Source organism: Passer domesticus, chromosome 5 (assembly GCF_036417665.1).
Source record: "Passer domesticus isolate bPasDom1 chromosome 5, bPasDom1.hap1, whole genome shotgun sequence".
In the NCBI taxonomy this organism is placed as follows: domain Eukaryota; kingdom Metazoa; phylum Chordata; class Aves; order Passeriformes; family Passeridae; genus Passer; species Passer domesticus.
This window is the reverse complement of record NC_087478.1, coordinates 81,638,559-81,690,016: the sequence shown is the minus strand read 5'-3', so window position 1 is coordinate 81,690,016 and position 51,458 is coordinate 81,638,559. Positions and strand designations below refer to the sequence as shown.

The window sequence follows — 51,458 nt, the reverse complement described above, 5'->3', positions numbered from 1 at the left end:
ACCCTTGGACAACAGGCTAAAATTTAACTGGCTGTTATTCACCCTTTAAATCTTTGTCACTTGAGGATAACACATCCCTTGCAAACCCAGTGGGGATCCCTACCTGGTAAACACACTCAGATGGGATTTTCATATTTCATAGTGTAGCCTCTTTCACTTACACCATATTCAGTACATATTACATCTATGAAATATATAAAATACTATGATATATAAAATGCTAACAATATATAAAATGCTATGTATTCACTTCTACTATAGACCATCAAAAGGCCTTTCCTGCAATAGTCTCTTCAGGATTTTTTTGCCATCTCTGTCATGCTGAACACACACATGCACACTCCTAAAGCAACCAGCCTCTTTGATTTTGGGAACAGATTTCTCTCTCCACGGGGTTAGAGTCCCAGATAAAAAGGTCTGGAGAGATATGTAGGGATATAATGGAAGCAAAATCCAGTCCATCAACTTGCTCAAGAGAAGATCAATACAGAAAGATTAGGAAGCTGGATTTTTCCAATACTGTCACTACAAAGCAAAGTTGTACCTGTTTGGTTGCTCCAATATGGGAAAAGGAGCACATGCTGGTAAAAGCATATTTATATGTTGCTAATGTTGAGCAAGAGGGAAGCTGGACAGTGCAACAGTCACCTTTCATTTGGGAAAAGCATAAAAAGCACATGAGACATGGAGTGAAGTGGCAGAAAGAGTAGGGACCACTACTACTAGCAACTCCTTAGCACACAGAAATGCAGGAACAGCAGGGGAACCACATGGCTTCAGGGCTCCCTGAGGAGAGAGACAGCAAATGCTGGAACTGGGGCAGTGGCAGGTGCCCCGGGGACATAAAGAATGTGAACATGTTCTTCAGGTAAATAGAAGCTGTGAAAGAACACAGAGAGCTATCCTTCCCATTTTTCATGTCTTCCCTTACTCATCCAGGCTGTAATCTTAGATGCACACAGTGTGTTTCCCATCAGTGATTTCCCTGCTTTAAAAAGTTGTGCAGTTGCCTTTTGAAATGTGCTGGGCACACCTACATGAGCCCAGTGACTGTGGTGCACACATTCCCAAGGACACACAGAGCCAGGGTGGAGGCTGGTGTGGCACCAACCTCCCCTCCCGTGTGTCACACATAGCCTGGGTTCAAAGAGACCTTAAAAACCATCTCCTTCCAGCCCCCTGCCAGGGGCAGGATCCCTTCCATTACACCAGGGTGCTCAGAGCCCCCTCCAGCCTGGCCTTGGGCACTGCCAGGGATCCAGGGGCAGCCACAGCTGCTCTGGGCACCCTGTGCCAGGGCATCACCACCCTCACAGCAAAGAATTTCTCTCTAATATCTGTTTAAACTCGCTCTCTAAGTCTGAGGCCATTTCCCTTGTCATTCCAGATCCCTGTAAAGGGTCTCTCTCCATCTTTCTTGTAGACCCCTTTCAGGTACTTCAAAGCCACAATGAGCTCACCCCAAAGCTTTTCTTCTCCAGGCTGAACAATCCTAATTCTCCAGCCTTTCCTCCCAGCAGAACTGCTCCATCCCTGTGTGTTCCTCCTCTGGACTGGCCCCAGCAGCTCCAGCTGCTCCTGTGCTGGGGCAGCTCTGCAGGGGGGGCTCAGCAGAGTGGGGCAGAGGGGCAGAGCCCCCTCCCCGTGGGGCATGGGTGAGCCCTGCTCCACTGCACACCACCACGGTTTACAGCAGCCTGCCCTGTGTTAGAGGACAAGTTTTCTGGTTTCATACAGCCCATCTCAGAGGCAGGGCTGGGGTCCCTCCCTTGCTGTTCTCTAGTGCCAGGTCGTGCAGGTGCCTCCAGGCACAGCTGCTCACAAATTCAGAGTGGTGTGCTGAGCAAAGTGCCACTTTCCAACTGCATGGGCACAAATCCTGAGGAGTAAGTATTTATCCCTGGCAAAGCATCCAAGAAACATCACACTACTGAGTAAGCTACTCCAGGAAGGCTGTCCTTAAAAATAAACACATTGTAATGCAATGCACTTGCACTTTGGATTCTTCAACGTTAACAGGTGCGACTGAGCATTGCAAAATTTTTCCTACTTTGCTCCATTAAAAAGTCCTCACATTTAACTCAATGCTGCTACATATTCTCAGTGTCTGCTTTCTTTGCTGTCTTCCAAGGGACACAATCCTAAAAATATGAACATTTTCTTAACCAGCCCTACTGGTTTCTATATTCATAAACCGAAGCACGAAGTATGTCTAGTAATCTCTTACTCAACTCTTTTACTTATGTCATTAATTCCACAGCATAAATACTGCAAAGCAGAGACAGATACTTCTAAAGAGGAAAAATAAAAAGAATACAGTGATATTCAATTTTATAGTGTGATGTCACTGTGAATAAGCTTGCCTTTTTGTATAACCTTTCTATATATCTCTACTTATGGAATCTTCTCAGAGAACATAAAGCTTTTTGGAGGAACTAAACACCATCATTTAGAAACACACACATATATATAAATCTATATATAAAAATATAAACTCATATATATATATATATATATACACACACATAGGAATTTTCTCCTAGCTGGAGGATTAACTTTAATCTATCTTGCTACTAAAAGCTGCAATCCCTTTTCTCCTGATTTAAGGAGGAGACTGCAGCTTTGGGCAGAGGTGTAGCAGTTTTCCAGGCTCTGAGCTGCTGGGCAATAGCTACCCCAGACAATCAATGTCCATGGGCAGTGGTTAAAACATGATTGACCTACTTGATGCATATTTGGTGAAAATGACATGTTTATACTCATTGGTCAGGAATTTAAATCCCTCATTATGGACAAGTCACATGTAGGTGCAAGGCAGGAAATAATCAAATACATTTTTAAAAACCCAAAACAAATCCAAGCAGAATCCACAGGTATTTTTGCAAACCCAATGTACACAGCTCTTAAACATGTCCAGAAGCATTCAGATCCCTGCCTGGAGATATTTGGGGAAAAAAACCTCTAAGCCCTAAGAGCTCTTGCTGGTCCTCACTCCTTTCCTTCTGTGTATGCCACTTCCATTTTTATCCTCCAAGCCTTGCACAATGGCCAGTTTCCTGGATGAGACGTGCTGCTCCTAATTCCCCACAAGAACAATTCTTTTCACCTGCTTGCCCCCACAAACCTGGTATTTATCCATATTGCCCTCCCAGCCCAGCAGGAATGGATCTGCTGCCAGCACAGGGCAGCCACATCCTGAGCAGCAGGACTGCAGAGAGCAGGTCAGAGGAGGGGGTCATTCCCCCTGCCTGGCATTTGTGAGAGCAGTTTTGGACACCAGCAAGCAGGAAAAGTATCAGCAGAGAGGCATTGGGACAACCAGGTGCTGCAGCAGCTGCCCTGCGAGGAAACACTGAGGTTCTGCCCCAGAGGAGATGGGTTTGGGGGTCCTGCAGGGAGCTTGGGAAGAAAAGGGAGCCAGAGGTGCACAGAAAAAGGCCTAGAAGCAACGAAAAACAAACTGCTTGCAAGGAAATTCTAACTGGACCAAATGAGAAAAAAAAAATCATCTCCTTCTGGGGCCAGTACAGAACTGGAAAAAGTGCAGAGGAGCTGCAGGAGACTTTCAAAACTTAAATACAGCCCTGAAACAGTGATCACAAGATGGCCTTGAATTGAGCAGGAGGTCAGATTAAACAACATTTACAAGATCTGAATTGTTCAGATTTTCTGATTAATCTGGTCCAATTTTCCCTCCCCTCAGCATGTAACAGCTTCTACATCATAGGCACTGATACTTTCTGTGTTACATGGCATAGGAATGGTGTCAAATGAACTGTGACTTCTCTAGAAATTACAAGGCACGTGTCACAGCATTATTAGTTCTATTTCAGTGCCATTGCACCTGCATGCATTGAAACATAATTCCCAGGTTCCTCTAAGTTGATTTTAATCTCCATTCAGAATAAAATTGCTGGGTATGATGGAGGACAGGAATAGGAAACTGGAGATGCTCCTTGCAGGTGGCTGAAGATGTCTCTGCCTTAAATAACTCTGTGATAGATAGCTGAAGTGTCTATATACCAGGGGTTCTCAAATATAGATTCAACAACTGATCACTCTAACCTGAACCAAACTAAAAGGGGGTCACAAATGGCCATTGGATTTCTGGAAACTGAGGAAATGTCATTCATCTGCACATGTACGTTAGCTTCCTTACTGCATAGAGGGGAGAAAAGCCAGTCTTGATTGAGTCAAGACAGTTTTGCTTTTGTGAATACAAAGAGTCAATTGAAGAGAAAGGATGACCTTTATTTGGTCAAGAAATCTTTGATACATGTTATTCAGTAACAGCAGGTGGCTTGATGCTAGCTTTTAAAACAGAAATCTTATTGCCATTTCTGCTTGCTTTAATGATGATGTTTCACTTAGTTCTGGGCACGGGAAGTTCAGTACCTCCCCAGAATTTCACACTTTGCCTTTTCTCCTAGGCCCTCATTGCAGGAAGGCAATATTTTACTGCAAATGGAGGGAAAAAGCCAAAGGCCTAATTTGCTAAATGCACAAATTAGAACAAATACAACATCCTTAAATGTAACAAACAGCCCTGGGTTTGAGCTTGTGCGTAGTTTTAATTCTGAGAGCCTGACTGATTATAAATTATGTCCACTCTTATTCAAGTACGTTCTCTGCTGCTGCTGTTGCATTGGACACCCCATATTGAGCTCAGCAGCCCTTTCCACTGGAGGAGGGATGTCTGCTTTGGGGGTTACAGCTCTCTGATACAAATCAGGCCACAGCAGGTGGAGTGCTTTTTGACCTCGACTGAGCTGCAGCACTTGTGCACCCCAGTATCCATGCATGGTGTGACACAGAACGATCCTGCAGGCTTGCTGATCACCAAATATGTACAAAAATACCTTCTCTTTTACCCCAGGATGCTTGGCAGCCCTGACAGCTGCTCCTGCTTTGGCTGGAGCGTGGCAGGGACGTGGCACACTCTGTTTCTGCTGGTACTACAAATAGCAGATCCCTGACAGGAAAATTAAGTTATATTATCTGTAATTACAGTCTCTGGAATTCCATGCCAGGCAAAAACTGATCTCTCAAGGAAGACCTGCTGCTTTGCACGTGAGGGATCTGCTTCCCAGTCCCCCAAACAGGAGTCAGACACCACGAGCTTCCTTCAGGGCTTGTAAACAAGCAAACACCTAACTCGACCCAAGGACAGCAAGGCAGTCAATGCATCATGGCTCCTCTTTGTTGCCTGGCTTGGAAATTATTGCAGAAATTCCCTAGGCTTGTGAGCCCCAATGCTCCATTGCTTCTGTGTGTCTGCACAGAGAGTTTTGCACAAACACCCATCACCAGTGGGATTTCTGCATTTGCCTTGCAATGCATCAGGATTATGTCTTCAAGTACTTTGGTGCTTCCTACAAAGCACAATTGTGCTGTCCACTCTTCACTGCCAGATTTTCATGTGCCTATTCTAGCCCTTTGTGCATTCACAGACACTGTTTAAAGTCCAGGGATTCCCCACACTGCTATAAATATTCCATAAAGAAAATCTGTTTAATCATTTGTTAATCTACTAAGGATCCTGGAAGAGCACATCTTAGCATCTACTGACAATTCCCAGAAAGGGCTGGCAAATCCACTGTCTTACACTCTGCAGGGCCTAAAAACAATGACAGCTTCTTACCTTTGGGCATTTCAGAAATTGCAACAGAAGAACACTGACACTACACAGAGTTTGAAATCTTGACAAGCTGCATTTGCTACCATCCAAGCAGTCAAAATCAATGCCTGGAAGTTATATAGGTTTGCTATTCCAGAACAATTTTAGTCTCTTGCAGAAAACATCACTAAATTAACTGCTGTAAATGTATTGCCCTCTTGTAATCCTTCTGCTGTTAGCATCATGACAAAATTTACCACTCTTCTATGGACATTGCAAAAGAGTTTCATCCTGAGGACTTTGGACACCAACCACCACTTAGATTTGCTAGGCTGTGAAGGCAATTAGAGACCTGGAAGAAAGAGACTGCACTGCAGCCCTGAAGTGATCACATAAAAACTCTGCAAATTCAGCTCATGGCAGAGATCATGGACTGGAAAACTTGTTAGGTCCAAGATGAATGAAGAGTAAATACAGGTTTAAACCTGGCAAATCCAGAACTGTTTGAACACTCTCAAGAACTGGACAAGACATCTGTAAGGCTTTTAAAATATTGAAAACACCAGCAAATAAAAGGGTACAAGGTAGGGTTTGGTGTAAGGATTATTTTAAAGCCACTTAAACAATTTCAAATCACTTCTATTGACTGCACTTCCGGGCATGTCTCTTGCTATGAGTTCTCCTCCTTGCTTGCTTTCATTTTGTGGTATATTTATCCCAGAGATAAAATATCTTTAGTACAAGTATGTTAGCTGCCACGAGCTTGGGAGATCAGGGAACAAGCTGAGGACCTTCTGCATTAAAAACAAGACCTGTTAGACCTGTAACCACCCCATAAGAAGAGCCCTGTCCCTCAGCTAGGGCTGCAGCACCTTGGTGTGGTACCCTGGAGTCTGATTACACCAGGCTGTTGTGTAATCTGCCATTTCCACCACTGCCATTTTCAGCAAACTTTCTGCACTGAGACATTTTTCAGCAAAGTTCATGCACAACTCCTTCAGCATTTCACATCAGAGAAGTTTTGCTCCTGAAGAATGTAACAGTGTAAATAGAAATGTCTGAGTACAGATGGGAATTTAGATGATCATGGGGGAAAAAAAAAAAGTGTTTCCTTTAAATGAGTTTTACCTGCCAGGAATCTTTAGTGAATAAATTAAAGGAAGCCTTTATTCTGTAAATCTTGCTCCCACACACTCTTCCCTGCACCATTTTGAAGGAACTGATTTTGTTTTTGACCAAAAAAAAAAAAAAATGAGAGAAAAGGCCAGTTCATGAAACAGCCTACTGATAATTTAAAAATTTAAACATTTATATTTAAAGCTAGTTCATCTCACTTATTTAAAGCACAGCCTATCTCTAATCAAGTCTAAGGAGTGGGATTTCTTCCATAAATAGCCCCTTTACACAATCATTTTCCAGCTCCATCTTTGAAACAAAATTTCATTTTGTCTGATGACTGCATCAGTTTCACTTCAGATTTGGCTTCCAATCTGTGTATTCTAGACAAATGCCCAAACCCTGCAGAAAATAACCATCACGATCTTGTTATTTGTTCCTTCCTAGGGGTGGCAGGTTGAGACTGGTGCTGCTGGTGTGGCTTACACTGCTCACCACAATTTGCTCACATTGCAAACATTTTGAGTCATATTTTGATGAATATTGAGGAAATGGTTATTCAATTTTACATTAAAACTGAACCTTACTGCTTTGCTGTTCTTTCAGTCCATAGAGCTTGACAATGGACAACAAAACCTTTAGAGCTTTGGGAGAGTATGATTCTTATCTTTTTTTCAACATTCTTTCCACACACATATTCAAGAGCACAGTATCCTAAATTATTTTGGAGAGGTATTTTGGGAAATACCCAAACATGTTCTCAAGGTGACTGACTTTAGTCTCCAATTATGATGCACTGAAGTAATTGCATATTAGCTTACCCATGGTCTAACACTTCACATTTATTTCTCTCTGGAACACAGCCTATATTTTCCCTCTGAAGCAGCTAGTTAAATCCTATCTCTATTTTTTTTTTTTAATAAAATAAAGTAGAAAGAGCATGTCCTGCCAGCATAGTTCAAGACTTTGCTAGTATCTCCTTCCCATTTTTTGGGAACTCAATAATTTGTTTAAATAGGCTGCATTTTGTGCTGGATGAAGACTCAGGTTCCATAATGACAGGCAGTGGGAATTCATCATTCAAGGGCTCTGACCAACTGCTAAATAACAAGATGAAAAACTCTCCTTTGTTGAAACTGTCCAGGAAAATAAAGGACAATAAGGTCTTCGTCAGAGTTTCTTCCTGTACAATATGTATTTCAATCACCAAACAAATATATTAAAAAACAAAATGAACAAAAAACCCCCACAAAATAAAAACAAACCAACCCTTTCAAGATTACCTTAAATCTGGCAATTTGTACTTATGAAAACCTGTGCATTGGGGAATTTGAATATTGCATTTTACTCCTACCTACAAATGTAGTGACAGGACAAGGGGGCATAACTTCAAACTGGGAGTAGGTTTAGATTATGTAACAGGAAATGCTTTTGTGTGAGGGCAGTGAGACATTGGCACAGGCTGCCCCATCCCTGGCAGTGCCCAAGGCCAGGATGGATGAGCTCTGAGCAGCCTGGGACAGTGGAAGGTGTCCCTGCCTGTGTCAGGGGGCTGGAGCAAGCGGAACTTAAGGTTCTTTCCAACCCAAACCATTCTGTGTATTAGAACAAGGTACAAAACAGGAGAAGCAACACATGAGTCTATAAATAATCCAAGGTTTATAGCAGACCTGGCCACCACCAACATATTCTCCAGGTAAGTCATGTGATCTATTCAGTATTCTTTATGGAAAATCCAAAGTACTGAAGGAAGAGACCTGGACAGAAAGACATTTCAGAGCTCTTTACCTGGTGATGCCTAAAGAGGTTACCTGGAACAGAGGCTGGACAGAGTTAAAGGAATAAAGTAGGGATTTATCAAAAGGCTTTCAAAGGACCTTTGGCAGTACAAGAGCCCAGCCAGGGCTACACCCAAGATGGACCCAAGATGGATGGCTAGTCATAAATTTTCACACTTTTATAAGTTTTGATCCATTTCCATACTGGGGATCATTGTCCAATTCCAGCTCCAGGTGATGCAGTCCCACCCTCCCACTTTCCTCCATTCCCTGTTGTTTGCACTTTTTGGGCTGAAGCTGCAGCAGTGTCCTTGGTTCTGGGGCTGGAAATGGATTGTTCTGTGTGACTGAGCTGTGAGGAGAACTGCTGACACGTTATATAAAGTTCAGAGGTATGTACTGATGCAGCACAGAGTGTGAAAATTATGAAAGCTAAAACTGAAGGCATCAGTGGGATTTAAAAGAAAAAGGGAAGCAAGGTGATGATTGGGAGAGGACAAAACCACATGCAGGTGAACATTTCAGAGTTACTGCCACAAGTGAACACCCTGCCTGGCATTTGCCACTGCAAGGGATTGTTTTTTGCTGTCCTGAATGAATGATGCACCCCCACCTCTGCCAAAGGCAGCACCCTGTGCAGGACACAAAGGTGACACACAGGGCCAGTCACTCTGACAAACTCTTCCTACGAGCAATAGTTAAACACCAACCTTCTCTGCTAAAATTTCAGCTTACAAGCAAACGGGCTGCTCAGTAATTTCACGCTGAAGCATAAGCCAAGTGCACATCATGAGATGGAGAAGCCAGCTGTCAGAAAGGTAGAAAGTGGCACACCTCAGAGCTTGCAGGTACAATCCTGTCCTCATCATTTTTATGGGAGAGGAAGGTAGAAGAGGAATAACTTGCAATTCTGCTAAGGGAGGAGGTGTGAAATCCAAACATATTAAGCATTCAACAAGGTGCACTTCTTAGAGGGACCTAAAAATAATAAATAGATGTTGGAGTCAGACTTCTAATTCCTGGAAGAAAGAGTAAAAGCAATGAACCATCCTGCAACTCAGGCTGCTGGGAAAGACTGAGACTGAAAAGAAGAGCTGGATGTGTTCACAGTGTGGAATGATAGAGGAAAGAGGAAGAACCGGGGAGGTAAATTCCCTGAAGTTCACAGTGGGGGAGAAAATGAAGCCTTTCACATGTGTGTAGGCCCAAAAATTATATAAATATGTTTTTAAAAGGGGAACATTTTTTACCTACAACATTTTTGGACAGCTGTCCAGTGCCAAATATTTTCCTCTGCTGAAAATGTCAGCAAGGTTCTGGCAGGTGCCTTGGAGAACAGAGCCCACTTTTATGCACAGTCAGCATCCCCTCTGGGACACTCCATTTCCACAGGCTGCACTCAGGTTGTGTTTGGCACCTGAGGTATTTCACAGGAAACAACAACAACTTTTTGATGGTATAGAGGGTACTGCAGTCTGAAGAAATGTTTTAGCATTATAGGGGTAGAGGGGAGTAGTGTGGAAAGAGCCACAGATCTGCTAGTTCAACCCTAAAGCTAAAAAAAAAAAAAAAACAAAAAAACAAAAAACCACAAAAAAAAAAAAAAAAAAAAAAAACACAACAAAAAAACACCCCATGTAAATAACTGGCAGATGAGAAATAAAAATTAGAAATACAGAAAAGGTAGTAAAACAATATCATCAGTGATGAGGAGCCACCACTGACAATTTTTTGTCTTCTGCAGTTTCACAAATCCTTCTGAGGTCCAGCCCTGTGTGATATCAAGTGCAAAAGAAAAAGAAGGTAAAATAGGCTACTGCTTAAGCACAGAGAAAGGAAAGAGAAGCCTTGGCTTCTTATTGCTGCCTAGACAGGAACTCCTCTGTAATCAGTTATGACTCATTTACCCCATCCTAACGCTAAAATATTTCCCTAGCATGTAAATACAGCCTGTATAAAACCATAAATTCTGCTACTATCAACTCAATTAATTTACTCTTGGGGAAGAAATGGACTGGCAAATTACAACCTACCACACTGGCATTTTTCAAATGAGGAAGTAGAGGTGCTTGCTGGAAAATTTCCAAAGAGGGGCAATGCTGCTACAATGCAGAAAAAGTGGACAAATTAGACATGTAAAAAGAAGTCTGTGCAGTGACAACCATAGGGAAAACTTGTTAAAGTATGTGATTCTAAGCAGGAGAGATGGGTGTTGGGCCCTGGAGAAAGCAGGACTGTCTGTCTGGAGCCAGGAGGGGACAACAGAGATTAAGGCAGGACACAGGCCTGGACCTGGATGGAACCAAAAGTTTCATGGTGGTTCTGCTCTTCAAAATTATCTTCAAAATAGGCCTTTTGGGCAAGGGGGTTTTCAGGACTACAGGAACACGCCTAAAAAATCTTGACTCAAATATTTCTAAGTATTATTACAGATTAGCAGTCCTAAATGTAAAAGTTAGAGTTACAATAAAACATGGCCAAGAATATTGAACAGAGTTGAAGAAAAGAGAGATTTCATGTGACAAACTAACCAACAGCACGTAAGCCTGTGTGATTTTCCTTTCAGTGTTTCAGTCAGACTGGAAAGAACTGTTTTTATACTATGTCTATGTAGGTAGTTGAATGCAGCTGGGATCAATGCAGATATCACATCAGATATGATATCATCCCAGATCAATGGGGTTAATGTTAGTTAAAGCAATTCTCTTCTATAGGTATTCAGCATCTTCCTCAAGTCAAGAGACTTCCTTCCTCCTCCTCTGGAGAAAGCTCACCTACATACATATCTACCTGCCAATGCTTTAATGTGTGCACCTCTGTGGATTCCCTTACTAATCACTCCTTCTGTCAGAAGTATTTGAGAAAATTTACTTGTGATATTGAGGATAGAGGTTCTGAAAGATCTTAATTTTTGCAGTTTGGTAACTTTGACCCTTTGCTATCTCTATTTTTCACTGTGTATGCAAAACTGATGACTCTGTGTGATTTTCTTCCCCCTATACCTAGCTCTCAGTCTGCTCCGGAAGAAAGTAAAAGAGTTTTCCCTTGGCAGCAATGGATGCACGTGGCCACCACAACCGGGGCCTTTGCCTCTCTAGAAAGCCAAACCCTGCACTGTTTGAACTTGTAGCTGTTATCATTGCACTGTGGGATTATTTGTGTGCTGAGCAGGTATGCACAGAAGAGTTTGGAGGAGGGATGTGGCTCCCTCTCGATGGGACAATGCTCCCTGGCTACATCTCTGTCAGCAAATTCAGCAGTGCCTGGGAACTTCCCTGGGCCTGGGAATGTGATCATCTCTGCTGTTACACCAAAAGAGTGGTGATTTTGGGCCGTGCCAGCTGGCACTCCCCCAGACAATTCCTGGCCACGCTCTGTGAGCCAGCACGGACATGGCCCATTCCCAACGGGCATTTTGCATACAGAAACCTCATTTTTGGGAGCCAAGAGAAGTGCAGACAGAATCCATTATCTGCCAGGGGGTCTCAGTGCCCAGGAAATAACAGACAAATGCAACTTAGAATTACAGTTTTATGTCCTTAGGGACCACTTCAACGGGAAGAGATAAATATAAATTTGTGACACTGTTCCGAGTCCTAATGATTTAAAATGCACTTCCATATGAATTTGCTGTAACTCAGAATCATTATAAGCTTCTCATTTCTCTTTTTTTATTCGTTTATTATTTTAAAAAAGGAACCCAAAACTAAGCACATCATCTACTTTTATTGGCTTAAGTGAGTAATTTTTCAGCTTCGAGTTAAAATCAAGGGGAGAATCAATATGGGCATCGCTGTAATTGAAAACCAGTGGGTGATAATTCTGTACTGAAAACAAGATAATAAGTATAGAGATGAAACACTGGCAGGGGAAAAGAAGAAAAGATTAAAGATACGATCTCAATTAAATATCAGCTATTATTAATATTATATTAAAAACTTCCCTGTGTTCTTTTCATATGCTGTATACTTTTTCTTTTTTCCTCTAATAGATGTTAAAGGAAAGAATAAATGAAATTATGTGAAATTATTATAAAACAAATTCAGACAGAATCAATCAAGTGTGTCCTTAGCTGGTAATTTATTCCTAATATCACTGAATAGCCCCCAAAACATGAATATTTAAATCTAAATCTTCTTTCTCACCACTCTCTTTACATAGCCTTCCCTTCTACCTCCAGCTAGCAAATCTAGCAATAAGGAATTATCTCCCCATTGCTCACAATGAAAGGAGAAAAAAAGGAGAGAGTTCACCTTTACTCCTTATTTCTAACAGACCTGCTGGTTCTAGCTCTGGACTTTAATACTAAGGAGAATTAATTCTCTATCAGGCCAACAAAACTACTTTTTCTCTGGTCTAAACTGTATTTCAAACAACACAGTGATAACAGTTTAAGGGAGAATCCATTTTGCTTTCAGTCCTTTCACATTCAAAGTCAAAGGGGGGACTTCTAAAAGCTGCTGAGAACAGATGATGAGGAGGCCTAAAAATTAGTTTTATTCAAATAATTTTTTTTAAAAAAAGAAATTAAAATCAAAACCTGTCTCCACAATGAAAAGTATCATTCAACTTTTAATAAGGCAGCCTGCCAAGAAAGAAGTCAAATCTTTCTCATTACTGCTTCTACTTGCAACAATACAAGGGGAAGGAAAAAAAAATTCTAATTCCATTATTTAATAAATAAACAATAGAACATTGTTTATTTAACAATAAAAAGTGGATTGCAGAAGGAAGACACAGTCCAATGCCTTTTCTGTCATCTTCACACCAAATGTCAATCGTCAAGTGTCCACAAAATTAACATTAATAGCAGAATAAGGATAAATGTTAGACTAGAATGAGTTAAAAGAATAAGTAAATTATAGGTATTTAAGCCAGGTTCCCAGGTGAAGTTTGTTGTGATACACCCACAGATCCTACTGTGGCAGTTTCTACCTTTGAGGCTGTGGAGGATGGGAAGGGGGGAGAGGCTCCCAGGTGATCGATAAAGGCCAGCCCCTTCCCTCTGCCCATTTTCTAAACCTCAAAACCTTTAAGAGAGCTTAATCCTCAGTTCTTCTGCACACAGAAATCACCAAAAGCTTATTAGAATCACCGGTAGATTCACACTCTTGTGCCAGTGGCTCATAATCCTCCTGAAGGGCACAGATTTGGGGTATAAAGTGCCTTTCCCCCACAGAGCCCTCCAGGTGTGTCAGCTCAGTGTAACAGCCCCAGCAGAAGCTGCTCTTGCAAGAACAGCTTGTCATTCAGAGCCAAGCACGAGAACAGTTCCCCAAATCCCTGTCTAGCCACACTGCCTACCCAGATATTGTATGGGTTTGCAGTGGAAAATGCAGATATTGTTCTCTCCTTTTGTGCCTTTGCACATGAATGGAGACCAAGAGGAATTTGCTCAGGCCATGTTTGCCAGGGGAGCCATAGACAGGCAGGGGGAAGTAAACTGCACCTTTTTTGTGGTTTTTTTTCTGGCCTGGGAGAGCAGAATGGGACAGCATTGTGTCCGAGACACGTTTCTTTGTCAGCCTTGCTCCTGGGACAGCACAATGGTCTGTGGTCCCACAGGCAGGACCCAGCCAAACACGGGCCTGTCTGCAGCAGGAATGGCCATTAAATAAGACAATAGTGGTATCAGTATATCTGAACCTGCTCTTAAGTACCAGATAAAGAAAATAATCTCTCAAATAGAGTTCAGGATTTTAAAACGTACGTTACATATTACTGATTTTAATTATAGATTCTTTGAAGCCTCTTTCAGTCACTTCAGGTAATCTGTGCTTTTAGAATATGAGAGACTTATTGCTTTGAATATTACTGACATGGTTGCTATTAACAGTACAATCAGCTTTTAATTTTTACAAGTTGTGTCAAAACGGTTTAAGCATATTTGAATTTATGGGGGTTACCTTTACTCTCCCTCCTACAACTGTAACACAAAGTCAGGAGTCACATTGTTAATGTCACACAGGAAAAAATTTACTGAGCCGGCATGAAAATACCACGGGATAGGTACAGAAAACTCTTATTAAGGTTCTGAGCATGCCCAGGGCAAACAAAATACCTGTAGTGACTTAGTTGGACACGCCCCTGTGGAGTTAGTTAAATGGTATTAACTGCAATAGTTGTAGCCATGGTAGCCCAAAAGCACTCGTGAAGATACAGCTTGCAGGGTGAGATGCCTTTTCTGAACAACCTGTGCCACTATCGATTGTTTTGTTCAGCTAGGAGCACATCACAGGTGGGACTCATGGCAAGATCTTTTTTTTTACATTTTTGCACAAGGAAATGGCCACGCAGAGCTGAAAAGGTGAATATTCTCTCCCACGCAAAGAACCACAGAATCAAGAGCCCCTGCAAAGCTCAGAGATGCATTTCCTATTCCATCTCAGCTCCCTGCCAGTGGCTAAGGACACACTGAGCACTGCAGAGATTCCTGGTTTGGATTATCTCACCTCCTCCACTGTCACCAACATATTTTCTGGAAAAATCCCTTCACCCAGGATTTCTCTCCTGAGAAGCTGAGAAGCCTCAGAGAAAAAGGAAAACAATATTATCCCATTTCCTTCTCCTGTGTTTTGCTGCTTTGGAATGTGGTTGGAGACTGTTTATTCAACAGGTGATTGTTTCATTGGTTTCATGTGAATCATTTTGACTTATTGGCCAGTCAGGGTCAAGCTGTGTCAGACTCTGGAGAGTCACAAGTTTTCATCACTATCTTTCTAACCTTCTGTCTGTATCCTTTTGTATAGTTTTAGTGTAGTATTCTTTAATATAAGTAATAAAATAATAAATTAGCCTTCTGAGAACATGGAGTCAGATGCATCATTCCTTCCTTCATCTGGGATCCCCACAAATACAAGACTCCACTGCTGCCCTCTGCAACTACAGCCCTGGGACAGGAGAGGTTCATTCCTTCCTTCGGATGAAACACTTCTCCTTTTTCTGGTTACACACACAACCTACCCAAACCCATTTCTACCATTAAAAGCAACGCTTTCACCTGCTGAAAACTCTTTTTCAGCTGTCTGCAGTGAAATATTTATTTATCAATGTGAAACTCTGCTCTGAACAACTTCTGGTGCAATTTACATGAAAAGCAGCCTCATAAATAATTCGCTAAAGGGTGTTTTAATAATCAATTGCTGGATAATTACTGGTTCCAGCAGGACAATTGCTGTAAATCACAGGCATAAGGAGCCAATCTCTAACACCTCCCAGTAGTTTCTGCCCATGCTAATGATGTCTGACTATGTTAGCCCTTTCTTAACCATTTATAAACAGGCATAAATATTACATTATGGAATACAGATTTTTGCTGACAGAGTAGCGTGGAATTAAGGTGCAATGTTTTAGAGCTCTTTCTGGTAGAGAGGTCTCGTTAGGAGGGGTACAATTATACCTGCATAAAGACACTTGCTTTGATACAGTTTTCTCTCACATATTTCCTCTGTGAAAGCAAGAATAAGCAATTTAAGCAATAAGGTCTTTGAGTAACATAAGTTTTCCCCAATGTCACATGGCAATCTGGAAATGGCAGCATCTCTTCCCATTAAAACTAACCTTACATGTACAAAAAAAGGTAAGGTACATCCAGGCCTGAAACATCACCCGTGGCCTACAGAGCTCTGGTGCACTGCAGTGTCCCCAGCAATTAATTTCAGTGTACTCAGATGCTTTGGTGTCAGGCAGATCATTATGGACATGTACCCTCAGGAAAATAAAGCAAATGGAAACTGATTCCAATCATCTTACCTTGCACGCACCCTTCACTCTCGCTCGCTCTCTTTTTTAATTTATTTATTTTAATTGGGAGGTTTTAAAGTGATATTGGTTGCTTTTAAATGCCTAATTATCTTTATATAAATTGCACAATATCATCCTCCATCCTTGAAGTGCTGTGCTTGGTGCCCTGTGCTGTTTATTATTTTGCATTACAATTATCATGCAAAGCATAGAAGGTGACTTTAAGGAGCTCATTTGAAGTGCTCTTTTCCTCAAGACAATATCTTTTTGAGGCTATTTACATAGATGTTTATCTCCTCATTTTAAGAAAAATCAGCTCAATTATAACTACACAAAAGTTTTTATTATGAGTTTAATCCTGAAATGTAAATGGGCCATTGTAAAAATCCACCCTGAAATGATCATTTGTGTTTTCATTTGTGTCTGTGGATTAACAAATCATCCTGTGGTGAAATTAATTATACAGATACACAAAATATTAACTAATAGGAGAGCGTATGTGGCAAAATAACTCAGCAGTTTGAAGAACTGTAAACTCTTTTGATTTGTGCATCATGGCTGCTGAAATGTGTGCCTACTGCCCAAAGAGAGGAAAAAAAACAAAACAAGAAAACCCATCTTGTGCAGCGGATATGTATTCCATTTAATGTTGCTTTCTGTTGCCATGGCTATGATAGCCTTAATATTGTAGGCTCACAGCAAGGTTGCAATTAGTATTTGGATTTAGAAGAGGGGAGATAATGATTTCATATCAAAACTTCTCACTTAATACTCTTCTGGACATAAAACTGCTTGTGGGTTTCAAACCAGCTATTCCCATGCTAAAACCAAATGAAAGGAAAGAATCTGTGTTATTTGGCCTTATACCTGACAATTCATGAAACTATTTGGCCTGGCCTCTTCAGAACTACAGCTCAGGTCACATGTATATGTATATACATATAAATGTATATATACACACTTAACCTCCTTTGCCTTGTCATCATTCTGACATGAACCACCTGACACTCTGGGAAGTGTCTTTACCTGGTTCTTCCCAACCCCTCCTCTTACAGAAGAGTGCACTTCTCATCCTGAAACATTCTGGGTCAGGTACCCGCCCTGACTGGGAACTTCTGTTTTCCAAAGCTCACTACAAAGTGTTATTTTCAAGCATTAAACCCTTTTTCACAGCAACGCTGCTTCTGCTGTCTTTGACAGGAATCGTGCCTTAAAGCTTCAGAGGAAAGGGCAAAAAAACCCTTGTGGACAACTATAGAAAGATTCACCCAAAAAAAGAAACCTCTGCCAGTTCCTGTCAATTTGTGCTTAGATTTCATCTTCACGATCCTGAGTGCGACTCTCTGTGGTTCTGTTTTAAATCTTTTAATCTTCCCATCCCTTTAAACATGCCCACTTCTCTTTTTGCAATCCATTAAAATTCAGGGCTCATAGTTATCCCACAGCAATGACTGCCATCAGTTGACTGGATTATGTTAAAACCAGCCTTTCCTTTTTAGCATACTTTAAAAGCTGTAGTAGATTTGCTGAGAATGCTGCAGAGGAGAGTCATCTGTTAATCTTCCCATATCACTTTGCATCTTTGTCATCTTGCAACTTGCTTATTGTCCTTCCAGACCAAGCACAGAGGGAAGGGATTTGTGACTTTTGAGTGGTCTGGCAGCCCCATTGCCTTATATGCCTCTGCCATTACCGTAGGAATTGTGCTTGGCTGTCCTTGGAGGCTGGGCTTGATTCACATTGAGGTCTTCCAGAAGAGATGGATTTTTTCCTTGGCCCTCCTTTTGTTGTTGATGTATTTATACCACCAGCCCTTCTCTGTGGATGAACAGCAGCTCCAGCAGGGCCCTACCCCTGCAGGGCTCATTGACCACTCGTGTTGGGAGTTCTCCTCCACACAAGTGGAAGGAGAGAGAAGAGCTCATTCCAGGAGCTTCCCAGCTGCTTCCTCTCTGCTGTGTTGAATTTCCAGCAGACAGCCACCAAGGGCAAGCCTCACACAAGAGCAAGAGATGGCAATCCTAAAACAGCAGCCAGGCACTCACAAAATCCTTCATCTGCCTCTCCATCCTGGTTGGGTGGCCTGTAACACTCCCACCAGCATATCTGCCCACTGCCCTGCTCTGTCAAAGCTGGTTTTGCTGACTGTAGAAGCCTCTTCCCATTGCCCCTGCACAGATTTTACACTTCTCAGTAGTCACCTTGGAGGGAAAGTCGCAGGTAGATGAATTTGAGCAGGAGGGAAAGAGTTGCAGGAAGAACAAATCTTTCTGGGCTTTGGTAATACTTTTTGTGGAGCACAGGAATACACTCAGGGTTTCCCTGAACTGACTGACCAGGTGTTGCCAGCAGAACGGATGCAGCAGCACAGAGCACATGTGTGGCTAAAAACTCACCTGACAAGCAGGGTAGGCACCTGGTAGACATCAGGTGCTCATTCCTGAAAAACAAGACATGAAATCTGTCTGCCTGAGCAGTCCCTTATTTCAGCACAATCTTACAAAGACCTTGTTCCTGGAAAAAATTGTAAAAGCAACTGCTTGTGTATTGCTGTCAGCTGTCATCAGCAGAAGCTTCTGGCAAGTCCTGCCCAGAGCTGTGGATGTCTTCTTTCCCTTGTGAATGACTTTGAATCTCCTTTCTAGACACCCGATTTTTCCCCTGACTGCACAGTAATCCTGTTTGCTTTTTGGTCCAGATTTACACGGTGTGTAGCTGTGCAGCAGCCTTGATCAGATAAACAGCTGGATTGCTCCTGCTGGATGGGAGCAGGGGCCACCTATTTAACTCCTGTGGTAAGAAGTGTGCTTGTCCTCTGTGTTGGTCATTTTCCAGGGATCACCAAATTTGGATGCTCTGTCCACTGTAATCTGTTATCTCCTGATGGCTCCAGAAACATAATAGCATCACTTCAGGGATAGCTGCCCACACTGGGGATGCTAATGGTGACCCTGCTGCATTAGCAAAATTTAACTCTTCTTATGTGGCCTCCTCCTCTTCAGACAATCCCATTTCTAATAGCCTTTCCCTCCACATTTTCTGCAAATGTCATCTGGCCTGTGATTCCTGGGAAACACACTCTCTCATCTGACCCAGGGGACACCCATGCTCAGTCGGAACTTGGGTCCCTTCCAATTCACATTTTTCCCCCCCTCCTAATCCACATCACTAGCGATTGTTTTTTTTAAATGCTGCATCTGGTATGAAGGAGTCACCCAGAGGCTGGGAAGGAACAGCTGATGCTTGTCAGAAAGATGCACAGCCTGATCCACAGGTTATCACGATCTGTGATTCCATCAGCTGTGCCTGTCTCCAAAGATGATTCTTCCCATGGCTTGCACTAGGCACAGGTCCTTATCTGCCTCTTCCAGGGCCAAGTTTAGATTTGGCACAGCAGATTCTCCCTCACTTGAGCTATGTCCAAGGTACATGATGGAATGAAAGCCTTCATAAACAGTCTCCTCAAGGCTGTTCCTCCCCCCACCACTACCATCTGATTTGCTATTTTTGCCATTATTTTAAGAGGGCAAATCTTCCCTCTGTCTCCTTAGGAATGGCTATGAAAATAAAACACACATGCAGGCACGCATTGTGTGCAACATAAAATTAATAATTTTATATAGACTTTTTTTTATATAATTTTTTTTAAGTGCCTGTAAGCCCCAAAATCTGCAGTGGAAAATTCTTGACAAAGATGCTTTGGTCTCCAGCTGACAGGAGCCACCAAATACCAATATTTTTTTAGTTTAGCCATTTACAGAGAAAGAAGTGCTCAGAGCCCATCCACTGTCCCCAGATTCCAGGCCTTTTCTGTACAGCTAGTAAATATTTCCTCCACCAAATAAGCTGCTGCCATTTTACATCTACTTCTACCAGCTGAAGTACTTGTCTGTGGATTTCAGAGAGTGATTGAAACATTGCAAATAACAAATGCCATTTCCTTCTCCAGCTTTGTTAGACAGAACATGAGAGATTGTGACAAGACAGACAAGAGGACTCTGTTCTTGGGGAGCAGCCAGCCTGTGCAGCTCCATACACATCACAAGGTGCATGCCTAATAACACAACTCTCAGATAAACATCTGGGTTTAGGAGGGCATATATTGAGGATCAGGGCACATCTTATTGCCAGTCCTTTTAACTCCAAAACAGAAATTGAAGTGTAAGTAGTACATGATCATCTGCCTAAATCTGGTTCCCTTCCTACTTTGAGAGCAGTCATGTCCTCCACTGGTTCTTCAAGTGAGGTGTGCCCAAAAATACTGGAGTGGCGTTCAAAGCACCCAAACAGCTCAACCCAAAACAACCTTCCCCTTTGTTTCTACCAGCATTGTAAAGGTATTAGACACCTATGTCAAATTCTCACACAAATACTGCTTCACTTTCAGCACAAAGGAATATTTATTGCAATTATTTGGCAAAATAACTTTGCAAAAACAAATAGCTGAAAGGAAGCTTTGATATATTTGCAGACATTTTATGAAACAAAAGGAAACGTAAATTCTTTGATTTAATCATACACAATGAATTATTCATCCAGCCCTTTTCTGTGTTAATCAGTTAACACAAGGTGATATCATGACTTCAGAAAAAATGAAAACAAAACCTAAAGATTTGTAAGAAGGTAAGCATTATCTGAAATATGAATGAGAATAAAGCATGTATAATGAGATAATGAAGGTTCCTTTTAAGGCAGAAGAGGCAAAGCCAGCACACTTTCTGAACAAGGAACAACAAATTCATCTTTCACGACCTTCATTATGCTGACTGCAAAGGAGAAGGTGTTTGCTGAGGACAAGCAGAAACCCTAACCCAGCTGCAGTTACCTGCAGTTCTCCTACCTGCACTGTGCTCACTTTGACCCTGGCCCTGGGAAGGAGGATTCAGTGCTGAGACTGAAAATGGGAAAACAGACCCCCAGTTTCATGGTCTGACTGAAGGAGTTGGGGCAGAATGTCTCACCTGGAAAGTGGGTGAGGACAGAATCACAGAGGTACTGATGCTCCAGCACACGGTCCTGCTCCTGGGGCAAAACCTGTGCCCCAGTTAGACCAAGGCAGCATCTGATCCTGGTCAGGGCAAGAACTGGTTCTCACAGAACTCTGGAGGGGCTCACTTTGGGGTTCACTTTGTGGACCCCTCTCCCCAGCCACTGGCTCACCTCCAGAGCCACAGCTTGCTGCAGGAGTTCTGCTCCAGAAACACAACTCCCTACTAGGCTTATTTCACCACAGGGCAATGTCCGTCTCATCATCAGCATTTAATTTCCCTCTCAGAAAAAACCCATATTCATCAACATAGCCATCACTACTTTTCTATATTTAATTGAAATTTCACATACTAGAAGTACCAACAAAATCTCAAGGTAAATGTAAATTTATCTCCTTTTATCATCACACAAAAAGTTGTCTGTATGGATTTAGCACTTCATGTATACATATTTCTTTAAAAAAAACAACCCATACTTTCATGGAATTTACCATATTGGTGAATATTTATCAAGAATGTTTTGTGATTTTTCCAGACTTCTTTTGCCTTGACCCCTAAACGTCTCAGCTTGAACCTGCACAAAATATATGCATACAAAAATAGAGACTCCAAAGACAGAAAGAGAAGTGGCACTTGGAATTCCAACCTGCTGAGAAATATTTACTCTTACTTCACTTGACTTAAAAGTAGCTGAAGGGAGCTGCTCTGAACAGTAATTTTGTGCCTTGTAAAAGCTATCAAAGCTGCACACAGATGCATTTTACAGACTCCAAGGAACGCTCACACTTCTTGGCAGGTGAGTTAAGCCTGTGGCACTGTCTGCAGACAAGGTTGCAAGGGTGAATCAAGCAGTCCTGAGGATCCAAATCATTACGTGAATTTAAACATTCTCAGCGTCTGTATTCCCCCAGCCACAAGTGTGCTTTTGTTGGTTAAACCTTTCAAAATGCTAATGCCCTCTGAATGGCTGCAGCTCTAAATCCTGTGGTGCCCCAACCAGATCCAGCACAGGCCAGCCTGCATCCTATAGCCCTGCCCCTGGACTGAGCAAAGGCAGGTCACTCCTGCAGCATGGAATATTTATATTCCTGTATATAAACATATATATATATTCCTATATATACATATTTATATATAATATTTATAATTATATATTCATATATGTAGAGCGTGCAATTGTAAGCATACACATTCCTATACATATAATATTTTTATATATCTTATATATTTCATTCATATATATATTAAAATATATTATATATATTCCTATAACATTTATTTATTTCTGCAGACAGGAAATGTGCTGAAGAACTGTTCCTAGTTGTTTTAAAAAACCCCAAAAACAGCGACAAAACACACAGTCCTCTAAATAAGGTGGCAGCAGGTGCTGAGTTAAACTCCTACAGGCTGCAAATACAAATTTCTGTATTGATGCAAACACAGCACAGAGCAGTGAAGATGCAAGCCCTGGGAAGATTGCAGGAGCCATGCTCCTTTGTAAGCAGGCTATTTTAATACATTTTCACTTTAAAGTCCTACCTCCTGTTACTGCTAATCCCCCTCATCCATAAGAAGCAGCTGTGAGTTGCTAGAAACGTATTTGAATGCACTTACTGTGAGATGCCATGAATATCACCACCAGAAATTATGTACTGTGCCTTCTTCCCTGCCACCTTTGCCCTGAGCAGCTTTGGCTTCTCAGCCTACGTTGCAATAGTTTCTTTTATCTGACACATTATTTTGTGCTTTATTTCTCCGAGTTCCAGAGGTCAAAATTAACCTGTAGCAAGAGAAATGAAATAAATATAGGTCAATCTATTAATTGGATGACCTACTAAGAACTTTACAATAAAATCTGAAGGCCAAGATTTTTCAACACCAGATGAAAATGAGATTTTTGCTTGGATACTAGTTATGGTAAGAAATCACTACTCTAGTGCCTGCAGTCAGTTCTAACCTTGAGTTTACTTTAGAAATAAATAAGTAACAGCAAGCCCAACAATAAAACCTGCGTGAATGTCTTTAATATAAAATATACCCTTCTAAGAGGTGGATGGACAGCAGTAAATTTATAGGGAAGCAGAACTCACAAATAAAGCTCCTGAAACTTGTGATTCTAAGTATCATTGTCTAAGAGAATCCAATGGGCCACTGAAGGCCCTTCATAATTAGAAGACTGACTCCCAGTAATATCCACAGGAATTCTAGGACCAGCTGGCAGCATGAATTAATAGGAATTGTTTCTCCAAAATCCCCTTTTCATTTTCTAAGATGTCAGCCAGGCACTCCTATGCCCAGTTTGGTTATTTTTTCATAGGTACTCAACCTATCTGAAGGTCACAGGTAGCTCCACAATGGCATTATATGCAACAATAACATCATCAGGAAAAGTCTGGGATTCACAGGTTTTGTAACAAAAATGTTCCACCCAGAACAACCAGAGTGAGCTGCAGACCTTAATTCAAGCACTGTTGTTCATACTCTGATTGAAAACAGGAGCCTTGGAGCTGCTGGCCTCCACAGCTCCTTCCTCTGCCCTGTCAGAATTGGGGTGGGATGGATTTAGGCTCTACCCCTGCCCAAATATTAAGCATCAGCAAGCTGTGCAGGCTGGGTGTCCCTGCACAAGGCAGGGGACAGAGTCCATTGGGATTCCTCATCAGTTCCAGCTTTGAACTCCATCATCCCAGAGCTTCTCCTCAGAGCCAGCTCCCTAAAGATGACCAAACTGAAATAAAAAGCCAAATTTAATTAGATTATAAACTAATTAGCTGGCTCTAAGTGGAGAAAACTCAAAAGAGGGTAGGCAAAGCAGAACAGAAATAAAAAAGGTTTATACCCAAGTCTTCCCCTGTTAGCTACATTCCTGCAAGTAGGTCACTGCTTCCAAGCATGTACCCAGGAAATTCATGGCTCTGCTTTGCAGCAAACTGCACAGATAAAGTCCTCTCTGGTGCTCAGGAGCCATTCCCATTTCTAGAGACCTGACTGTGGGGCTTACACACTGCTCCCTGCCTTTTGAGCATCAGTGCCACATTCCTGCTCCTCACTTACACTCACTGTACTTCCACCTGACCGCTGCAGGCTGCAAACTGCTCTCCCACACTCAGCTGCTCACCTTAAAAGGAGCAGCCCCACCTGGACCACATTTTACTTATGGATAAAATTACCAGCTCAATTAAAAAAAAAAAAAAAAAAAAAAACCAAAAAAAAAACCACACCAAATTATTGCCAGTTAGCTCCTTATTGTACATTCTCTTTAAACACTTTTGTGTCTCTGAACATCAGGCTTTTCCCTACACACAGTCACTCACAAGGACATGAATGTTCATCCAACTTGAAACCAGTGCTCTGACACATTGCTAGTGCAAAGCACTGCAAAGGAAATATTTTGGATTGGTTTCATAGCTTCATGTCTCTGCTGAACTCCTTTGCTTCCATTTGGGGAAGTTGCATTTGGGAAAAGGAGGGCCTTGGGAAAAACTAATGAAAAAAAGCCCTAGTCACAGCTTCTTGCCGAGTGCCCAAAAATAAAGCTAAGCCATGACCCACAGTTATGCAGAGCAGTTGCCCTCCTCCATCTATGCCTGCCAGGAACTACGTCCAGAAATTAGGGAGGTCCCCTCAACTCACTGATTTCTCACCCATCCTGCTCCTGTCTAGTCCCTTGTTTGTAAGGGATGCCTACCACATCAAATGGAAATTGATGCTGGGCATTACCAGCTCACAAAGCAGCCTGAAGGAGGTTCTTTACTCAGCCTCACAGGGAAGTCACAAGGAATGCAGGATCCTCCCCTTTATCAACACAAACTTGAAAGTTTTCAACTAATTCCAAATCCCAATTTCCTTCTCAACACTAGAAATTATCTTGGCAGTACAAAACAGCCAGTATCTTCTGAATTTGAGTGGTCAGCTGGGATTTGAAATGTTCTGGATTCTTATTCTTCCTCTGTATGATTAAATTCTGGAATTCTAATATGGATTGCTCCCTGTCTAGAGGGGTAGTTCAAAAGCTACCTCCTAATAGGCTTGATCTTGTCTGTGGTGAGGTGTGGATACAGAACTAAAGGCATGGATGCAGAACTAAAGGTGGGAGAAAAGCTGAGGAAAGGGATACTTGCTTTTCCTTTTGAAAGTCTTGCATTTCCCCCCCATAATTATAAAGTCATTCATAGCTCTGGAGACTCAGTCTCACAGTCTGAAGGGCACCTGATTGCTGAAATGCAGTCAGTTGCTCTCTGAAAAAAAGGGGTTATAATTTAATGGAATCAAGTGCAACAGCTCCAAATAGCAGCAGTAGAGATGGATGCAAAGAGTGCACTGGAAATACTGGAGAGCTTCCAAATGCTTGGCATTTACAAAAAAAAAAAAAAAGAACCAAAACAACAAAAAAACCCCACCAAACACATATCATAGCAATATAAAGCTATGCCACAAATAAAATTTTTTTCCAAGTTGCTTGCAACACTAAAGCTGAAAGCTAAAAGTACTAGAGGAAAGTGGATAGGTCAGTCCTAGCAAAGTCATGCCTTGTTTTGTGGGATGGCTTTGAGAAGGGCAGCTGCCACAAATGGATCTGGTTTCAGCCCTCTCAGGGGCTCTGTGGAGACACCTCCCCTTGCTGAATGGTCTGCATCAGCTTTGCAGAGGAACTGCAAGGCTTTGGTGAAACTGAAGCCATCAAACTGCTGGTGGTGGTGACTCCAAACGTCTGGCACTTAACAGAACCAGAACAAGCTGCAAGAGGCCTCCTCTCCACTATCAGCTTTCCATTCCCTTATCTATATTGACTGGCAGAGAAGTTTTGGGTTATATGTTGTCTTATTATCTGCTATCCAAATACTGCCTGCACTGTTCTGCAATTCCCTCCTGATGGTGCCATGTGCTGGTAATGCTCCTGTAAACTACAAACCAGAGATAGCTCGTGTTGATGCTTATCTCACCACACCTCTGTTTTTATCTAGGCTGAGGCTCATAACTACAGCAACTGGATTATTCTGGAGTACACCAGGTTGACCAAAGGGATTCTTTTGGATGGGAACTATTGCATTTTTTTTTTAAAGTAAAGAAAGGCAAAACAATGTCTGCTCTGAATTTTGCAACATACCACAGATAAGCGTGCCTTCAGGTAGTCTGGAAAGCTGAATTATTCTTGCATTAAAAAAAAAATTGCTTGTACAAGTAGAGATCAAGGGTGTGTTAAAAGAATTTTGGTAGTCACAAGAATGAAGCCAACAAGGTAAAAAGTAAATTTAAAAGAATCTGTTCCCTTGTGCATAGAGAGTGATGTTTTAACTACTCTGGTACACTTAGAATGCTTCTCAAAAACCCCAAATATGTTTATCTAACACACATCTAAAAACATGCCTAAAAAGGCAGCTATTTTCACAAAAATCAGAGGCACTCATTCTGGCTTCTTCACATGGCAACTGTGGTGCACAATCATACAAGACAGACTAGAACAACGTGGCCATTTTTCTGCAGATACTGCTGCAGATGTCATGGTGAAGGGGACTGGGAACTCTGGAAAACCTGTACAAGGATCTTTTTAATATCCCAGCACCCATCAACACTGCTTTGATTTTTTTTTTGGGAGTTCCTTAAGCTGTGTCTTTGGACCAGAACCCAGATGACAAAATGTGCCTTAGCTTTTTGCATATTTCTTTCCTATCTTTCTCTTTCCTCTGAACTTCACAAAACTCAACGATAGTCTAGATTGCAGCATGAAATCACTTTCAACCTCCTCATTTAAACTTGCAAAAATAAATAAAGGATGAGTGAAGGTAAGGGTGAAGGTGAAGGAAAATATTTTTCCTTCCTGATGTGTGAGTTGCTGGATCTTGAGGATAACAATTATTGTAAGGCTTGCAAACACATAATGGGTAAGTACCATTTGTCACCAGCCTTGTGCTTGTAACAAAAGTTCCTGTGTGGTACAGCAGAAAAAGCTTCTCATGGTGCACTTCACAGTCCTTCATCCTGATGCTGAAGAGACAGCCCCAGATGTCAAGTGTGCCCTGCAGAGTCATACTGGCTGCAGTCCTTCTCCTTCAATCCCAGACACTGACACAGATGCTATTTGTACTAATAGAAGTGCTTGATCTATTTACTGAAAAATAAAAATGGGTTCTGTAAACTATTTATTTGCCTCAGTGCCACCCCACAGCAGCCAGGTTTGGGTACTTGTAGACCTACACTCTGTTTCTTCCATGAGAATCCAAGCAGGAGAGGGGGGAGAAGAAGAATGTCTACAAACATTAGTAGAGACCTGGCAACAAGGTCAGCAGGAAAAACCTGGCATGGGAGGATTAAGCATTTCCAGTACTTTTGGTGCAGCAACTCCTATTTTTTGTTGTAAAATAATCAGAGGAGATACAAACACATCAGAAGGTTTGAGAGCAAGGCTTATCCCATTAGGAAGGAATGTTTTGTCATTCTAATTTGGCAAGGTTGCCCTTGGACATCTGAGAGGCCGCCTTTACAGCAGCTTTTGTAGCTGGATTATACAGTGGAAAGTGCAGAATATATAACCTTCGAGTCAAACCCGCAACTTGCTAAGCCAACATCTCTGTGGTTTCCCAAGGAAACAAAAATAATCCTACAAAATTTGTTCTAAACCTGCTTCTCTCCTTGCTCAGATTCATACTACATGAGCTGGCTGTCATGGAATAGGAGCATTCAAAGAAGAGCTCTGAAATAAGCAAAGTTTCTGCATTCTTAAAGATTATTTCATTTAATTCTGTCTGTCAAGTATGATGGGTTTTCTTTTCTCAAACTAGACAATTTTTCTCACCATCATACATGAATCACAAACATTGTATTACAAGCAACAGTGTTGAAGAAAGCTATAAGGCTAGAGTCTTCATTATTTCAGCACTAAGTGGTGTGATTTTTTAACCACCAATAGACAAACTGGTCCTAATTTTCTGCCAGAATACCCCACAGGGAATTGGCTGTTGATGAACCAATAGAAGAAGATGATGCTTGTTCTATCAATCACTTCAAACCCAAGCTAAATTTAAAAGTGCCTGTCTTCCAGACAGCAGAACACAGCCCCATTTCTGATAGATGGCTTTGACACATCCCTGCAGTGGGAGCTTTGGCAAGGGGCACTGTCCCTTTGGCAAGTGGCTTTAACCCTTCATGGGTCCATTTTTGCTTGGGAAATGTCACTGTCATATTTTCTGGAAAAGTACCTTGCCCAGGATTCTTCTCCTGGGAAGATGAAAAGCCTCAGAGAAAAATTAAAACAATATTATCTGATTTGCTTCTCCTGTGTTTTGCTGTTTTGGAATGCAGTAGGTGATTACCTCATTAGTCTGCAAGGTCACAGCCTTGGCACCCCCAGCTACCCCCTAAATCCCCTACCCTGCAGGGATTTAGGGTTGACTCTCAGCCTTGTCCTGTGTGCCCCTAAAATCAGAAAGTCAAAAAGACCACAGAAGGAATGTCATTCAAAACTTATTGCTTTTCACCTGGAAAAGAGCTAGGCCTAAGTTTGCCATCAACTCCATCCTGAGCAAATTTTGGCCACTTTGGAGACCAACTTGAACTGGACTCCTTTTCCCTCAATGCCACCTGCTGCACAAACTTCCCAGGCATGTTTGGTAGCAAGTTATTTAAATTTGTCATTAAAATTTGGAGGGGAAAAAAAAAAGAGAACGTCAAAGCATGTATCTTATCTCGCTTGCAACATTGCACTGGGTTTATTTTTAAAGCCCTGCAACCAAGGATGCCATGTTCTCCTCAAAGCACATGCAAAGTGTACGTATTTAAAAAGAAAAATCTGAGTTCTCTCTAACCAAGAGTTATTTTTGAAAAAAGTTAACAAAAGACTTTGATATTCCAAGAGTAGTTCAGTTTAGCAAGGACAAGTGACTAAGAGAAATAAAAACCCCAAAAACGTCCCAAAGGTTGTTCTCCATTTTTCAGCTTTGGATTGGAGCTTGTGGCATTGCATTTTTATTTCTGTCACTGCAAGGCTTAATAGCTGCCCTTACAAGACACCACACAGCAACATTCATGCACAAAACAACTGAAATAGCCATTTGGGTAGTTAAAAGTCAGACTTCAGAGCAAGAAACATCTTTAAAAAACAACAATAATTTTGAATGTCCACTTCCTTTTAACTCGGGAACAAGGAGAGGTGACTCAGTTTTCCAGGGGATTCTACCTCAGAGCATTGGCTGGGTGCTTTTGGCAGGACTGGGAGTGCAGAGGGGTGAGTGCCCAGCCCAAGGGACCAAGCGGGGAGCGGGGATTTGGCTTCAGGGTTACACAGACCAGACCTGCAGCAAGCCCTCCCTCTGACCCCAACACCCACGGCAGCACAGCTTTGCCGAGGATAGCATTTCAATAAAATGATGTATGTGACAAAGTTTTGCTTGCCCAAAGTGCTCCACATGGCTCTCTGGGGAAGCATTAAAGGGATGAAAAGAGGTAATGCTCCTTGGAGGTGGAGGATCCACAGGAGCCTTTTCCCTTTTCCTCTGCAGAGGGACATGACTGGTGCCACAGTATCAGAAATGCTGCAGAGCCCCCTCACTCCCACTGCTATGTTTTAACTCGCACATTCCATTTAAAGATTAGACTCCCTTCAAGGCCTTTCCTTTTGTAGTGCACAATTTAGCCATGAGTATCCACTAAATCTAGTGTAAGTGTCAGTTTGAGATAGAACAGCCAGGGTTCTGCAAAGTTCTTTTTCAAACAGCTAAGGCTGTGCTCCTAAAGGACTGACAGAGTGTAGCATTAAAGAAGCTCCTTCACCCTAATCAACTTTGTAAAAATCCAGAGAAATGTATTCCTGGATAACTTTGACCAAGGGCTTTGAGCTCTGTGTGGTGTAGAGTTTTCCACCCCCACTGCAGATGAAGGCAAGAAAAAAAAACAGTTAGAAAGAAGAGCTTTATAGACCTGTCCCACTAATCTTATCATTTTCATATTATGCAGTCAAATTCAAAATAGATTTCAACACAGACTCTTGGGAACCTGACTATAAATTTTTTTTCTTCCATAAGAAATTCCTTAATTGAGTTTTTAAGAGGGGGGAGAAAAAAAAAATCAGATTTTGTCCTGCCAAGAAAAGCCCTCTTTTTAAAGCCCTGTTTCTCCATCTCTCATTGGAAAAACAATAAATACATTCTTTCACACTGGGAGTTAAGAAGTATATTATTCACTGTAGTCAGGAGTTCCTTTCTCACTGTATCCTGGATATGAGCTCATGCCACATCAACAATCAACAATAGCTATTGTTCCTGGAGGTTTAAGGAAGTTTCTGTGCCCTGCTTCCTGAACACCGTATGTAAACTAATACACACAAAAAAGGTGTTTCATATTATTCCAGGTACACTGGGCCCCCTCCTTGTCAGCCAACCATGCTGGCCAGCATTCTTGCAGAGAGCTGGAAGAGCAAACGTATTCTTGTGTTTATCCATCTGTAAATGGAAACAGGTACTTCTATCACAAACTACATGGAAACAGAATCCAAAGAAACACAACAATGTGTTTAATTTAGAAAGAGCACCTTCTAGCTCTTGGCTTATAAAACTGTCCAGCCTTATGGATTAGTTCCTCAGGTAATTCATCACTTCTGCATTGATGAAGAAGGCTAAAACCCTCAAGCTCCATGCACATCAGGAAGGCTGATGTTTGTTACCACGTGGCAGCAGAGAAGGGAATGACTGGGCTGTGACCTGTTTGTCCCCCTAAGCCTCAGGCCAAGTGTTCATGGAGGTGCAGACACAACTGTGGTAGATGCACACCTTGTTCTGCATGACACAGACATGCCAGGACCATGGTGTGAACAGCTCCAGTGTCACTATGATATTTTATGAAAAATCCTTTGCTAGGATTTTTCTCCTATTCTAGCTGAGAAGCCTCAGAAAAGAAATGTAAATAACTACCTGTGGAATGTGGTCTGGACATTGTTTACCAACAGGTGCATCTTTGATTGGTCCATGTGAGTTGTTTCCACTTAACCAATCAAAGATGCAGCTGCATTAGACTCAGAGTCAGGAGCTTTTGTTATTCATTCCTCTCCTGTCATTTCTAGCCTTCTGGTGGATCCTTTCCCTCTATTCTTTTAGTAAAGCATTTTAATATAATATAATATCATAATTTAATAAATCAGCCTTCTGAAACATGGAGTGAAGATTCTCATCTCTTCACTCGTCCTGGTACCCCCAAACACAACCATACTCCAGGATGCCCAAAGGCACATGAACCTTCTCAGGATATTCCAGTGTGTCCACACAGGCCAGACCTGCCTTGCATTTTTACCCCTTCTTGGCAGAGTCTGCCTGGCAGTACTATGTATTTCTGTCAGAGAAGGCAACATTTGTTGGGATTTTCTTTACTGTCACACAATCATCATGTCCTAAAGGAAGGCCAAGGCATCCCACCAGTATCAGAGTTTCTGGTGGTAGCAGAGGTAACTGTCACAGCCTCCACAAATGCTAGCCAGCCCTCAGGCAGGGAAGCTGAACTAAATGATCTGCAAAGTCCCTTCCAAGCAATGGTTTTTTATTTCCCCACAGCCTGCTGGACTCTGAGAGGTTGCAGAGGTTTCCAGCAGGGAACACTTAACATCCCAAAGATCCCACCACGGTCCCCTGATTACGGTGCTGCTGGAGCACCACAGTGAGCAGAGCTTGTGAGAAGGAGAATAGAGACATTCCTGTCCTGACCTAGGGAACTTCACCCAGACCTCTCCTTCCAGCCACCAGTGACCATGGTGAAGCCCTACCCTCAGTCCTCCCAGTTTAAACCACTGCTGCATTTGCAAGGCAAGCCTCTAGGAAAGGAGACTCTCCTGGAGAGGATTGATGACCGTGATCTGAACCTTGAAACAGAAATAAAGACATGATAAAGGCATTAACAATGTATGATTTCATATATCAAGGCTGGGCAAGCCAATTAGGACTGAATAAAAAGTAAGCTAAATCTTTTCCCACAACTCTAATCCTTTCTGTAGGATTTGAAAGAGAATAAAAAGCTGCTACTGCTTTAAAAGTTACTTTCATGGTCATTTTTATACTAATACTCATGCTCCTGCCAGGAGCACAAATGAAAGTGCTGAAATACCCCACAGCCTTTCCTGTGAGATTTACAGGCTAATTTTACAGATCCAACAAGTTTGAATTATTGCGATAGGCTTCAAATGAGCTTCTAAATTTGGGAGTCTGAATCCAATATGAGATATTTACCATTTGATTTTTCCTCAGCCCTATGAGAGCCCCAGCCTATTGTTGTGCTTTTACTGCATGTCCCATTTAAGATTTTAATGCTGGCTCTCACATATTTTTTTCCCAGGGAATTTGTGCAGTGTCCAATGGACTCCTCTGACTGCTGCTCTTCCCAGAGCATGACACTGGCAGTGCTCAGTGAGGGCAGGCAGAGGGCTGGGATGGCTTCTCTGAACTCCCATAAAACTGGAAGAACAAAAGGTAGCTTAAAGCCCCCTCTATCCTTGAACTTGGCTTCTTAGCTCCAGCTCATCAGGCTAGTGCTGAATTTTAAATGCAATATTTAACTGTCCATTTTCTCATTCCACCCAAAAGTGGAAGAAAAAAAAATCATCAGTATTAATAATCAAAACTTACACAAAGAGAAACTTTAATACATATATATGAATTGTGCCCTTGTAGGCAAGGTTGCTGCTATCAATTGCTCCTTGGTTAACAAATTAACCTTCTGATCATCATCAGCTATGATTTCACTCCATGGATGTCATGAATTCTGTTTCCAAAGTCTGTGGGGACCTGATTCTGCAAACATTTTGGAACATTTAAGTTTTGACCCTAAATCTGTACTACTTAACCCCATGACTCCATCTTATTTGAGAATACTTTTAATGGAATAGCTTTAGAGTATCTGCAAATGTGGGTGTTTGTGGTATTAGTGTGTATGTTTAAAAACCCCTATGTTAATATAGCTATTTCCCAAGTGCAATTGTCAAAGTCAAGGAAAAGTAGTTTTAAAAAATTCTTAGATAGAAATACAAAGAAAAAAATACTAGTCTTCATCTTTCTAATACACCCTTTTCACTCTAGGTTTTAAATAACAAACCCCTTAATCTTATTAACTAAAAATCATGTCTTTTTTTTTTTTTGTGTCATTCAGAAAAAAAAACCCAAAACATATTTTGGGGACCTAAGCCTATAATCCATATTTGAAGGCTTTGAAGACCAAAATCTATAAACACAAAGGGAAAAGGCTAATGAGCAAGGAGCTTCTCCATTTCCACTGTTCCCCCTCCATCCTCACCATGACACACACCCATGTCTGTGTGCACACACACACAGAGTTTAAGGACTGACTGGCACTTGAAAGCAGCTGCTCCACACAGGAAACATTACAATAAAACACAAAAAAGAAGACTGCAAGTGAACTAGGGCTTTGGGGCTTAGAAAGGCATTTTAAAATATTTTTCCATTCAGCTATTAATATTGTATTAAAAAAATAATAGTTTTAGCGCAAATTCCCATGTTTCAAAGCTCACACAGCTCTAACACTAAGGTTATCTTGTTTGGCATGAGAACAGCTCATGTCTACATTAAAGCTGGGAGCTTAGAAGTGACATAAACAGGCCTTTTTCTATAAAGATAAAAGGCTAAGCTTTAAAGAATTTTATATTTATAGATAAACGTTTCCATAGTAATCATTACAGTGAAACTTGCTGGTGTCAGCAATCCTTTGCATACAAAAATGGCTTATATTCAAATGAGCAGGAATCACAGAATCAGATCCCAGCTGCTACCTGAAAAAAGGGCTTACAGAAAAAGTGTCAATGGGGATCTCTGGGAAGGGCAAATGCCCTTATTCTGGTCATCTCTCTGCTCCTTTCTGCCAATACATAAAACAGGAGATAATGATGTAAGAGGCAAGTTTGCAGCAAAAAAAGCAGAAAGATCCAGGTGTCCTTTTCCATCACTAGTTTTTAAGTTTCCATGATACAAACACAGATAAATTAAAGCATAGGACAGGTAACAACCAGACGGCAGCAGTGTGGTTTTCTCTTACCAGTGACTTGGATTCTTTTACAACATGGTACAACACCCATCCCTGCTTTGGGAAGATTCTTGCAGTCCATTTCTTGTGATCTAAGGTAAAATCTCCTTCTCACACCCCTCATTTACCAGAAGAGCTCAGCAAGGCTCAGGTAAGAATTGTGCCAGTGATGAGCCCCGCTGGGCCAGGACTGCCTTCCTCTTACAGCTGCAACAGGCAGACTGGCACTCACAGCGATGGAAGTTATTTAAAGCAGAGAGGTTACAGTAATCATGTAAGATAAGACCCAAATCGCATGTTTCTGGAGGTTTCTACCATGCCCTGAAGTAAATTAGGTTTTAGTTAAAATGAAAAGAAAAAAAAAAAGAGATGTGAAGGCTTTCGGTCTATGAATTTTTAAAGCACTGCCAGTTAATTAAACAAAGGAAGGAGAATATCACACTCTCTTTTTTACAGGTGGCAGGATGAAGGAGAAGAGAGGTGAGGTGACTTACTCAGGGACAATGTGGCAAGTCAGTAGTGCCTGGCACAGAACCAAGCCTCCTCACTCTGAGATTACATCCTACTCACTCCTTGAAGTCCCAAGAAATGGAAAAGAAAAATAGCTAAGGGAGCTGTTCAGCTTTGAAATGAGAACTCCGTGTGTGAGCCCACAGGCGCACGAACATATGCCATGGGAGAGATGCAAGTAATACTCCCTGATCAGCAATAATGAAAACCTCCCTCCTCCACCTTTTTTCCTCTAAAAAAAATTTTTTTAAAAAGGCAAACCAGGGAGGAGGGTAAGTCTGAGTGGTTTGCAATTTATATACAAACGTTTCCATTGTAATCTGAGCATTAATGGCTGTCCCCACCAGCACCTCTTTGCACAGGGGGCTTGTCCCGTGTTTCTCTTGGCACTCTGACACAAGGGATTGCTTTCACAAGGTGCCCCTGTGCACCTCCAGTGGCTATTCTACCAGTTAGAGACACACACCCACTTGTTTGGCTCCTTCAAAGCGCCTGAAGCACGGGACGCAGCTGGCAGAAAAGCAGCCCCCAATAAATAATGGAAGTCTTTTGGCCGGGGCGATGTTTGTGTTCACACCTAGCAGAGGGGAGGGAGCGGGGCTGGGGAGAGTGGCCACACTTCAAAGAGGGTGCCCCTGGCTCCAGGCACGGCTGCCAGGGCCTGGCAAGAGCCAGGGCTGCCTGGAGCAGCTCAGTGGGATGGCTCCCTGCTCCCAGGAGCTGCCACAGAGCACCAGGGCCTGGGATAAGCTGGGAACACAATGGGAAACACCAAAAGGAATTGTAGGGCCTAGGTTAAGCAGAGAACGTGATAGGAAATGGCAAAAGGAATTGTAGGGCCTAGACAATCCGAGAACACAACAGGAAACACTACAAGGAATTGTAGGGCCTGGGTTAAGCAGAGAACACAATGGGAAATGCCAAAAGGAATTACAGGGCCTGGGTTAAGCAGAGAACAAAATGGGAAACACCAAAAGCAATTATAGGGCCTGAGTTGAGCAGCAAACACATCAGGAAACACCAAAAGGAGTTGTAGGGCCTGGATTAAGCAGAGAGCACAACGGGAAACACTAAAAGGAATTGGAGGGCTTGTGCTCCACTGAGCAGTGCTTGCTCAGGTTTGATGGTGGCAGGGCAGTAGCAGCCTCATACAGATAATTTTTCCTATAAGATTCTCAGGAGTGAAACTGAAGCATTTCTTCTCCCCTTTGCCTAACTGAGGCTCAAGCCATTAGAGAGTCTGGACAGTGTTACAGTGCAATTGTGGGATGTACACATCACAAATGAGACGGCCACAGTACACAGAATACCCTTACAAAATAACAGAAGGCTTCACCCCAAACACAGCAACACCAAACCTCTTCAGAAGGCTTCAGGCACCTGCCCACACACACGAACACCATTCCCCTCCAGAAGGCTGCAGCGTGTGGCCTCCTTGTCCCTCAGCCCAGCCTTTTATACCCCCAAGTCAATGCCCTGCACCTGTGTGCCCTGTGTGCCCTCTGTGGTTGGTCAGTGCCCCTGGGCACTCCATGGCTCGTTCCCTGCAATGCTGCTCACCTGTGCTGCACAGCTGCAGCCACTCAGGGGTGAGCCACAGCCCCACCAACTCTGTGCCTACACTCACAAATCATTTGACCTAAGCCAATATTGAGGAAAGTCAGTGGGCTTTGGATCAGGCTCTACCACTGGGCAGCAGCATTCATTTTTGCATTTCTGCAGCACATCCCATCCCAGCATGCAGTGTTTTATAGGCATTAGTTAACACACAGAGTTTCTAGGTAGAGAAGAAAACCAACCATTTTACAGGGGAGGAACTCATGCTACAGCAGACCTTTTACTGTGTGGTGATCAGGAGTTTATAAAGCCAAATCTGGGGGTTCTCTGTCCTTGCTACACTTTCACTCTTGGTGGCCACCTAGCATTCAAAGCCCACAGAGGTTGTCACAGTGGTTCTCTGGAAGCCAAACCCCCCAGCACGCACTCTGGGAGTGACCTTCCTTCCTCTCTGTGCACACCAACAGCTTCCAAAATCACACAGCAGATGCAACTGCCCGCCGCCTCTGGGAGTATGTGCACATACACTCACCATCTTATCAAAGTGATAGCTGATAGCTATCAGCTAGGAGTTTAGCATTTTACAAAAGTGATAGCTGTTCATTATTCATCACACACCAGAGCCTGACAGACCACTGGCTCCTCTCAATTGCTTTGACCAGGAAATAAATGCAATTACTTGCCATGACTGCTGGCAGATGGTGATTTTTACATTTTTGTAGTAGTTCTGTGTGAATGTGCACACGTATGTGTCAGAGGGACATAAAACTTTGGAGAAGAGCAGACACTTTAGTTAAATACCCAGGAATTCCACTCTAATCTCTTGTTATTGTGTGTTTTAGGAAATAAATTCTGCCCTGAAATGTTCCATGTGTGGTCTCGATGGTAGGTAGCATAGAAAGTATTAGAAAGAGTCTGCTTAAACATTTTATGCTAGAAGAGTAGGATGGAAAAAACTCTTGCTGCAAGTTTCAAATGCCCTTTTAAATAACGGCCAAAGTTAGATGCTTCAATTGCATTTTCCTTCAGTTTTTTAGCCCCTTTTGATTAAACAAAGTCTGAGGCAAATTGGCCAAGGGGTTTTTGAAGGACCACATTTGCAGACACCAATTACAAAAAACTATGTCATCCACATTCCAAAAGATTGCAGACAACATTCCAGGGGCGTTAAATGGACTTTCCACCATTTTTTGATGGAGAAATACATATTTAGGGAGAGAGTAACGAGAAACTTGACTGCTCTGAAATGCCATCTTAAATTATTTGAATAAAAGGTGAGCTGATATAGAACTTCACACAGCACTTCATAGTGGCAGAAATGCCAAGGAGTATCCCACTCAAATTAGGGAAAGATGCAATTCCCCTTATGTTCCTTCTATTTCTTGATTTTTCCAGCTCTTTTCTTTTCCTCCCCATGAATTGCCTGTCTCCCCCACCATCCTCCTTCACCTTCCCACACAGATCCTTTTCTGTGAGTGACTGTGGAAGGTTCCAGCTACGCTGGGAGCTGATGCAGTGCCACAGAGGGAGAGGCAACATCAGGAAGTTAGAGATTGGAAAAGTGAAGGGGCTGAGCCTCTGGCTTCGGTTCAGTCGATAATCACTGTGCTCCTGGCCCCACGTTTCTCCTGCACCATTAGCTCAGCCACTTTGCACATACCTCATCTTTTGCATCAGTTTGTGAAAAGTAAATTTACTGTTTGCTGAGCCCCAGTCATGCAGGATGGTGACAAAAATCTCACTGATGGCAGCACAATGAGAGATTTAGTACAATGGGTGCAAACAAACCCCGAGTAGGAAGGTTTGATTTTCAGGGCACATTTTGAGTGTTAGATCAGCTAACAGTTACAGTATGAGACTTTTTCCCCACTGGAAAGAAAAATTCCCAGAACCATCGGGGTTGTAAACCAGGGAAGTAATATTAAAAGTGCAGGATGAGTGGGACTGAGCTGCTCTGTTCCTGTTTTGGGAAGGAAGCTGTTTAGGCAATGGCCAGCCATTGTCTGCTTGCTAGGACAGCTACCTCAGTCATTTGTGCCACTGGGGAGGATTTCAGCTGCAAAATAAGTTGTCTCCTGGTCCAGAGGTGACCAAAACCCATGCAGAAGGCACAAGTGCTTTGGCATGGAGGTGTTTGGTGCTGCTACAGGCTATGCCCAATCTGCACTGAGCAGGCTAAAGCAGCAGAGCTGGTATTGGAAGCACAAACCAAAGGCAGGCTGAAAGAGATTTTCCAATTCTAGCTTGAGGTAGTAAAAAATATACACATGTACACACATACAACTTCTTTCTTGTTTTCTTTTTCCTTTGCCTTTCTCCACATCAATCCTACCAGGAAGGCAAGGTGCATTTCACCTGACTTTTTATCATCTGGTATCCATCTCAACAAATATTCTAATGGCCTTCCATCTGATCTTGTTCCTCATTAAATGTTCCTGTACATGTCACAAAATCATGCAGAAAAGGATGTAGCAAAGGAAAACAAGCAGTGATGTTCATCTAAGGTGATCCTTCACTTTGCTAAACAGCACAACTCAGTTTTTTCTCCTGATTTTATATTCCATTTTTTCTCAAATCCCATTCTACCTGAATGCACCCTTCATTATGTTGACATAATTATTTTTTAAATTATAATTGTAAATGAAATTTAAGATAACAAAGCAAAGCACTTCAAATAAAACAAGTCAAAACATTTCTTTCTGAAATTAAAAATTTCAATTTTTTTTGACAGATTTGTGAATTTGTTTCTTCTGGAGCTAAATATGCAGAGCTGGTAAGAAGTTTCACTGCAAAAATTCTGCCTAGCTCTGAAGATGAGTGGTTTTGTGTGTGCCTGCATTTTTGCATGAGAAGAGAGGAGCTGTTTAACAGGCTAGGACAATGACAGAGCTGCCAGCACTGCCCCTCTTGATTGCCATTGTTGGCTCCTGCCTGGAATAATTTTGCTGTGGATCATATAATGTCCCAGCACCACTGCTAGGGTCCCCAAGGCTCAGGGGTCTAGAGCTCAGTCAGGCATAAAACATTGTTCTTACTCAGCTTGCACCAGGCTGGAGCAGCTACGGCAGAACAGGAGAAATGATTACAGAATGGACCTGTAGTTCAGCAAACCCCCACTAGATCCTTTTCCCTCCTCCCCACATAAATGAAACTAAACCAAAGTGATGCTGATCAGTGTGTGCTCAGAGTCAGGGCCACTTTCTCAGCTGAGCCCAGCAGAGCTCTCCTGGCTCCCAGTGCAATGATGCTGATTTATGCAAAACAGGCACATGGCCCACAGTTTATGTCACACATCCAAAATCCCATAGAGACTTAATTTTGCTTTTCAAAGCCCACAGAAATCCACAAATTAACACCTTTTAGCATTATTCACTCCGAGTTTGTCAGTTTTTCTGCAGTAATCGATTAACAGTTGTTTTCAAGTTAGGGTTTATCTCTTGTTGGCGGGTGTATTTATGACACATGGTTACACCTACAAGAATATATTAAAAGTTTTTTCAGCAACTTGGAACTACGAAGGCAAACTAGTGCCTTGCAGTTGCTGGAATCTTTGATGTCACTAGGAGACTGCATTCACCAGAATCAAGCAAGAGAATTCTGTTTTCTACAACTGAAACAATCCAGGTTAAACTTTTAAAGAAGCCGAGTCGACACAAGTAACTCACATAGAAACGTTCAGAGATATTATTAATAGTGCCATGCATAAAACTTTTACCTGTAGCTCTCCTCCCCCTTGATTAACTTCTTTTTCTGAGAGAGGGAATGCTGTTTGTTACACAGCATCCAGCTGAACAAAAGAGAAGCAGAGCCTGAACTCTGTGCTCTGGGCACCAGAATCTGATGCAGCTCACTTTCATCTCAGTGTAGCTTATCTGGTAGGCAGACCCCGTGGAGGCATGAATTCCTAAGGATAAGTTATATTATACAGCATGTGACTGGATTCAGCCAACTCACCAGTGATGAATTTGCCTTCTCTTCCAGAGTTTCACTTGTTTTAAACAGAAACCTCTGCAAATGGAATGAGTCTGTCAGTGTAATCTTGACCATAGTTAGACATGATGTAAAAAAAAGGATACAAAATATGCAAGTTACAGACCCACAGTCCAGCCTGATGTGATTGTACTCGTGCATACAGACACCTACATAAAACACACAACCTGAGGGGGCTTCTCTTTCACGACAAAGAATTGGGACTCCAGAAGAATTCAGTTCCCAGCCTTGCCCCTGAATTCTTCCATGCCTTGGGCGTGTGATTCATGTAGTATCTTAGTCTCCATGCATTTATGGGGACAAAACAGTCCTTTGGGGGCAAAAGCTGTCCTTCAGTGCATCATTGTCTATTGCCTAATGAAATAGCCTCTGACACGATTTAGAATTTAGTCATGTCACAAGTAAGTTATTGATAGTTCTTCTCCTTTTTTTTAATGCCAAAAATGGATCACAATGAGGGCAGTGTTGAGCAAATTCTATAATTAAGGAACAACATGTTTCTAGTTTCATTTTCTCCTGTTGTAATGAATACTGCAAACACTTGTCTCACAGCACTAGTTCAAAGCATTCCAGGTTGCAGTGAGCTACTTGTCTGTTGGGGGGGTATCAGTATAATCCATGCTGCTATTTTGTGAGGGTTTTCTTCAGACACGCAGAAATTTGAGACAGAATTCATCAACACCTTCTCCCTGACTGCCAACGCAGAGCTGTGGCTGGGAGATGTGAAATGTTCTGTGAGAGTGAGGGAACAGAGGACCTGAGTGGGGAAGGCTGTGGGAGCTGCACGGGCTCCAAAGCCAGGGCAGGGCCTCGCTGGAATCAGGTGCTGCCTCTTGAATCATTCTGCTGGAAAGGCAGCAGCTCTACTGCCTGTGACACGGGGCATTACCCACCATCATCCTCCTCATCCTCCTGCAGGATACACCCACTCCCTCAGGCCACAGAGAGCTGCAGAGCCCTTGGCTTTGTTGCCCACTAAGTGCTGAGAAGGGACTCAACTCTGCCTTCCAATGGTTATTTACCTCACAGACCTCTGCTTTTAAATATGTGGTTTAATTTCCTATAATCCCAGGTCCCACCATGATTATGTGGAATTCCATTTATTCTATTTGTTCTATTTTAAAAGGGATGAAGTCATCTGTGCTGGAAACTATGACCTGATTGAAAGTACTGAAACGCTGCAATGTCTCAGACACAGCTCTGGCACATGAAGAAGTATAAATTAAACTCTTCTGCAGACATTTGATCTCTTTCTATGAAAAGGGATATTGTGCTTCCTCTGTTTAACAGTATTCTCTGCCCACTGTGAAAAGAACTCTGTTTGCACTTTTTTTTTTTTTAAGTGTGGCATTTTTTTCCACTCTAAATAGGATTGCAAATTAAGCTTCAGCATGTATACACACAGAGTCTACATATTCCTGTCTGCTGTGAGCTCAGGGATGCCAGTGCCAGATCTGCCAGCCTCATTAACTAACTGGTTCAGTGGCTACCAGTGAATCCAAGCTACCAGTGCATACCAGTGAATGGCTACCAGTGACTCCTGCTCCAGGACTGTGCACAGTGCAGGCACTCCACAACTGCAAACCATTTTTGGTCATGAGTAACAGATCAGCAGAAGCCAAGGCAGGATGTTAATCCAGTCAACAGCCATTGCTCAAAAGTTGTCTACAAAAATTCCAGTAGCCATGCAAAGTCTGCTCCTTTTGGCATCAGGTCACCAGTTACAGATATCATTCCTTTTTTCAGGGTAATTCTCCTTGCAAACTCTAATACAGCTTTGCACAAAGGGTTGAGGTTTTTTACTCTGAATTTTTTAAGGAAAAAATGTATAAACCTGGTCTCATGCCACATGAGCTATAATTCAGCATGCTGTGGTGTAAAATAATTCAGTAAAATTAACCATCTCTTGCTATACATTTGCTACAGAATTAGCTCCATTTGCCTACCCACTTCTACAGCTAGGGAGGCTTAAGTGAGAAAAGCCATGCTGAAAAATAGTACTTGAGTTGCTGCAGGGTTAGCAACAGTGAGGTGTGTGAACCACAGCAAATTCCCCCTCCTTTCCACAACAAGCCAGACAACTCATATTAATAGTTAAGGAGTTTTTTGTGTCAGCAGGATTCATATTAGGGGCAATACACTTGTTCCTACTTCAGTGGAAAGAGACCTCAGTGATTTCTGTACCAAGTGTTTTCAATTCACATCAATACTGGACAAGAGCTCAAAATGCTCAATCCTGACCTGCCTTTGATCCTGTGAAAACTGAAAGGGGGAAAAAAAAATCTCAATTCAGGCAGTGGAAACAGAATGAAAACAATGGAAATATTCTTCTCATAAAAAATTCTCAAATTTTTTTTGTTTTTGTTTTTGTTTTTTTTTTGTAATCGAAGCATGGCCAAAAGCAGCCTGTATAGTGGCAGTTGAATTATTTCTGTGCTGTGTGTGGCTACCACAGACAGAAGAGCATTTCCAGTGTGGGATGGACCCACAGCTGGGCAGGGCAGGGCTGTGGGGAGCTGGAGAGCAGACCTGCTGTGGCACCACTGGGCCATGGGCAGAGGGGAAGGAGTCTGGGCAGGGAGCCTCAGGGCCCTGTCACCAACACAAATTGCCTTAATTTATGATCTTCTGCAAGGGGCACAACATCCAGGGGCAGGATCTCCTCCTGTAGCTGCCAGTGCAACTCTCACCTCCAGAGAAAGGTGTCATCCCTTCCATTTTAGTGCTGGCCCTGCCTCATGTGCAATTGTACATCTTAGCTAGCCAAAAAACCTTTGCTGTTACTTCCGTATTAGAAGAATTACCTTTTTTGCTAGCTAACATTATTTCCTTAAAAAGAATCTGAACTTTGTTAAAACAAAAAGGTCTTGAGCATTTAATCCACAAATATTTTGGGGTTACCTATACTAGACAGACTCTACTTTTCCCTATGTTTTTTACTCCTAATGGAGCCTTGCAGGAAAAAAAGGAAAAAAAAACCCTTCACTCTACATTCCCTACTTCTTTCATTTCAGAATAATATGATGCTCAGTCATTGCTCTTTGATGTTCCTTCGTGCTGGGATTTTCAAAGGAAATTATCTTCCAAAATATGATGGCACTCAGCAGAAGCTGAGCACGGAACTTCAGTGGGTCTCACTGAGCACAGGCTGCAGCTCTGATATCGAAGACATGTTTCACCTGTGACCTAGAGACTGACCCCTTTTGTGGCACTTAGTCCTGTCAGAGATAGCCAATAAGAAAGAAATGAAGTTAAAAACTGCTGTACATAACAGGGGTCTTTAGGGGTTTTAAATCCTTAGTCCTTGTGTCATCTTTGAATGCTTTGATAGATATGATGGGCTGACCCTGCCTGGATCCAGGTGTCCACCAAAGTCACTCAGCAGGGCAGGGGAGAAAAACTACAATAAAAGATTCACAGCTTGAGATAAACACAGGGCAAGATCACTCAGCAATTCCTGTCACTGGAAAAACAGACTTGGCTTAAGTAAATCAGTTTAATCTATTGCCAATCAAACCAGAGGAGGGTAACGGGAAATAAAATCAAATTTTATAAATGCTTTCTGGCCACTTCCCCCTTTCTCTAGGGCTTAGCTCCACTCCCCATTTCTCTGTCTCCTCCCTGCAGTGGTGCAGGGATTCTGGGAATGGGCAGCAGCAGTTTATTGCTCCTTCTTCCTCAGGGGGGCATTTCTCAGCCCTTCTCCTGCTCCAGCATGGGGTCCCTCAAACAGGAGACAGCCCTCTATGAAATGTCCAACCCAAGTTCTTCCCGCAGGCTGCAGTTCTCCAGGAGCTTTCCATGGTGAGGAAGTTCCTTCAGGAATGGGCTGCTCCAGCACGGGCCCCTCAGGGTCACAAGTCCACCAGCAACTCTGCTCCAGCATGGGGGCTCCTTCTCCACAGGACCTGCCAGGAGCTGCGCCAGTGCAGGCTTCCCACAGGGCCACAGCCTCCTTTGGGCATTCTCTGCTCCAGTGTGGGGACATCCCTGGGCTGCAGGTGGATCTCTGCTCCCCAGGAACCTCCCTGGGCTGCAGGTGGATTTCTGCTCCACTGTTGGACCTCCCTGGGCTGCAGGTGGATCTCTGACCCCCAGGAACCTCCCTGGGCTGCAGGTGGATCTCTGCTCCACTGTTGGACATCCCTGGGCTGCAGGGGCACATCTGCCTCAGCAGGGGCTGCAGGGGTATCCCATCTCCAGAGCCTGGAGCATCTCCTGCCTGCCCTTCCTCCCAGCCTGCAGTGAGTGCAGAGCTGCTGCTGTCACACACTGTCACCGCTCTGTGTGAGTGCTGCCATGCATTTTGTCCCCCCTTTCTCAAATGGGTTATCCCAGAGGTGCTACCACAATTCCTGAGGATCTTGGCCTCCCCAGCTGGCATTTTCTGCACCAGACAAAGGTGAAGCTTCAGCAGCTTCTCACTTGTGGAGCCCCCTGCTACCTCAGCCTTGCCAGGCAAACCCAACACAATATCCAATGTAAAATAAAAACCAGGTAATGCAATCAAAACAGTGCAATTCACACTGGCTGTGCCACTTCTTCATGTTTGCAGAGTTGTTCCACCTGCCTCTGAACATCATTTGAGTGCTCTGTTCAGAGCTGGCTGCTCTAGTGGAACAGCCTTCAGAAACTGTGTTTTCAATGTGATGGGATTTGTTTTTCTTTGCCAGAGAAAGGCATTTGCAGTAGTTGCAGCCAGGCAATTCTTTAACAAAGGGGAGAGTTAGGATCTGGTCCCCCTGTAAGGACCAAGTTTTACATGTAATAATCAATCCAGGAAAAGGAAGGGGAAAAAATGTTCTAATCAGCAAACTGCTACATAAAAGAAAGCGGGTGAGGGTCATCTTTAAATGCAAACTCTTCATTTAAAGATGACCCTTTGCAGACTTTGCAAGCTCATGCAGAGTGGATGGGTGCATGGCAAGGATCCAACGCCCAGAAGAGAGAACTCCAGGGACCAAGGCAGGTTTTTATGGAAGTTGATATCCAGCTGCTCATTTTGGAGCACTTCTAGCAACACAACCAAGCTGAGATATTTTACTTCAAATGTAAATAGAAGAGGGCAACACCAGAGCAGTTTCCTACAGCCCACATTTCCTCAAACTAAAATCACTGTCCAGCTTCCCAGGCTGCTCCTCTCTATGTGGCTGGTACAAGTACCTGCAGAAAAGGAGGAGTAATAGCTCAGCACTTTCTGAAATATCCTCATCTCTTTGTTGGGAATGTGAGCTGTAAATTCCTAACTGAAATACAAGAAATGTGATGAACAGCTTTCCTGGTTTTCCCCCAGGGCTCTGACATTCCTGCTGGATGAAGGCAGCTCCTCCCTCTGCTCACACCTTTGCAATCAGCCATCCAGCACCTGAGATGCTCCCAGCAGCACCACATCCAAGCACAGTTTCAGGGTAAGAGTTTCTCTTTGGGTGTCTCGTTTCCTGCACTGGCTGTGACATCCCTGAGAGCCCTGTGGGTGCCCTCCAAGCAGCATTTTTCCAGCTCCTGCAGGTCTGGCTGTCCCAGCCTTGTGCCACCCCTGATGCCAGGATGCAGCCAGCCTCCCAGCTGTGCCTCCCTGCTGCCAGGCTGGAATTAGTACACCCCTTTTTGACTGCAGAATCCAACAGAATTCACCTGAGATCCTAGAAAGGAGAAAGCAAGGCGTCCTCTGAAGATCTCCAACCCTGGAACTCAAAGATCTATGGAAAAGGAGCCCGTGTCCTCATAGCCAGGAACTCATCCATTTGATTATTCCAGTTTTCTGCTGCTTTAATATGGCTTTAGCAATCTGGGGCACAGAGACACAAAAACTTCCTAGAGTCACAATTTTTTTGTACCTTCTTCTGTCTAACCAGCCAGAACATCATGGATCTGTCCACGAGGATGAGTAAAATGAAATAGCTGTCTTCTTAACAACACTTTGGATTCAGTGCTGCTAAAGACTTTATAGCTTCCTGAGCTGGAAAAGCATTAAAATCCCTCTGAATCTCACCTGAATTCATCCCACGTGACGTGTGATTCCCTCAGACCAGTAACTGTGAAGGCAGATATTTTCTGGCCTCTCTAAATCTCACGTTGCACTTGTTGCATTGATCTAGCTATGTCCATAGGAATGAGGAAGGAACCCCATTTGTCTAGAAAGAAAAATCCCAAAGAAATAGGATCAAAAACCCTGCAGTGGGTCAGATATCTGGGGCCCTACCCTCCCTCAAATAAAAGGAATAAAAGAAATTGCATCAAGAGAAGGTGAAGGATGTTGTGTCCTCTGATTTCCCTCCCTTCTCAGGAATGATGTGGCAATCAGGTTGGCTTTGCCCAGAAATACCAAGAAGTTATTAATAATAATTATTATTCCTCAGTGTTTTTCCACTCTCCCAGCAAAGCTGGTAGCCAGCTGCTCTTGAAAGGTGCATAAACCACTTATCATCAAACTAGGAGAAAAATTCCTAGTATCTAATCTGGACATAGAAAGACACTATGCAATTTTCATCAAAATCTACCGCAAACACTTCATTTGTTTTGATGTTTGAACTGTGATGATCAAAGTTCAAGCCGTGCTTATTATGCACTTGTTGAATGTAAAGAGAGAAAGGACCCACATGACATTATCCCTGTACCTGATTGTCTCTGATGAACGAGTCTCTGGTGCAAAAGTCCCAAAGAAGAATAAATTAAAATTCACTTTGCTTAAAAATTGGAATGTCCAAGCCTAGAATCCATTTCCTATGAATGCTTATTAAAATTCAACTCATGGATGTTCATGAAAAGTGTCCAGAGTGGACAAACTCTGGCAGTGGGGATTACAGCTTCAGATGAATATTAGCCATCCTTTTGGAAGCATTCATTAAACCAAATTTTACAGTATTAATCATAAAGGACTCTGAGAGATGTCTTTAAGCTCATTAATGAAATTAATCCATTAATCGATGATGGAATATATTTACATCTAGAAAAAACCATAATATTCCAACTATTATTATTATTATAATGACCATTATTATTTTCTTTTTTTAAATCTGTTGCACCTTTTAGAGGCACTTCAGTAACCATGTTGTTTCAGGATACAAAGGGCTACAGAGCATTGCCCACTCTGAAGAGTCCTCTGAATGGGGCCTTTGTTTTGTGTGCTGTTTTGGTAGGAAATGGTTGCTATTTAGGTCTCCAAGAGGGAATATAAAACTATGCTCACCTAATCAAACAGACCAGTAAATACAGCAGTTAATCTGACAACTTCAAATTCCTGAATTGCGTTTGGAGAAACAATTTAACACAAACAATCATTTAAAGCCTGCATTAATCATCCACCTTGGGTTACTAAGATGCATAATTTGTTTTCATTATTGCATGCTCGTGGTTCTAAGTGACATTTCTAGCAGTTGGATGTTTTATTAAAGCCAAAAGAGGAAAAAAGTGCTGTTAATCTTTTCCATCAACAGAGCTGTAAAATAAAAGCAGGGTTATCACAAGTATCAGAAGATAGACCTGTCAGAGCTCCATGTCTGAAAAATGTAACAGTCTTAAGTATTTTACATAAGAAAAACACAATTGCTGGTGAACTGAACCTGCTATTGTTCTCCACAGTGGCAAAATGTTCCTTTCTGAGCAAGCCTGCCTGGTGAATGTGAATCAGGAAGCATGGCTTGTTTGGATTGGATTATTAACATATCTACAATAGCTTCAGAGTTACCTTGAACAGGTTCAGTGGGCGCTTTGGAAACAAAAGGGAGAGAGGGAAAAACACGCACAACAAAACATTCCACCTGGCACTTCAGTGCTACACAGAGTGGCTCTTTAGAGCAGCAGCAGAAAAAGGCCTCTCCATGTGGATGCAGTCAAATGCAAAGATATAACTGCTGTGGCTGTGCCTTGTGCCTCTCACAACAATAGCAACCTTTTGCAATCTTTTGCTTGTCTGTCCTTGCAGTGTTGCAAGGTAGCTTGGCCAAAGCTGGCTGTGTTTGTAAAACATTACACAAACTCTTTCTGTCCCCTTTCAAAAAAAAAAAAAAAAAAAAAAAAAAAAAAAAAAAACCTGGCTTTTAAAAGAGCCATTGTCACTTCTAGCTGAATGTTTATTTTACTGTCTCCTGCACAGCAGAGGACATTCCACCTATAAAGAGCAATTATATAGCGCTGGGACAATTTGAATACTCTAATCAATGCTAGTTAAAGTGCAGATAAATAAATTTTTATAGTGCCAGGGCTCCTACCCTCCACGGAAATTATTGTTACTTTATTGAATCAATAATCTTGGAACAATAAATTATAATGCCTTTTGTTTTACTAAGCCCATCTCTCAGCATGTTTAAAAAGCACAGCTTTATAAATATTGCAACAGGCTAGGGGGAGATTTCCAACCAAGGCTTTGTGTTTGTCCCATTATGGAGAAGATTAAATTGTAAAAGCAAAAAAAAAAAAAAACCACCTCAAAACAAACAACAAAAACTTGAAGGTGCAGAGACACTGAAAAAATAAATCCTTAAATGCAGAAACTGCCTGGGTTGTAGCTCAGCCCTTTTGGGACTGTACTTTTTAACTCCTCCGTTACTAGTCACGCTTTTATCAATTTCTTTTGATAAAGTAAAACCCCCTGGATTTACAGGAACACACGTGGTTTAAAAGACAAGAGCAGAGCCTGGTCTCCAGTGCAGCATCACTTTGCAATAACCATTGACTTCAGCAGCACAGTCCTGGCTCTACATCAACCTAACAGTGATCACAGACCCACCCAACAACTGAAAGTATATATATTTCACTTTAGTAGCAATGTCACACCAAAATATATCAGTGGAATTATTTTAATCCTTAGAAAACACCATCCAGGCCAGCAGCTATCCTGTAGATAGCATTGACTTCTCCATAAGCTTTCTTACTCTTATTTTGGAGCATATATTGTATTTTCCTTCCATAAGGAAACACATCCTTGGCTGGTAAGGTGCTAGTGCACACAGTTAATCTCATTATGGTCTGGGCCCTGTGGAAATGTTCCATGCATGTGTAGCTCACTGATTGCAGTTTGTATCAGTTCAGCAAGGCTCAGACCTCTTCTTGTGAGGAGCTGGCAGCTTCTATTTACCTTTTCCAGATAAAATGAGCTGGAGCAGGAACTGCTGGCTGTTCTGGTGGGAACAGTTTCAGGACAGGAACAGAGATACACAGCAGGGTCTGTCTTTGGCTTTGAATAGCTGGTTGTTCTGGGGTAAGGTGAGGGTTTATCTGGTGGTAATGAGAAAATTCCCCGTGAATTTAAGGTGTCAAAATTCCATCCCTGTTCTCTTTGACTTGGTACTGTCGAGATCTCAACACTGGGACACTTATTGATGAGAGCCAGGCCTTCAGCAAGGTGTAAATTAGCTTAGTTGAACAGGAATTAATGATTCTGCCCAGCTTTGAAAGAGCTGAGCATTTAGTCCAAAGACAGTTGATTCTGTATCGGCACTAAAGGAAAAAATTACACGAGTTGTTATTCTGCTTCCAAACTCCTATTTTTGATGAAGGTTTATGGAGCTGCAGCCACAGTCCCCAGCTTATGTAAGTTTCACTTATTACACAATGAGCTAAACATAAGTAAAAGTAGGCTGGATCATATGGGGATGCAAACCTGGCCAAAACCCCCAGAAATCTCCGAGGTGGGTGTGAGGAAAATCAGCTGCTGTAATTATGATGGTGGTTGTGGGGGATAAGGGAGCAGCCAGATTTGGCTGAGCTTGAAGCAGTACTTTTTGATTTACAGACAGGGAGTGTATTTTGACTTGTCCTCAGCTTGTTAATTTTTAACTCTTGCTGTTTGCACGAGTGCCAGCACGCAGACGGGAAGCATCCCTTCAAATGCTGCCCACAACTCCAGGCAGCATCCATCCAGGGATAATTTTAAAATGACTCTGTAAGTCATTGGCAGGCTGTAGCCATTTTGTCTTGTGTGTCTAACCCAAGCTCACCACTGCTCTTTTCCTGCAGTCTGCCACCAGCCCCTGGCATGCTGGGGCTGGAAGCTCCACGGAATCCTGTCCTTTTATCCCCCTGCCATGTGTTCCTTGGCCCCTGTGTTCTGACACCCCACCCACACAAAGGGCATCAACACGCATCCCACCCACAAAAATCTGCTGTGGGAGGTTTTTGCTGACACACCCACACGTCCTTTTTTTGGACAAAGTTTTATGCTTGGCCTTAAGAATCCCTCATTGTGGAAACCCAGGGCACTGGGAATATTTCTCTGTCTGCTCTGGGGTGCCCTGACCCCCAGGGGAGCACTGACTCTGACCCTCATTCATGGAGAAAGTTTCCTGGACTTCAAGATAGATTAGAATCCGCAAAAGTGTGAAATAGATTATAGAGAGTAGTATAGGTGTGTCACTTGGTGAGAAATTTAGGTTTTGGGATTTTTAGTGTGTTGTGGATGGAAGAAGGATGGAGGGAACGGGGTGCTGTCCTGGGTTTGTTCTTCATGCTGCTTCTTCTGCCTTCTTCTTCATGGGTTTGGGTGGCATTTTGTAATTGGGCAGAAAAGTCCATATTGTGGGCTCTTTGGGATCAGTTATTGTGTTAAAAGGGAAAATAATCCAGGTGTCAGTTCTTAACTGGATAGGTTAGTCTTAAAAGACCCTGTAACAAGAGATTGTTGGCCATTTTGTGCCTTGCTGCTGAACTCAGGGTTGTGAGACTCTTTTACTGATAAGAAAAAATAAACACCTGAGTCTGACCATGAACTATTGTCTCAAGTGCCTTCAATCCAGACCCAGAGACACTGATACCTCACGGTGCTGAACTTGGCTCATGTAGTCTGGGGTGCTTCAGGAGTCTTTGGATGACAGAAATTACATCATTAAAGCCATTTTCAGCAAGAGCAATATGGATTATTTGGGTCTGGAGACCACGTCACTAAAATCTATGGAAGCTCTGTCATTGATTTAATCAAGAAGAGGAAGCCCAGAGTAGAAAAGCTACATCCAAAATATAAATATCTATCATTTTTTAAATAGAACATGTAGGATAATGCACATTTGCAGTAATTTCTGTGGATGAGAACTCACAAGACAAATGGAGGTCCAAAGCTACTATTCCAAACTTTGCCCATTTTTCAGATTAAACTCCTCTACTGTCTCTGCAGCAACTGCACAGAATTCTCTTCTCTCTAACAGCATCCCCAAGCAG

At 42.5% G+C, this 51,458-nt stretch overlaps 1 long non-coding RNA gene across 1 annotated transcript; it reads right to left on the bottom strand.

Moving 5' to 3' along the window:
* Positions 1 to 21,505: 21,505 nt before the first annotated feature.
* On the bottom strand, positions 21,506 to 36,255 carry LOC135301169 (uncharacterized). Its single transcript, XR_010362911.1, has 3 exons — positions 36,119 to 36,255; positions 22,857 to 23,022; positions 21,506 to 22,096 (listed from the first exon to the last, which is right to left on the bottom strand). It is a non-coding gene; the product is annotated as an uncharacterized LOC135301169 (long non-coding RNA).
* Positions 36,256 to 51,458: the final 15,203 nt, after the last annotated feature.